The 72,089-nt window shown below is 37.0% G+C and overlaps 1 protein-coding gene across 1 annotated transcript; it reads left to right on the top strand.

Annotated features, from left to right (window-relative positions):
- The first annotated feature begins 4,520 nt into the window (after positions 1-4,520).
- LOC145978552 (uncharacterized) lies at positions 4,521-57,106 on the top strand. The gene is made up of 5 exons (XM_083111236.1): positions 4,521-4,649; positions 27,178-27,359; positions 33,149-33,462; positions 38,977-39,084; positions 55,427-57,106. The coding sequence occupies exons 2-5, from the start codon at positions 27,191-27,193 to the stop codon at positions 55,745-55,747; spliced, it is 912 nt and encodes a 303-aa protein (XP_082967362.1). The 5' UTR covers positions 4,521-4,649; positions 27,178-27,190; the 3' UTR covers positions 55,748-57,106.
- Positions 57,107-72,089: the final 14,983 nt, after the last annotated feature.

The following is a 72,089-nucleotide window of genomic DNA, read 5'->3' on the forward strand; positions in this document are numbered from 1 at the left end:
TAGTGTATTTGTGTTTGTCTTGTGTAGTAGTTGTGGTGTGCTTGTATGTGGGTTTGTCTTTTGTAGTAGGTGTGCTGTCTAGTGTGGTTGGGATTGTCTTGTGTAGTAGTTGTGCTGTCTAGTGTGTTTGTGTTTATCTTATGTAGTAGTTATGCTGTCTAATGTATTTCTGTTTGTCTTGTGTAGTATCGGTGATGTGTATGTATGTGTCTTGTGTTGTAGTTGTGCTGTCTAGTATGTTTGTGTAGTAGTTGTGCTGTCTAGTATCTTTGTTTTGTCTTGCGTAGTAGTTGTGCTGTCTAATTTGTTTGTGTTTGTCTTATGCAGTAGTTGTGGTGTGTAGTTTGTTTATGTTTATATTGTGTAGTAGTTGTGGTGTGTTTGTGTTTATATTGTGTTATAGTTGTGATGTGTTTGTGTGTGTCTTGGGTAGTACTTGTGCTGTCTAATGTGTTTGTGTTTGTCTTGTGTAGTAATTCCTCCATTCATATTGGGGGTTAGGCGTAGAACTGACAACTCTGCACTGTAAAAAAAATGTCAAGAAACAGCAATATAAGGCCATGGATGTTCCCAAGGTAAAATATTCCGGAGGTAAAATAGTCCCCCGTTCGTATCTCCGGGTGGGGACTACTTTGGGAGGTCCCTGGACTAAGGATAAGATCTACCTTAGGAATAAGGATATTAAATTAGGCACCTGGAATGTTCTGAGCCTTTACCGGCCTGGGGCATTTCAGTGTACAGTTAATGAGATAGTTAAGTATAAATTAGATGTAGTAGCTGTCCAGGAAGTTAGGTGGCCAGGAGAAGGGAATTGTAAAACTAAAAATTATACTTTTTTCTATGGTGGTACTGAAAATCATAATTTTGGAACAGGCTTTTTCATAAAGAATAGAATTATCTCGGCTCTTAAAACAGTAGAATTTATTAATGATAGGATATCATATGCAGTTTTACAGGGTAGGTGGTGTAAAATTATTTTAATAAACATACATGCACCAACGGAAGATAAAGATGATAATACTAAAGATGATTTTTATACAGAGTTCGAACAGGTTTTTGATAAATTTTCTCCGTATGATATGAAAATTCTGTTAAGTGACTAATGCACAGATATGCAAAGAAGAGACATTTAAACCCACGATTGGTAAAGAAAGTCTTCATGAATTAAGTAATGATAATGGTATAAGATTGATTTCTTTTGCAACCTCAAAGAATTTAATTGTGAAAAGTACCACTTTTAAACATAAAGATATCCATAAATATACCTGGTCTTCTCCAGATGGTAAAACTCATAATCAGATAGATCATATTCTCATTGATAAGAGAAGGCATATTAGTATAATTGACGTTCGTATACATAGAGGTGCTGACTGTGCCAGTGACCATTATTTAGTAATTGCTAAATTAAGAGAAAGACTCTCAGTGATAAATCATAAGCAACAAAATCTAAAAGTTATAAAATTTGATACAGGAAAGTTTACTGATGAAAGAATTAAGAAAGATTACCAAATTGAACTGTAAAATAGATTTGATGTTTTGCAGGATTTAAATGATGATGAAAATATAAACGAAACAGACGTAAATAAGAATTGGGAGCACATACGTAATGCAATAGAATCAGCAGCTAAAGAAAGTCTAGGATACCATAAACCGAGAAAAAGTAAGCCATGGTTTGATAATGAATGTCATAATCTAATAGAAATAAGAAATCAGGCTAGACTTAGGTGGTTAAATAACTCTGATGATACAAATCTGAACAATTATAATAGAATAAAGCGAGAAGTTAACCACACCTTTAGAAGTAAAAAAAAGAGATTACTTGAAAAGCAAAATTTACGAAATTGAAACAAACAGCAAAAATAAAAATATCAGAGATTTATATAAAGGTGTAAATGAGTTTAGAAAGGGGTGACAACCTAAAGTAAACTTGATAAAAGATAAAGACGGTGATTTTCTAGCTGACCCAAGCGATATTCTAAATAGATGGAAGAACTACTTTAATGATCTTTTAAATGTCCATGTAGGAGATAAATCAGAAGTGAATGAAGTCCACACAGCAGAACCTTTAGTTCCAGAACCTAACTTGACTGAAGTTAAAGATGCTATTAAAAGGCTAAAGAATAACAAAGCACCTGGCATTGATTTAATACCAGCTGAGTTAATTAAATATGGTGGAAATTCATTAATATGTCAAATTCATAAATTAATTTGTTTAATATGGAATAAAGAAGAAATCCCTCAACAGTGGAAAGAATCCATAATTGTTCCTGTGTTTAAAAAAGGTGATAAAATGAACTGCAATAATTACCGTGGAATGTCTCTACTCTCAACAACATATAAAATATTATCTAACATTCTTTTAACAAGACTAACCCCATATGCTAATGAAATTATAGGTGATTATCAATGTGGATTTAAACGTAACAGATCAACTACAGATCAAATTTTTCACATCTGACAGACACTTGAAAAAAAGTGGGAATATAATCAAAATGTCCATCAGCTATTCATTGATTTCAAAAAAGCATATGATTCGGTCAAAAGAGATAAATTATATAATATATTAGTCGAGTTTGGAATACCTAAGAAGCTTGTTAGTATGATAAAAGTATGCACCAGTGAAACAGAAAGAAAAATTCGTGTGGGTATTAATATGTCTGACAAATTTACAATTCATGATGGGTTAAAAAAGGAGATGCATTATCTCCATTGCTCTTTAATTTTGCCTTAGAATATGCTGTCAGGAAGGTAAAAGAAACTAAAGAAGGACTAAAATTAAATGGTGTGACTCAGTTGTTAGCATATGCAGATGATGTAGACTTACTGGGGGATGATGTGAATACAATTAAGAATAATGCTAAATTATTTTTCATAACTGCTAGAGAGATAGGTTTGGAAGTTAACAAAGAGAAAACTAAATATATGCTTACAGGCCGAAACCAAGTGTTAGGTAATAATCAAAATCTAATTATTGATAACAACTCGTTTGAACCAGTTTCCAAATTCAAATACTTAGGAGTAATATTAACAAATGAAAATTATATTAAAGAGGAAATAAAAAGTAGGCTTAATTTAGGAAATGCATGTTACTTCTCTCTTCATAAACTTTTGTCTTCTCGTTTAATATCTAAGAAACTAAAAGTTAAAATATACAAAACAGTAATTTTGCCTGTAGTATTATATGGATGTGAAACTTGGTCCCTTACATTGAAAGAGGAACATAAATTGAGAGTATTTGAAAATAAGATCCGTAGGAAAAATTTTTGGACCTAAAAGGGATGAGGAGACAGGTGAGTGGAGAAGGTTACATAATTTAGAACTACATAATTTGTATTCATGTCCAGATATTATTAGAATAATTAAAGCAAGAAGACTTATGTGGGCAGTCCATGTGGCACGAATGGGAGAGAAAAGAGGAGTTTACAGGATTCTTGTTGGGAAACCTGATGGTAAGAGACCTGTAGGAAGGCCAAGACGAAGATGGAGGGACAACGTTGAGATGGACCTAAGGGAAATCGGTAGGGATGGAAAAGAGTATATAGAACTTGCTCAAGATAGGGAAAGATGGAAGGCCTGTGTTGCTGCAGCCATGAACCTTCGGGTTTAAGAAGGCTAGGGAGTTAGTTAGTTAGCCCATATTTAGACCTTTTCCTCTAGTAATAATAAAAATAATATCAATAATAATAAGTAAAATAATATCAATAATAATAAGAAAAATAGTATCAATAATAATAATAATAATAATAATAATAATAATAATAATAATAATAATAATAATAATAATAATAATAATAATAATAATAATAAAAGTTTTCATGACTCTGCCCCCCTCCTCCTCTGAGGAAAAATGAAATATTTTGCTGGCGTCCTTGCTATTCTGCCCTCATTTTACCCTCACTGCCAGTTCTAACGATGGAGTCATAAAAATTCAGCTAAGGAACGTTTATTATTATGCGTTCTCGAGAACATTGTAGATGGAGGAACAGAGGTAAAGAGGGGATGTTTCAGAAGAACCTCTCGCACCATGCCTAGTGTCGCCTGGCCTGTCTTACACATTGAAATTCAGGTTCTCCCTCTTCCATCATTTCGTTTCGAAAATCAGAAATATGAACAATACCAGAAGATTTCCCACTGACTACCGCGTTTATGACTTCCGATGACACGGTCGAACAAAGAAGAAGTATTGTGTAATCCCGATGCAGGTTATTCGGAGCCTGGGTGGAACATCATTAAGGCTGCCGTCGAAACAATGCGAGCAGGGATTCTTTTTCTTCTTCACACACAGAGACCGCGAAAAACAATCCCGCAGCTTCGGAATCATTTAACGCGGCGATTTAGGTCGAGACGTATGCGTGTTTGCGTGAAAAGCGCTTACGGTAAAGGCATGTTCTACTTGAAGATTTTTCTGCCGGTGGGGGAGGGAAGGGGGGCAATATTGTTATGTAGAGTAGCAGATCGTGCTCCGAGCAGGTTACGGTTGAGGAGCCATGGCGGACAACACGGGCCAACTTTGAGGGTGGTTGACTCCGCAGGTCGTCGAGGCGTTGGTTTTCTGCCGAGGAAGAACAGCCGCAGGGAAACAGTTTGCTTCAGGCTGCCTGCAGGGGAATTCTTGGTGACTTCTTAGCGTTAATAACAGAAGCAGCACGGTGAGTTTCGTTTACAACTTATGAGTAATTAATTTCAATTTCAGTTTGCTTCAGACTCACTGTCTTTCATGAGGCTTTGCTTTTTCTTTAAACAATAGTATTTAGAAATTAGTTAAAAGGGACTTCCTGCCTCATTCCCTGTGATTGACTTCCATTGACTTACTCATAATACTTCAAGCAATCATGCATGGCAGTATTCGTTCCAACAAATTAATAACAGTGTTCTCATTGCATTCTTATTTTGGGTCGCTTTTCGTCCATTTTTGGCTAATCGCGATGATGATTGTTAGTGATGGTATGGCATTGAAGTGGACATTCACAACATTACTGTCCAGGTCAAGACTCGAATCCGGAACCTCTGTGGCAAGAACCTGAGTCGACCACTAAAGGCTCTCAGCCACAGAGGTGGCTGGAACATGAAAGAATAGAGACTTGTGATAAAATAAATAATTGTTATTTGTGTGATTTTTCATTAGCTTTACAATATTTGCATTCTAGGCTTTATATAATTGTAATTGGGTCGATTTTTTACATTGGAAATGTTTCAAAATTTTCAGTAATACAAACTTTGGTCGTTTATATCATGAAAACTGATATTTCGTGCAGTCGTATGGTCAGAACTTTGGTACATGCTGCCTGTGTCTGTTCATAAAACTTTCAAGTGCTAATGTTTAAACCAATATTATATGTCACTAACATGTTACGTTTTCACTTTACCCATAATAGCTCTATTTCTGCACTATGGTGCATATAGCCTCTTCTTGGTTGCAAACCATAGATTAATATGACGTTAGGCATAATACGGTGTTAATTTTATCTCCCTTTCCCTCAGATTTGTTATTCGCAAAAACATACCCTGATCAGAGTCATTAATTAATATCTAGAAATCCCAGAATGGAGCGAATTGGAATGAAAATTTTAAAATTATATCTACATGGACGAGGCTTCATAATGCAGAAAATTATGTATGCAACATCTCCCCTAGTCCTTTTGGTATGTGCTATCAAAGTTATGGTTGTGCGACTTTTGAAACACTGTCTATATCATGCTAAGAATTCATGTTATGTATAACAACACATGTGAAACCGATTATTTCATTATGACCAACATAAGAGCCAAAGCTGACATTTCTTCTACACCCTACGTTATTAGGTAACACCGTAAGAAAATGATAAGGTGTAATTTCTGGTAGAAGGGCTAAGTGAGTGAGAAGCAGTGGGAACATCACCTGAGGAAGCTTTAGTTGAAGTCATGTGCTGATTCTAGCATTAACTTGTCTGTAATTCGAAATGTTCAGTTTCTTTTGTAGAAGGTGTGTGTTTTTCATATGTTTATTAAAATATTCTACACCTACGGTATTGCAATTCAAGTAGTTTGTTCGTTGGATACGGAGGGATACGTCCTGCTAATGATCTGAAAAGATATTGTATATAAGTGAATGTATGCTATTTATACATTATACACTATAATCAACTCGCCTCACCAATAATTGTATGTCTATGGGGTACGTTACTGTTTCCTTGAGTTTTGAGTCACTGAAAATTTCTGTACACAAATGCACAAATTCTCTAACATGGTTTGCCTATTATTGAAAGAAATCATCTCAACAAGCATAACAAAACAATGAAATAAGCTGAAAAAGATGCCTCCCATACCAAATAATACAGTTGTAAACCTGTTTACAGAAATAAGCACAACTTCAAGTTTTAGTTGCGACTCTTTCACGAATTGTGCGAAATTTCTCCAAGCTCTCCTTCATACGATCCATGGTTACTGATTGGAATCTTGGGAATTCGTTTGGCCATGTGGTATTTTATTTTGATACACATAGACAGATTTACTATTCTATAAAATAAAATTTACAGTTAATTCTTATTCTGTAGTACTTTACATCCATGGCATTTTATCACTTTACTTACAACAGTGTGGTTAGTTGTTAAGTCATATGACCAAGTTGTCTGTATACGGAAATGAAATTTGCATTTTTATACAGGGTGAGTCACCTAAAAAAAACACCTGAAATATTTCGTAAACAACAATAAATATTGAAAAACTGCTTTTGCAGATATATAGGTATGAGAGGGGCTCATGAAATTAATGGACACAATACGTTCAACTACGTAAGGAAATACGGTTTTCAACACAAACTTGTTTTTTCTTAAAATGGAAACCCCATTTAATTATCAGCTCATTTCAAAGTACGGAAAAATCATTAAGAATGGCGTTTGTTACATTTTAATACGCCAAGTGGTTCTCAAGTAATTGTAACGTGAAGTTGACGCTTGAAACAAAGATTCTCACAAGTTGATTCGTACGTCATAGCATACATATCTCCCTCTGACGTCATTCGTGTATCATAACAAACATATTACTCTTCTGCATACCACGCGTTGTGCGTTCCAACAACTGCGGGTTACAGTAAAATGTGTAGTTTGTATACATAAGTAATCTTTGACAAATTGTCTAAAAGATTCTGATAAATCTTTCTGAGTTAACAAATATTTGTACATTGAAAAGTATAAATTTTAAAAATTTCGCCTTGAGTTACATTCATAAAGGTTAGTACATTAACATCTAATTTTTTATTGGCGTTCATTCATTTACGTCATAATTTTTAGTACATCGGAACAATCAACTCTTCGCGTTTGTGGTGATGACAAAATTTTCAACTTTTATTCTTTGCACCTTAAATATTTTTCTTGCTTTCTTTCAAATTGATTTAACAAATTTATCAAATAAAACAAAGACCTAACAAAGTACACTGATTAACCAGACGTTTGTAGGTACGCCAGAACTGTTGCTAAGAAAATAGTATTTCCAAACTCTGAAAAGGCCGAGATGATACTTATCTATGGCGAGTGAAGAAAAAATGCAGCACAAGCGTGCAGGCTGTATGCACAACAGCATTTGCTGACAGGCATAGTGGGGATGCACCTTCTGCGCTCAACTTCAAGTTACACTTACTTGAGAACCACTTGACGTATTACAATGTAACAAAGGCCATTCTTAATGATGTTTTCAGTACTTTCAAATGAGCTGAAAATAAAATGGGGTTTCCATTTGCAAAAAACCAAGTTTGTGTTGAAAACCGTATTTCCTTACATAGTTGAACGTACTGTGTCCATTAATTTCATGAGCCGCTCTCATACCTACATATCTGCGAAAGCAGTTTTTCAATATTTATTGTTATTTACGAAATATTTCCGATGGTAATTTTAGGTGACTCACCCTGTATACTGTCATTTCAGACTACCTAATCTTATCATTGTAGTCTCAATAGTTTGTGAGATGTCAATTGATACCGATAAAATGTTATGTAAATACCTTTTATCAGCTTTCCTTACCACTAACCTTGCAATAAATTACAGAAATATAAAATTAAATTATAATATATAACGCGCGACATAGGTATATTAACAGCTTCAGATATTGATAGGTATGTTAGTAGTGCTTTTTTTGATTAACATAAATTAATCCGTTTCTATTGTTATTATCACAATTTAATTAGTTCACAAAATGTTTGATTTTTGTGTTAGAAATTGGACATAATTCCTCCTATTTTGTTGTTAGTAAGCTAAGACAAATACAGTCGAGAAACCCCTTAATTCTACCTTCATGAAAATTATTATATCACAATTTACTGTAAACATTTACAACTTAATCTTGATAAGCGAATAGAGAATTATCAAAATATGATTGGACTGTTGATATATGGTTCAAGGTAAAGATGCAGTTTTAAATTTATTTTAACAGTTTTGAGTATATTTGAATTTTAATGGTGAAAGTTGCTGCTGCAGTTGTTACACACACATGAACTTATGGGTGAAATTACTATAATAATAACTTCGCGTGTCTTGCAATTAACACCTTAGAATACAATGACATCATTAAAAATTTTGTGATTTCACAATTCACATTTTACTGCAATTTGTAAAACTATTTATTGGCGTAGTAACAGGGAGGATGACCGTGACACTTTCGTTCATAGAAAATATGATGTCAGATTCTGTTTACTATTTGACAAAGAAATCTCGTCCAAAATTTGCTTCTGTAAAATCATTTACCACTTTTCCTCACTTCTTCCTTAAATGTAATTGACAGTTTGTGGCTACGAATGTTCTCATAAACATATCTTTTAATTAGTATTTCTCCTATAAGACTACATTCCATCTTTCTTTGCATTGTCTTTTATGGGCAAACTGCCGACCTTCGTGTCGGAGTGGTTAGCACATCGCACTACGACGCCAGGGGCCCAGACTTCGCATCTCGGCCTGAGTGTCCCTTCATCAATTTCATGATATCATCAATCATCGTCATCTTCACGATTAGTCAAAAGTGGCAGCAAAACGAAGTAAAATAATCCAAATAAATCAATATATGAAATCTGAAAAATATACAAACAATTTGGAATATTTTGGTGCTTCCAACGTAGTAAACATTTAATTTTCAGATGACATGTCAATCTTATTTTTTAAAAGGTCATATGTCATATTGCATTCATTGGAAAATGAAAAACCAAACTGTTTTAAATGAAAGTAGATAGAATAATGGAGCTTTAGTATTTCTATCTCACTGACAGCATATAAACTGATATTATAACAAAAATGTTCAACATAAAGCCCATATTCAAGTTGTTAAAATATGAAAAACGTTGCATTGTATTATAGTGTTATAACATATGTTCATATAATGAGCACTATTGAATAAACTTTACTTTTGCTTTTCTTTTATGAACATTGTTATTGATAAACACTATTCAAGTTGATTTTAACTAAAATAATTAGAAATTGGATTCAATTCAATAAAAACATATTGTACGTACAGATAACTACTTTCAAGGTTTGAGGTTACAGATGAAAATCCCGTAGCTAGTCTGATTGAGGAAATTTTCCGTCGTTTTCTCACCCACTATAAGCAAATGCTGGTATAGGATCTTTAATGAAAATCTGCTACATCCTTACATCTTTCAATATCTTCTTACCTGCTACAGACAAAAATACTTTTACTAACAACATTTACCAATGACACTTCATACTAAATTTCTGCTTACCTTATATGGGGATTTAGATTTTCACGAGTGAAATGGTATTCTGCCTCTCCTCACGCTCAATTTCTAAGTCTACTATCCTCGTTTTGCTTTGCATTGTTCACTACAATAAAGACAAAAAAATCAAACAAAGCCAATTTATTTATGATTGAATGAAAAATTAAGAAGCGAAAGTATTGACTTCCTTTAAATTTTCTAGAGCACTGCAGCCAAGTGAGGACCATCAAACTTTTGTGCTAAGTTTTGTTGCAAACAGCAAAATTTTGGCGCTTTATGTTTTTGAAATTCGAAAAATCATTCGATCACAGCAATACCTATACAATTGATAAAGATACAGTTATGACATGATTTCATAACGAACCGGAATAGGGAGGGTATGGATCATCTTGCTTGATAAGAGAGTTATGGAGGTTAAGAAGCAAGGGCATCCGTGGCGGCGATTAGGGGAAGGCGTGTGAGGCAGTTGCAAGAACAATTCATGAAATATGAAAATTCAGTAGCATCGACAGTAGCACAATGAATTCTCGGGAAAGACACCTCCTATTTGTATGAGGAAATAAATATGTAGTTTGTATTTAATGTTTTCTTCATATAATTGTAATAATAATGAAAAGAGCAATGTGCACTAACCCTCCTAAAATGCGAGTGCAAATATATGCATGGTTTGTGAACCAACATGAAATGAACAGTGTGGCAGATGTCATTCCCCCAAATGGAAGAGTTTAATTGTCATACTGTATTGCAAGGACAGTATTTCTTTTTGTGCTTCATGGATCTTGGTCGTCTTAACCAAAGACGTTCCTTATGCTCATGGTGTAACGTTAATTTGCTGATATTGAGGAGGGAGGTGATCACATCACGTGAAAAAAGATAGAGACAACATACCAGTGATCTTGAAGTTGCAAAAAGTGATATACGCCTGTGATCATTTTAATTCAGTGTCCGATTTGTTCCACTTTAATTATTTCAATTAGACATAACGTTTCGCTCCGGTCTTTAATTGACGTTATGTAACTTTGTAATGCTACAATTCCGTCCACTGACCAAGCAAAGACAGCTGATGATGATAACGTTGTGTGTCGTATCACACGATGAGTTCAAGACAGCCACAAAGGTATTTGTGGGGAACAGGCTCAGGCAGTTCTTTCAACACGCTACGAGCACAATTAATCAATTTTCCTGAAGATTTTCTGAATCACTGCCATAATTACGTATATATCTGAGAAATTTGTCCTGTAAAAGAAGGAGACATAATATTTGCGAATGAGTGTACCGGAAATTTAAAAATCGCATGACGTAACAGGTGATTATACATTCTTAACATGTGACTTGTATTTTAGGATGCTTTAAGGAATTTATATCAAGTTTTCAATGACGCTATCAGGAAAGATTTCTGTAGGAGTTTTCACAGGGTTCTGGACATATAAAGAGTTATATATTTTCGCGGAATGGATATTACCCAATTTCCAACCCACCGTCGAATCTCCATTCAAAACTATGCTCCTATTGCTATTTTAGGTGTGAGTGCACCTATAAATAAAATATCAATCTTTCAATTATAGTTTATAATTAATTAATTTTATTTTTTCATAATTTTCATACCTTTAAGTCATCTAGTGCAAACAACAAAAAAGCATATGAAATTTGAATGAATATAATAATACGAGTAAGCACCTTCTAAAATGTAATTATTGTTTACAGACTTTCGAGAACGAGACGGGTATTTTTAACCCGAAACGAGAAAGGGAACAAGACATTTTCAACTCTAGATAGGACTATGAATGGGGCAGGATTCTGTGCCAACATCATCCCCAATAAGAATGATTGATCCATCGGAATTTTTCGTCAGGAATTAGCGAGAGAGGATGGAGAGAGCAGGACTTTTTTTTCATTTTCTCGCAATTGTTTGTGGTTTTCACTTCTGCGAAAATATTCACCAAATCTTTTGATAGGAGTTCCACCGTTTCGATGTAAATATTGCGATATTAGATAAAAGTTTACCCAGAAAAATAAGTTTTCATGATTTTTGTTAGTACTAATATTAAAGGGTATTTCTATAGGTTTAACCCCCCCCCCCCCCCCGCCTTTCGGCACACACTGCTTTCTTCCTTGAGAAGCATGATTCCTGGTTTGATAATCGGATTCAACTTTCAACTCTAGGTACAGTCACGATTAGTCTCTCTGTGCAAAGCAAACCCGAAACATCCTTGAGAAGCAGGTACTTGTATTAATCCTAAATTAATATTTTCATACTAATCACACAAGGGCTGCATTGATCGATAGGATTAAGCCTGGCCGAAACACTCCAGAAATAATAATTATAATAATAATGCATGAACATTTGTCAACATTTAAATTACATATATCATTCTTTTCCACAGATACGCGCACCACATACACACATGCCTGTGATAATACCCTTAAAAACAGTAAAGATTTACCAACCACTTCTGATAAAATGTTCAAATTTTGTTACACAGCACTTTTCATAGAATTATCTTTCAGCTTCCTAGTTTTACTTCAGTAAATCTTGGCAAATTCTTGGGTGGTGCTGGTGCATTCAATGAAGGTCACTTCGCATTGCTTGTCCCTTTCCTTGCTTTATCACTTTCTCTCGATCGGAATTAACATTACAAATGAACTACCATAAATAAACCAAGCCAAAATAATTTGCTGGAAAGGTGTACAAGACCATAGGTAAACCAAGACTATGAAGTTCCACCATAAGTCAAACCTTTTATTTTCCATCACCGTACATGGTTCCAAGAACTATACTCTTGTTCTGTTAGCAATGCAATATTAATCAGGTGATATGTCCAAACGGTAGATTAATGACAGGCAAGGAGTCTCGCCTTGTACATAAGCTCGATTCTTCTTTGCCAGTACGCAGCTGCAGTTACAACGTTCTGTTTCACACAAGATCATTTCGTGATTGCAAATTCGTTCACGAATCACACAAGTGTGCTCTGCGTCTTTCCAATTACCGTGTAGAATAACAGGGTTACACGAATGGACGTTGCAGCAATGTGCTTTGAAGCTTATTAATTTCTTGGATAAACCTTTTCTTACACGTCAACTGCCATGAAACTTTAATTAGTAACTTTGAAAGAACTTAAACTTTAAAACGCATCACCTTTGCTGATAAATGTAACGGAATTGTACAGTTACTTTCTATAACGCTAAATTTGAGAATTCTTTGTAGATTTATTTGTTCACTATGCCTGCTAGAGTGTTGGCTTCTTCAGGTGCTAACTTTAGAGCATGCAATTCGTTATTCTAAATTGCTCATACACTTTAGAACATACTAATATATTTAAATTTTTAGTATGGTTAATTTTGGCTTGTCCTGTACAGTTACTGAAGTTGTAACCTCCCTTTTCCCAGCTACCCCCCCCCCCCCACCTCCAAAGAAGAACAATAAATGCACGAAAAAGATGACAAAATATAGTGATGGCTCATAAAAAAGGATAATCACTTCTTCAGATCATAATACTAATATAACCGTTGACAGTGATAGGTATTCTGTGCTGTTGAAATGAATTCTCATCAGTTTCACTGTGGTGCACTACTGAAAAAAAACTGAAAAGGGAGAGAGAGAGAGAGAGAGAGAGAGAGAGAGAGAGAGTCTCATACTGCAAATGATATGTATTATGTTTTATGAAAAGTGTCGATTTATATCGAAATCAAGTATATTTTCTCATTTTTTAAAAAATAAAAGTAGGCTACATTTTTACGTGAAATAAGTATGTTTGAAAAGAATAGAGCAAAAATTACTGGAAGTCATTAGTTATACCGTGCTAATTATAAATAGTCTGTGAATATAATTTCTATCAAAGTAAAGTCTTCAACAGAAAATAACTGTAGAAATAACTTACAATAACTTTACCTAATACACTTATTACAAAGACACTTTTTTCTATGGGAATTAAAATACGCGAATTTATCCTTGAATGTAGGAATTTCACGTACTACCTCACACTTTCATAAACCACGCAAGGTCGGACATTTATATTCACTCCTTACGGTAGAACACTTCATTAAACTGCCGTCGACAATGTGCAGAAAATTTTATTTTCTTTGTTTCTATTTGGTTTATTTTACGTAGCTAGTCTATATTTCTAGGTAAAATCGCGAGGGTGAAGATGAATGATGGTCTTACACTTACACAGAAATCGGATCTGCAACCCGTAACTTACGCCACAGTTATTGCATTAGAGAGAGAGCTTGATGGTTTCTGAATATTTTGAAGCCTGAATAACATTTAAGCTTCATTAGTTAAAGTGCACACATATTGTATACTTATTCCAGTTTACATGGTTAATAATTAATGTCGAAATTACAAGTGATACACAGGTAATAGAATATACTCAGTTGTATGTATTGCTCTTCATCAGGATATCATACTTGAATAGGATGAAGAACCTTTTTTATATTCTTGTAAAACTCTCTCCATCACAGGAAATGTGCAGATGAGGCTTATTAAGTAGTACACGCAAGAAGTGGTGTGCTTTAATAAGTGAAATAACCAGAATATATCAACAGATGGCATATTGTTATTAAGTCTCATAATATATCGTTATCACAGTATAAACATGTTAAAAATTCACATGATTAAAAGTTTACCATGTTAATGATTGTTCCATAGTTGTACGTACAACTTGATTTCATTTGATTTGTTATGTAGCGTAGACTCCCACTCTTGGCTAATATTTATTGTTTTTTTAAAATTTGAAATTTGTTAAAATTTAATTGTACGGCTGTAAAAGTAAAAAAAAAATCAATGCCAAGTTAGGCTTGTTCAAAAGTAAACTGTTTTACTTATGAACAGCATTTTCGTTCTTCGTGAATTGAAAAGGTGCATCCAGATAACCTACAAAGTTCATAACCATAACACGTGCAATATCTCTCCACGCTTTCTCCCTTCCTTGCTACATGAACTGGCTAACCTTACAGGCATCCTCAAAGTATGCATAGTGACAAAAAAGTCTGCATTCTCCTCTAAGAAACCAAGAATGTCTGCAGCGTCTCAGTGAGAATGACCCATTTCCTCTTCCTGCTGGTCTCGCCTACAAAGGTTCCGAGCTGGATTCGACCTGTTCATAAGTTGTTTTTTTTTTGAGCATGCGTGTATGCGTCTTCATAATTTCAACTAAATATCGTTCATCTTCATGATCTCAATTGGTCTATGAGGAAGAAAATATAGGCAAAATAAGAAAAATTACAAAATACTCTTCATATTATTACATGTCTGGCAAAATTAACGATATGTAGTACACGAGGTATCTGTATATGGTCCTGGAAGACGTAAATTGGATTCGCCAAAATATATAAAGTAGCTGAACTGAATTAAACATACCCTATTCTCTGAAGTAGTGGGGAATAGTTTTTATTACCATTCTACGAAATAATTTTTTTCTTCTTGTAAGAATCAAAATAGGAAATTTGAAATACTTCTCTAAAGCAATTTTTCCAAGGTTTTAGAATAGGAACCCCCCCCGCCTCTCTCTCTCTCTCTTCATTTATAGAACCATCACATCTCCCAGCTATCCTCAACCCTCCCCCCAATAATTTCCACTTCAAAAAGTAAGCTAATTTTTACCCGACAGTTCTTTTCCAGATATAAATTTGATAGACACTTGGATGATCTTTAATTTAAAACAAACAAAACTTCAATTACCTAGGTCTGAGTTGTAATATCCAAATCAATATGCATTATTTCTTACAGACGTGACTTAGTAAATAAGTAAACCGAGGCCTGGCAATCCGAGTTCAAGAGAAAAAATTTTGCCTACATGTCAATAGCAACAAAATTTCTCATGCTTTTCTTCAAAGATATTGTTTTACACTCATCTATCTTATGACAGCAGCAACTTCTGTGACACATTCGGTCCACATTTTTGCCCCACGAGGTCGTGTACCCAATCTGCAGTTCATTCTGTTGGAACCTAAGCAACCTTTTCCCTTGTTTTTCTTCATATTTACGTCACGCAACGGTTCATGGCTACGTTACCACCAGCATATGCAACAGCATATTCGGAGATACTCAGCAAATAAGAGTTCTGAATGATATATGATCTCTGGCGGAAAACTGAAGCTGGTTTCCACTCAGCAAATCTAACATTGATATCTTTATACAGGGTGTCTACAAGAGAACTCCGGGGTTTTAAACAATGATAGCGCGCAAACGGTATTATGTAACTCAGGTTAGTTAATTACTTTGAAATCAGTAGTTCATCAAGTTTTATTCACGTCGTTTGGAGTTTAATCCAACAAAGGTTGGCAACGCTGCTCAGCGTTAACCTTGAAGTGGCCGATCAACCAAGCCCGAGCGGGATTCGAACCCGGGACCTTTGGCGTCGCAGCGCGATTTGGCAACCACTCGGCCACAGGGTCCGGCGATATGGCTTGTAGAAACTGGATCTGTTATTACTGCACAGCGAAACTTCCGACGCGATTATGGTGGTGTATAGCCTTCGGACAAAACCATTCATCAATGGCTTAAAGCGTTTAAGGAAACTGGAAGTGTGGATTGGAAGGAAAGGGCCTATTCCATGGCTTCCAAGAAGTCCGGACCTTACTCCCTTACACTTTTTCCTATGTGGACATGTGAAGAACATGGTTTATGCGGAGAAAATTCAAGATGTCAACCATCTAAGGCAAAGAATTGTCGCTTCTGTGGCAACCATCACCCCAGACATGCTGGCCAGGACGTCGCAAGAAGTCGATTATCGTTTGGATGTGTGCCATGCTACAAACGGGACACATGTTGAAATTTATTATATTGTAAACAAAACTTGATAACATTACTATGTATTTACTTTTCCCTGAGTTTCAGTTTTTAATAAAATATTTAGCTTCAAAATCCCGGAGTTCGTGTATAGATACCCTGTATTTTCCACATACACGTCGCCTGTCTCCGAACGCCTTATGTGGTCGAATTTTCATCTCGCCATCAAAGTTTCCCGGGTTCGAGTAGTGGCCTGGTTATGAGTGTTCATTATGAGTGTCCCTTTCATCTCATCATCACTTATTCTTGTGGTCGCTATTAGCCAAATGTGACACAAAGGCGACGTAAAATAACATAAAATACAAACAATACTTGCTAGTTCACGAGCGTCAAGATCGCTGTGGACAGATGGAACACATCCTCGCATTAAATAGGAATTGATTGTTTGATTTGGTGTTTTAAGTCCACTTTGTGTACAGTAAGGCTAATCGGGACTGGACCTACAATTTAATGTGGGATCCAGACCACTATGAGCCTCCACCGGGTATCGAAGCCGGGACCCCTTGATTACAAGGCGACGACGCTACCACTGTGCTATCGCGAGGCCCTAAGTAGGAATTGCCTTAGTTAATAGGCATATGACATACATGGAGCTGTAACTAAAACTGTAAAACCAGGGTCATGTATACATGTAAACACTACGACAATACAGAGCTTTAATTCTTATGACGCGATTTCCTAGATGCCCTGGGTATGGGACAGGAGTTGCGAGAAACGTTGGCCAGAGTGGGCCTTTGCTCACATCAAATCAAAGTGCCTTACCTGCTGGCCCAACTTGTCAAAATATAATAGGCAAAATTCGTGACAAAAATTAATTGAAAGTGCATAGATAATAGTGAATGTGGTGGGAATCGTTCTGAGATTCAAATTCAGGATCTCTGGTTTCTAATGTCTTCATTGTGGTGGTCTGAACCAAACATCTAACACATTTGTAAATGCAGAATTTTAATTTGCATAATTGGTTTCTACTACAAGATTTAAACTTCCTTTTATTGGATAATAAATCTTTGTGTGAATCATGTAATGGCAATGTCAATATTACGAAAATACACAATTTTTAGTTGAAGATGTGTCCCACCCAAATATTTGACAGACATCCAGTGTCCCACTCACAACAGAAAGTCTGCCACCGCCAATTGTATGGAGTTAGTGAGTGTCCATAGACTTAATATACATAAGAAAAGAGGAGTGCTTCTCTAAATACGCGAACAATAAACATTACACAAATATCAGATGTCTGTCAACAAATCATACGAATTTCAAGAAGTGCTCAAATCTGAAAGATAATTTGTCCATAACACCTCCGTGAGCCCTACTGACACAAATATCAATGTGGTCCCTGTGGACTACATCACCACTTCTCGGTCGGGACTACAAGGAGAGTGACGCAAAAAGGCCAACTTCAATTTTCTTAAACCAGCCAATGTTAATGCTACTCTGTGAGTGGTAGTTTGTGGTGAAAGTGCCAAGCAGAATCTTGTCGTTTCCTTCGCTTGGAGCCGACCTCCTTGGCAGAGTGGCATGGGTGCCCTTCATCATATTCATCATATCATCACTCATATTCAACTTTGCAATTGGCCAAAAGTGGAAGAAAATCGAAGTAAAATAAACCAAATCAATCAATCAATCAATTTTCGCTTGGAGTAGATAACTGGCTCCAAACTTTTGACATGGAACATGGTTACCTGGTTCCAAGGTTCCAAGTGAGAACACGGAATGTAGGTTGTATTTTCCGGAGATGGAACTGATTAATTCTCGCAACGTCATCAGGCATCTCTGGGGCACTTGGCAGTCGACCATGAGGGTCGTTCTCGACACTACCGCACTTTTCGAAGCATTATTGCCAGATATGAAGATTTATTCTCCAATTGGGTCTCCCCGATGGCGCAGTGATAGCGTCGTCGTCTCGTAATCAAGGGGTCCCGGGTTCGATACCCGGTGGAGACTCATAGTGGTTCGGATCCCACTTAAAACTGTAGGTTCAGTCCCGATTAGCCTTACTGTGCATAACGTGGACTTAAAACACCATCTCAATAAACAATTATTCTCCAATTGTGCTCTGAGTAGCACTAGATAATATCTCTCCCTCGGACACCCTGATTATGAGTTACTGGTGCAACAGAATAGCCCCGTCCAGTTCGCTGCACTTCTTGACTCTCTCTGCACTCGCGCGTCTAATTGGTTACACGGTGCAACGCCGACTTCGTTGATTCGGTGTCAAGTAGCGTATTTGCTGTCTGCGGCGTTCTGGAGCGGTGTAATGTGTGATATATGGTCACATGATGCGTGCTAACTAATCAAATAAACGTTTAAAGCAGCAGACAGGCATTTGTTGAATCCTCTGAACTTGAACACCGCTATTCGTCTACTTGGTCGAACGTCATTGACTTGCACCAGCCTGACACCGGGATACACCTGCACTACCCAGTATCCAAAAGTGCAGCGAACTAGACGGGGCTAATAGGATCCTACTTTTCAGTTCTTACGGCGGGCGCTGTAGAAGCTGGCAAGCGAAGTGGGGAGCAGGTAAGAGACCAATCCAGGGCGATAAGAAACGCAGCAGCCAGTGGAAGGAGATACACGTAGTACTTATTTCCGCCACGTCGTATCTCTCGGCGCCACCGCTGTTGTCTGGTTGGTCTGCGCCGAATTCCCCGTTCCCCACTTCCCTTGCCAGTTTCTAGAGCGCCCGCCGTAAGAACTGAAAGACCTATAGTGGAGATGGTGTGTTCTAACGTAACACAGCATGAGTTCCAAGGAACGAGGTATTTGCCAATTCTCGTAAAAATCTTGAAATCGAAAATTAAGGGGCGTGAGAGTAGACATCTCCCTCCCCTCTTTACCAAAAAAAAGAGAACTATAGAAACGTGAAAAGAATATAAAAGATAAGACTGACAAATAAATGAAAGGCACTTGCTTAATATCTAACCTTTTGAAACACCTCGGTACACCTTTAACAATATTTCTGTTAATGTATGCCAACATTAAAATAAATACCGTACTTGATAACAGCACTTTGTCACGACGGATTTCACTTGCAATTCAGCAGAAATGAAAAGTAAACACATGTTTTTATAATGGGGATAAATATGCAAATCGAAAACAGCCTTGGTATTACATGGCATCAATAATGTGTATAACGCAGACCTGCAAATAAAAATGTCTGGTCAGATAACATCCAATTTTGTAGTGATTCTTATTCTTTTAGATGTGCTGAAACCGAAAAATGGCCTCCATTTTCCACTATCGCATCAGGATATTAAACAAATCAATGAAAAATGCAAGTTCAATTGTGAGCATAAAGGGGATATCAATGTCTTATTGCCGCGAGGTTTGTAACATGTGGATAAGTTGCCCTGGGTGTTGTAGGGTAACATGTTAACATTAGCCAGGTTAACCCTGAGAAATTTTAGTGAAGATAGCCTCTGGGTATGCAACCCAGGGCTTGGAGAGTTATACGAAAGCGCTATACGGACTGAGGAAACTGTGTCATCTCTTATGATTTTTCAAATTAAAATTTGAAAAAATAACGAGAAAAACAACAAGTGGCATTTACTAAAAATACATTGTAAAGAATTACGTTGGAGTTGCTACTGTAGATGTAAAACCTCCGGACTTGATAAAGCTTGTGACATGCTAAACGTTACTTTCATTGGAACGTCAAATAAAACTGGTATATAAAGCGGCATAAAGCGGCTCTGGGGCTCATCCAGCCTTAAATCAATGGGTACCTGGGGACAACCATGGAGGGTAAAGGTAGCCGGAGCGTGCTGCTGATCACATCACCTCCAAAATACACGAGATCGAGAATATGTGCAGCCCTACCCCCCCCCCCTCCCCCAATCTCCTAAAATGTGCCTTCATGCCACGGTGATATATGCACCTTACTCTATTTTTTGCCTTACCTACATATTTTTGAGAAATGTGACGTGATGGAATTCTTTCATCGAATTCAGCATCCGGAAATCTACAAGAAACAACAAAAACATTCATTCCAGGCATCATTTTAGTTGAATACCTTTGTAATCATTCCTACAAATGAACAAGTTCGTTAAAGTACAAAAACAAATTTGCCAATAAGTAAGCGTGGATGCTATTAAAATGTTCCACACACGTGCACTGCCAAGCTCAAACATGCATGTGCTCAAAATTTCAATCACCATAATCAATCAATTTATTTCTATAATGTGATGCTCAGTAATTGAAACAAAATACTTAAAGAAGATACGGTGTTTAACACCAATAGTATAATAAATATCTCATGGAAGTAAATTGGACGTAGAAGAGAATTAATTAATTAATTAATTTCTTTTTTTCAAAATTTGCAAAATAACAAATCCAAAATTCTTGACTTTTAATGACTTTTTCTTGACCTTTTTTTCCCTTTTTCTTGACTTTTATTTCCTTTTCTTAACATGTATTTAATCGCCACCTACTTAGGTATAGTTGTTCACAATGAACAAACCCTACCACAATGCCGGTTAAAATGAAAACTAAAGCTGTACCTCAACAAGAGTTTTAGACTTGCTTTAATTATTAATGCATGTAAAACTTAATGCATCAGACTTCATTATGGATGGGGAATGACCACATTACTTTATTTAATATTTTTACAAAACTTCACGCATGTAAGTCTTAAGAAACGAAGTGAACAAACCTTAACCACAACTTAATACAATTATAAATTTCCAAATATTCAAATTTATCACATTTTAGTAGGACAATGTAAATTCACCATGCTGTAAAAAAAATAAGCAAAAATGCTTGACCACAAGCATAATTTCATGTTTTTTTCTTGACTTTCTTGACCTACCTGTTGATTTCTTGACATTCTTGACTAGTAGACACCATGTAGAAGCATTCCAAAACCTCTTCAATTTTTGGAGTTTGCATTCAACATGTAATTTTTGTGACTGTCACTTGCAATAAAGCAAATATTTTGCTATTTTTTCTGGTGTGCTTTGGGTACTCCATTCTGGAAGATTCCTGTTGAAATGAAGTTGCCCCCTTCTAACTTTAGGATTGAATGCAAGTGTAATGCAGTCAAATACCATTTTGCCTGAAACTTACTCTACAACGTATTTGACGTCATAGAGTAAATTTCGTAAAAAATCGTTACATTTGTAACATTTCTATATTTTCTACTTTTATTATTTTACATAGACGTTCTATCTACTAATGTTAATCGCGGATATAAGGGTGGAAAATGAAATAGTCCTTGCCTTGCCTGGAATTGAATCCAAGAAATATTATTTACGCATACTAATACGAGTAGCAGATACAGTCTTGGAATAATACACTTGAGCCACTTAAAATAGGATTTCGTAATGTCTTAAAGCCTGTTCTGTAAGTCAACCAAATAACAAAATTGCCGTTAAGGTTTGCCTGGATTTTCGGGAACTATTAAGCATTGATTGTGAGTCCTACCCCAGTCACAACATACAAACACCTAGGGCGCGTTGAGTATCTGAGCGATGCTCGCTCAGCAAGATTTTCACTCGGTGAGCAGACAGATCATTTACTTGACGATGTGTGCTCATTGACCAAAATAACAGTGCCTTTGAGCAATATGTGATTAATAGAGCCCGGAAGTTCAGGCATTTATTTTCGTTAAAATAGGCAGGCAAAAAGGCATTTATAATGTGGAAAATAGGCACTAAAAATGAAAAAAAAAAGCAAAATAAACCGAAAAAAGGCACATTTGGAAGTCACTTACTTTTATCTATAATTTCTGGCAAATGTTAAAATCTACATTGGGAAGAGCATTTCAATTTTCACCAAATCCATGGACGTAATCATGTAACTTACCACTTGATGGCACACTAAATTTCGGCATGATGACAACAACAAATCCTTTCCCTCCAAAGTGCAGAACTAAACTAAAGATAGAGAACTTTATTTTGGAATGCATGCAAAGGCCCTTGGGCATTAGTGCTGTTTCTTGTCAATAACGTCCTGACACGGACGCTGGACGTCATGACGTAATTGTGCAGATGTTCTGCAACAGGTTTTCTGCAGTCAATCATGCACAAGGAAATGTTAACCGAAAGTCAATATCCTAACTCAGCATGAAATACTTTTCTCTCACACTTTTCTCCTTCAGCAATGTTGAAACATGCGTGAGTTCAATATTACTTAAATAAGGCGAAAATTATTCACATAATAAACGGAAGAAAAATAAATGCCAACAACGTTTTTTGGGAGAAAAATAATTTATATACACACTTTTTTTTAAAAAAAAATGGCCCAATTTAATTGAAAAAGGCAAAAAAAGGCATTATAATTAAAAATAGGCAGTGGGGTCCCAAATAGGCAAAATAGGCAAAATGAAAAGGCTTCTAAGACATTCGAAACAACATAAAAAACGTATATCCGGACAAATTTTATCAATATGCAGTAGAACAAAAGAGGCATTTTGCCAAACTTCCGGGCTCTAGTGATTAAGATGACTGCGTCGGGTGGACAAGATTTCGGTGATTATTATAATAATATTAAATATTAAAATAATATAATTGTTCCTCCTCAAAACAATGACCGGGGATGCTTATGAATGATGAGAACAAAACATTTTTCAAAAAGAGTGATTAGAAATTTTATTTTTCACACACTTGCAGAACTTTCCAAAACTACGGTGTATATTTGGAAAAAACAACATTTTCATTGCAATAAAAAAAGCAGAAAATTATATTACCTTCTGTTACTCGAACATCCTCCGTAATTACGCCATATGGTAATCCGTTAATGGCAAATACTTCTTCATTAACCGCCATCTTTACATATTTGTCCTCGTGTTGTCTTTGCCTCACGAGATCGAAACAAAAACACGATATATTCTGTGGGGGGCAAGGCTCAAGTTCGTTCAGCGAACAGGTGAGCACACTAGGTGGAGCTGGCCCCAAGGAAAAGCAGGGTTTAACTCGCCTAACGTTCTTTCTTCAAGCGCTAGCCGAGAAAGAGGCTTTGATTGATTGATTTGGTGTTATATGTCTACTTTATGCACAGTAAGGCTAATCGGGACTGGACCTACAGTTTAAAGTGGGATACGAACCACTATGTGCCTCCACCGAGTATCGAACCCGACACCCCTTGATTACAAGGCGACAACGGTACCACTATGCCATCGGGGAAGCGAGAAAAAGAGGCAAATTTAAAATGCTACGTGACAAATCATATTTGGCCATAACTTTAAAAGTAATCGATATTCAGTGATGCCACGTTCGAAACCTTTAAAGGCATGGGTGTATCCCATCATATAATTCTTAAGTTTATTCTTCATCCTCATATCTTTCTTTGATAAAAATGGTAGAAAGTTAAGTAAAATAAGTGGAATAAAAATAATACGAAGGAAACCAGACAATATTTCTTGATTTTACTCAGTGACTCCAGCTGTTTGCCATTTAATGAGAGCTATTGCCTCTTCCTTCTACTTCATCGTTATTTTCCTAACGTTAATTAAAACAACCAACAAACGAAAAAAAAACACAACATTGCTTCATTCATTTGGTTTATTTTACTTGATATTTCTGCCACTTTAGGCTAATCGCAAAGATGAAGATAAGTGATGCTTTTTATGCACACATAGACTAATTGTGACTGGACTTACAGTTAAAGTAAAATCCAAACCACTATGTGCCTCCACCGGGTATCGAATCCTCAACCCCTTGCTTACAAGGCGACGCCATTACCACTACGCCATCAGGGAGGCCCCAGAATAAGTGACGATATGGTGAAATTGAAGGGACACTCACAAAGAACACCCATGCCGAGGCCGGGATTAGAACCAAGGACCCCTGGCGTCGTAGCGCGCTGTGCTAACCACTCCGCCACGGGGGTCGGCAACAATCCACAACAATACACCAAATCGGAGCACTTATGGAAACAATATATTATTACACTCGTTTAGGATTTAGCAATAAAGTGGGAATTTTAATCCATTTAAATGTGTTATCGATTATGTAATCGTGATATGCTTACTTGAAATCAATTAATCAAATGATCAGGTAGGCACATACCAGCACAGACATTCCATTCTACCTGAAGTAACATCAGAGACATACACGGTATCTGGGTTCATTAGCAGTTTTTGCGAATTGATTGACACTAACATCATTTCAGCAGTGCAACAAGTAAACAAAATTTCGGAATCCACACAGTACCGATGAATCCATACCTTGACATTCCACTGTACTGTTTGCCGTCCTTCTTCGACTAGAGACAGAAATGCAACGACCCTGATTTAGTAGACTCTTCTAAAGCTGATTATCTGGCGAAGCTTGAAATAAAGAAAGTTCTTGAATATTTGTGAAGATATCTGCAAAAAATAGAGTTGAAATTAATGAGTATTGAGCAAAGTTTACAAAAATTTCATGCAAGACTTCTCGACGAAATTTTAGGTGACTTCATCACAATACTTTTCCATGTGTATCCATGGGCGTCCGGAAGGGGGGAGGCAAGGGAGGGCCTTGGCCCCCCTGGAAAATGAAAATCAACCAAAAATTATGTATTTCACACATATAATTTCATTTTAGCCACAATAATATGTGTTAATTATTGCATGAACGTCATAAATTCAAATTTAAGCAATGTTTTATTAGGGAACAACACTCTTTTTGGAGTAAATGTGCCTTGTTTGCCCCCCCTGGAAAAAATACCTTCCTTGCCCCTTCCTGGAAAAAATCATGCGGACGTCCATGTGTGTATCCAAACTAAAAGTACACTTAACATAATCTTCGAAATAGTAAATGAGTTAAGAGTTACTACACAGCGTGGAATTTGGAATGTAGGTTACCTTAGATTGGAATTTCAAAACGTAGGAAATACAGTATTTTCTTGTTAAAATTTCAATGCTAAAAGCACTGTGCCATTTCTCTTAAAATTACAATAAAATACTAGAACATAATTACTGTCAGATTTTTATATTGTTTTAAGATTTTCACAACTAATAACATTTTCAGTCAATCCATGCAAGCGGAGGAAAAGCACATGCGAATCAAGTCTAAAGTATTCATTGATTTCTGTGGAAATACGTTCTTGATTAATAAATTAACTCTAATTAAAGTGTTATAGTTCGTTAAATAGTTAAGCAACAGTGAGTAAATGAGTCCATTGATGGTTTGAATATTGTTTCACGCAATGCAGAAAAACAAATGGGATCAGTGTGAGGAAATAATAAAACTGTGAAACCGTGACAAATCTGCCTCGAACACGTGATTATCATTAACAGCTAGTTTCCGTATAGCCTGGAATTAATGTTTTTTTAAGGTTAATTTGATGATATCTAAATCTCAACATGAGACGGAAGCTTTTTTATCAAAACCTGGATTCCTAATTCACTGTTCCGATTAATATTGAGGATGATAACATTTCAGTACAACTGCGGTATCAGTAAATTGCATTTTCATATAAAATCTATAGAACAAACTAATGAAATATAAAGCTATGGAAGAAACATACCCAAGTACGGAAAATTTAGTGTTTCGTCTCTGTTAATTTGTTTGCACTTTACTAGATGCAATGTATAAGACATGTACACATTTTATGAAATGGTGAAACATTAGATTAACAGATTTCTGTAAAATTACAATTAATATTATTTGCCATGATGCAGGTGCCGTAGAAATTGTATTTGTCTTTAGCAAGTGTTCCTTTCTGATATATTACTTTGTATATTGCATATGCATTCATTTACAAAATATTTATGCAATATAGTGGAGAGCAGGTATGGTTGTAACACTTTTCCTTCTCGAGTATATTGCCGATTTACATGGAAGTGCGTAAACGAAAATTTACACAAAATAAACTATATATTTCTAGTTCAAAAATATGCAATAAGTGCAAACAAACTATGAGCCGTTTAAGAAAGAACAAAAGTATCCTCGCAGTAGTTACAACCTGCCCCACCAAGGGTGTTGGTTTTAACACTGAGTGGGGTAGATTGTAACATTCTCATTCAAAGATGAACACATAGGAATATCTGAATGTATATGACAAAACACAAGATACGTAAACTTTTAGTGATGCCCATCATTGTATATCAAAGAACAGGAAACAACAGAAAAGTGACATATTAAAGAACATATGGGAATACAATACCTATCATAAAAATTGGCTAAATGATTCACAATAACTTTTAAAATAGAACAAGAGTCCATCCCACCTCCACAGAATAAAGTTCACAATAGAAATTAAGATATTAGCAACTTACGTGTCTCAAAGTAAGCAAAATTAATCACAGTTACGGCCTGTTACAACCTGCCCCATAGTGCAGTCGCCATTTTATCCTTATATTGAAAATGACTATCAATTCTTTCTTCAATACTAGAAATTGCAGTCAGTCATGCTGTGATCACATATTCAACCTATCTGCTACGTATTCACGAACAACACTATTTTTCTGATGAAATTGATGAGGGAACGCTCACAAAGAAGACCCGTGCCCAGACCAGAATTCGAACCCGGGACACCTGGAGTCGTAGCAGGCTGTGATAACTATTCTTCCACGGATAAATATTGTATTAGTTAATTCAATAGTACTATTATTATTATTTTGAAGACTGTAGCGAGCACATCAAATGTTTTCTTATTTTAGAAATGTTACGAAGATTAATTTCGAGTTGCCATGCGATTCTAACAATAAATCTAAAAAATGTACCCCCCATGATTTCACGAATGCCTACCTAACTTTGCATTTGCAGGAGAGAAAAAAGGATGTGGGTGGACGAGAGACTCTTGATGATGACGCTACTGGTGGCGATGGCCTCTGGCTCTAGCCACTACATTCACCAGAGACCCAACGACCGACAAGCTGAGCAGGAGTGGATTCCTTCACAGGAGAGGATCAACAAGAGACAAATGCCAAACATGATGGATCCTTTCGGTATAAGTTTCCTTTATTATCCTTATATGTAAAACAATTATTCATATTTAATGTGCAATGTGCAAACATTTAAGTATTAGAATCATTATTATCTGAGTAGGATGTTTATATTGGTCTATCTTCACTTTGTGTCACTTTTAATTTGTGTTAACAGATGTTCTCTGCTGAAATAAGTTTCAACCAATATTCTTCTTCTAGCTCGTTATTCTGATTGTTAAGGATTGTTCATCCTATAAACTAATTGCATCTGCTCACTGTGCTCTTCATTTACTTCAGCCTCTTACAGAAACTTCTAGTTTTTCGGTAAAATGTTAGATTTGGCCCAGCCATCTAATTGGTGATCTACCTCTCCTTAGCAATTCTCGAATAACTAATTTCTCAAACAGGAGCTATATTCTAGGCTAATTATGCTACCTACGAATCCCAAAGCCCAGAGACTACAATACAAAAGATAAATCGAAAATTTGGTCCAAATTGTTAATCTTAATTAGAAGATGATGGTACTTCAAGAGTTGGAAACATGATTTCTTAGGAGTTTGCAACCTGTCTGCCGTTGAAATTGGGCGTGTCCAACTAAGTATACATGGCGTTTACGGACCTAGTCTTCTCCCTTCCTCCATGTGTCATAGTGAGGTCCAGATCTTGGGCTCAGGATACGCCACTGTACCCAAGCCTAGTTTCATCACGGAATACCGAGTGCGAAAGTTTTGTAAAATGAGGCGGCGACATTCCTGTTAGGATTATCTAGTTAATTTAAAATCCACGCATTAGTTCTTTTAGCTGTCCAAGAGATATGTAGCACCCGAAATGGGCATATTTGTCTGCTTATGCCACCTGTTGCCACTTCAAAAATAACCAAACTCTTGGAGAATTCACACCTAAGAGACACGCGACACGAGAGTTTCACACCGATGATACAAGATACACGCGACACGCGGCAAGCGACACTGGTTTCTTTGCATGATGGTACCGATATAATTGCATTAATCAATTTATTAGTCACCCGAAAAAAAAACGTAACAAGATACATTGTTACATGTAAATTGCGTAGCCGGCCCCTGTGGCGGAGTGGTTAGCACATCGCGGCTACGACGCTAGGGGTCCCGGGTTCGAATGCTGGCCTGGACATGGATATTTGTAAGTGTCCATTCATCAATTTCATCATATCATCCCTCATTCCCATCTTCGCAAATTAGCCAAAGGTGGCACAAAAAGCGAAGTAAAATAAAACAAATCAAATCAAAATGTAAATTGCGTGCAAATTTGTGCAAGTTATTAAAACTTGGGAGAGGCATGTTGAGCATGAGAAAACTGAGAAAGAATATGCACTGACCTCAAACTGCATATGCTAGACTTTCCAGCCTGAATATAGCGAATACCTAAACACTAGAGAAATGGTTCTCACCTTCGTGAAACCATGTCCCGGTATCTTTTTTAAATAATATATGGAAAACAAAGTGTTAACGTCGTCTCCTTGTAATTAAGTGATCCAGGGTTTGATAACCGGTGGAGGCACCGGGCAGATCCAGTCCTGATAAGTATATTTGTGCATAAAATGGACTTAAAAAATGAAAACTAACAACTCAAATATGATGTTGGGATTATGATAGTTGTCAACCACTTTCAGCAGAACCTTTCGTTGCTCAGTATAGGTGATACGAGGGCACGGTATCGGGTCGCGGCCCGGCGGTTGAGAAACAATGCACTAGAGTACTTTACCATGTTGACTAATATATTTTGGACCAAGGTGCCTCCATACACTGGCTTTTTCAAATAAAAGCAGTCAGGTAAATGGCCAAAACACGACCTATTTACACGATGTTGAAGGCAAATTACAGCCGATAACTGCATCAAAAAAACTTGATAAAGCTAAAAGAACGTTGTGTTTAAATCTTAAAGCATTGTACATATCGATACGGTACTTTATTATATCAGCAAATTAGAGGTTCAAATATGATCCCGGCTGGGCTATATTCCAGAATCTAAATATAACTCGTTGGAATGAAGCATTCACTGCGCATACGCGAACAAGAAACTGAGGCGACACGATGCACGGTATTAAGAAAACGGCACAATCCGAGAGACACGTAAGCAACACGCGACACGTCCATCTTGTCGTTTCTCTTCGGTTCGAAAGGTTGCATTGATTACTGAGTGTTAGCTTCCAAGCGACACGTGTCTCGTGTCTCGTGTCTCGTGTCGCGTGTCGCGTGTCGCGTATCGCGTATCGCGTGTCGCGTGTCGCATGTCTCTTCGGTGTGAATTCTCCCTTAATTTACAGTATATGTCATGCGTGTTAACATTACAATATGGTGACTTCTAAGAATTGCTAAACAAGGAATTAAATTTCATTCGTAGGAGTCAGTTAAGGTAAGAAATGGCACATATTTCAAGAGTTAGAGATAAATTAGATTCATATATGCAGAATGTTGTTCTACAGCGCCTACAAATTGCACAGAATGAAGGCGACATCGAGGCAAACAACTTTTATTAGTAAACGCTTTGCTCATGGAAGCTTCATTTTGAGGCTACAGCCATTGTTGGGTTGAATGGCCCCCAGTCTTGGGCTCCTGATTTCAAACCATTCAACAAAAAATTCTAATTTAATTATAACTTTATCATTAGTCTGCTGAATTACACTTACTTCATGCTAATGATAAAAATTAATGCACTAACCTTTGTTTCAGAATATAAGTATTTGTTATCCAAATCATTCAAACAAGATTTCTCCAAATCACATGGTCACTCACTAAAGCTTGAAATAGTGTTGTTATATGTACTATTACTCTGAAGAAAAATAATATCCCTGCATTCCAAAACTCAAATTAAAATTTTGCCATGCTGATGACACAGGATCTAGAGACATAGTTTATTATCATCCCCATTCTATTATATTGTTGATTGCTTTTCATTTTCATGATAATGTGAATTAAGGACTAAAAGTGGTAGACGTTGTAAGTGACAAAAGCGAAAGTGTTGGGAAATGGCATCGTTAAGCACATCAGCTCGTAAGAACGTGCAAACTAGTGACCTCTTTACACGTCCTTTGAACTACTTTGAGGGCTACCAGCCACTTTTCACGTTTACCACATTATAAAGCATGGCACATTTCACAGTTTAACGTGGAGAACGGTGTTTGAATTATTGTGGCACTTACAGCGTTTACCAATTTTAGTCTTCGATTATTATCATACTTATTTTATACAAAAAATATTTGGGATAGAATTGCACTTAAACTTTAAGTACACCATGCAAGGGACATCGGTGCTAAGGACAAATTCCACGTACATAATATTTTCTATATCTAATTTTTGAACAATTTTTCAGCATAATTGCAGAGATATATAGGAATATTGAAATTTTAGAATTACTCCACAAGCTCAGTTGTTACAGAGCTGGGACATTAAATTGTTATCTAATTGTAGAATCACCCATTTGCTTTAAAAATATAATAATCACAAGTCATTAACGAATATAAAAATTATTTGACCAATCCTTGAATGTATTGAAATAGTTTATAAGCTAATCTTTTCTTCTTAACTTCGAGAATAATGTTACATGAGTCAAATGAAAACCTTAAAGCCCGACGAAAGTTACAGGAAAGACTGTGTACAGCCCAAATTCACCTGATGTATCCACTGTTATTTATAAGACAATCTTATTGCTGCCCTACTGTTCAAGTGAACTTCAAAACGAATTTTTGTCATTTTAAAGATGGCGCCTCCTCTACACACTTGAAACCAGTGAAAGAGAGTGGTTTTATTGCCCTCTGTCAGCCTAAAATTTACGGAAATTGCTCGGCAAATGATAATTCAATATCTCTGCGTAGTTAACACACCAGCAAGTTTCCTAACTGAGGATAAAGTTCGACAACGGCCTTAGTTCACAGGCAGATGGGTGAAAACGCCATCGCAGTGCCTCCTAACTGAATGCACGTAAACCCCTTCTTGAGGTACACAGGCACTAACGCAAACTTGAAAATATATGTAGATCAGAAATAGGTTTGTGCTAAAATGCAGCAAACATGTGCAACCCTACTTGAAGAAATCTGCTAGATAAGAAACAAAAACAAATTAAGGTTTCCATTTGACTTTCCATTGTAACTACCTTGGTTTCTGTTGCTCAGGTTTAAATCAACAAAAACAAATTAATGTTTTCATTTGCCTCTCGATTATAACTACCCTGATTTCTTTTGCTCAGGTATAAAGAAACAAAAACAAATTAAGGTTTTCACTTGACTATCCCTTGTAACTACCCTGCTGTTTTCTTTTGCTCAGGTTTAAAAAGAACAAAAACTAATTTAGGTTTTCATTTGACTCTCCCTTGTAACTACCCTGTCTTACATTGCTCAGGTTTAAAACAAAAACAAATTAAGGTTTCCATTTTACTCTCCATTGTAACTACCCTGTTTTCTTTTGCTCAGGTTTAAATCAACAAAAACAAATTTAGGTTTTCATTTTACTCTCCCTTGTAACAACCTTGTTTTACTTTTCTCAGGTTTAAAACAAAAACAAATTAAGGTTTTCATTTGACTCTCCCATGTAACTACACTGTTTTAGGCTCAGGTTTAAAACAAAAACAAATTAAGGTTTTCATTTGACTCTCCATTATAACTACCCTGTTTTCTCTTGCTCAGGTTTAAAGAAGCAAGAACAAATTAAGGTTTTCATTTTACTCTCCCTTGTTACTACCCTGTTTTTTAACAGGTTTAAATAAACAAAAACAAATTAAGATTTTCATTTGACTTTCCCTTGTAGATGCCCTGTTTTCTTTTCCTCACGTTTAAAGAAACAAAAACAAATTAAGGTTTTCATTTGACACGTCCTTGTAACTACCCTGTTTTATTTTGCTGAGGTCTAAAACAAAAACAAATTAAGGTTTTCATTTGACTCTCCCTTGTAACTACCCTGTTTTACTTTGCTCAGGTTTAAAACAAAAACAAATTTAGGTTTTCATTTGACTCTCCCTTGTAACTACCCTGTTTTACATTGCTCAGGTTTAACACAAGAACAAATTAAGGTTTTCATTTGACTCTCCCTTGCAAGTGCTCTGTTTTCCTTTGCTCAGGTATAACGAAACAAAAACAAATTAAGGTTTTCAATTGTCTCTACCTTGTAACTACCCTGTTCTTTTTAACAGGTTTAAACAAACAAAAACAAATTAAGGTTTTCATTTGACTCTCCCTTGTAACTAGCCTGTTTAATTTGCCCGGGTTTAAAACAAAAAAAAAATATGGTTTTCATTTGACTCTCCCTTGTCACTACCCTGTTTTTTTAACAGGTTTAAAGAAACAAAAACAAATTAAGGTTTTCATCTGACTCTCCCTTGTAACTACCCTGTTTTACTTTGCTCATGTTTAAAACAAAAACAAATTAAGGTTTTCATTTGACTCTCCCTTGTAACTACTCTGTTTTCTTTTCCTCAAGTTTAGAGAAACAAAAACAAATTAAGGTTTTCATTTGACACGGCTTTGTAACTACCCTGTTTTCTTTTGCTCAGGGTCAAAGAAGCTAGAACAAATTAAGGTTTTCATTTTACTCTCCCTTGTCACTACCCTGTTTTTTTAACAGGTTTAAATAAACAAAAACAAATTAAGATTTTCATTTGACTTTCCCTTGTATATTTCCTGTTTTCTTTTCCTCAGGTTTAGGGAAACAAAAACAAATTAAGGTTTTCATTTGACACGCCCTTGTAACTACCCTGTTTTATTTTGGTGAGATTTACAACAAAAACAAATTAAGGTTTTCATTTGACTCTCCCTTGTAACTACCCTGTTTTCTTTTGTTCAGGTTTGTTCCAGCAAGCTTCGCAATCATGGAGCTCCCACGTGGAGACGGTGAAGCAGCACGTGAGCGACGGCTTGCAGAAGTTCACTGACGGCCTCCACGAAGCCAGCAAGCTCCTCAACGGAGACATGGCGGAGGGAGTGGCCAACCTCGTCAGCGACAGTTTCGGTTCCGACAACAAGGGAGACACAGACGGCGAATACGGAGTGCAGCCTCGGCAGTCCAGTTTCTTCAGAGGTTTCTTCAGACTTCTGGGATTAGATTCCAGCAAGCTAGGAGTCATCGCTCTCAATGCGCTTATTTTTATTGCAGAATTGGTACGTAGGCCTCATCGCTAAATGCTACTAATACTACTAATACCAAATTTTAAATTAGCTTTGGACCAGCAAGACATTTTCCCAAGAATTCCAACACAAGAGTAGAAACGTCAATGTTTGGTACCATCAATACAACCCAGAGAGTGCTCGTAAATGTACAATGTTTACGCACATGGATTGCGGGATTAATGTCCAATACGAAACACGCTTATAATTAGCAACGAATTTGAAGGTAGGACAACCCAGGGCAAAATGATCCCCCGGGGCAAAACAAACATTCGTTTTTTTTTTGTTTTTTTTTTTGTTAGTGGTACTATCAGGTGGACAATTCACGTACTACCTCTTCAGTTGAGGTGAAGATTGTCGGTGAGAGTTAATTTCACTCATTCAATCCTTTGTTTAAAATTTACGGCAAAAATGTTTTTGCAAGACGTCTTGATGTAAGGGAAGTTACTATATTTCATCCCTGTATGTAGGGGATAGTGACTGAACATAATCACAAATATTTATGTTTAAAGCATGTAATAGGGTTAGTTGCATATGCTTTTCCCAGCCCATTTAAGATGCAATTTTGTCGTGGCATGTACAGTATTTTCTGTGGTAAGAGTTATTGGGGCGTATTGATCCCTCTACAAAAAGCGACAGCTCTGATAGAGATAATGATAATTCAGAGTGTATTTACTGCACTGATACATTCTGTGCATAGCGAAGGTTGGATTAGGTGTCAGATGTGTAAACAATGGGCTCATCAACAATGTGTTGGAGTGGATAATGGCGTTGACTTCATTTGTGATCTCAGTAAGTGATACAGGAAAAATCAAGCCAAGTTCAAGTTAGTTGAATGTATAAAGTGCTATAGCTGTTTATCTTTTCATTTCTAAAGTAACATTTTAGTTTCCTATTATTTGACGCGGCATTTACATTGTTGTAACATACCTAAGAAATAGAAGATCACATTGCCCCGTATACCCAAGACATTTCTGATTTTAAATTTCTAAATAATAGTTAAAATATGCATGCACCAAAACACTTGTGTAATAGTCTTCATTGTATTGCAATGTTTATGCGATATATGGCTTAATTTATCTCAGAAGGATCATTTTGCCCTGGCATCCCCCATTATTCGAGGAGTCGTTCACTGTTACTTAAAAGGCATATCAAACTTTGGTTAAAACCAGGATCTGTTTGTACATTACTACTTTCGTTCATTCTATTTTGCTTATTTTATTCGCTTTTCTACTTCCTGGGTTAAAAACATGAATAATAACAATGAGGATGAATGATGATTTAATGAAATGGATGATTGATGGGAAAAATACAAAGAGTATGCCCGACCCAGGTTCGAACTTCGTACCTGGTTTCGTAGCGAGTTGCGGAGGCCTGTTGTATTTCTACTTTGCAAAATAATATTCGACTGTCCATACGATATTATGGCAGATTAACATATCGTGACTTCTACTTGTGTTTCGGTTTTCGATTAAACTTAGGTTTTAAGGGTCTCAGAAAAAAAAATACCTGGTTGGTAAACTCGATGAACGTCGCTTATTTTTACCACGACCTTATTAGCAGAGTAAAGGCAATGGAGGGAAAGAAGGGAAGTAACCAAGAAGTGGTAAGAAGCACCTGAAGTTTTCTCTCTGTCCACTCGGAACTCTTATTCCGTGTCAGTTGTATGGCTGTGAAATCAGTTGCCCGAAAATACATGAAATGTGAGCTTCGTCGCAGCTTTTATTAGACGTGTGTGCTTTCCATCCAAAATAAGAGCTAGACATGACCTGCCAACCAGACCGAAAGACATACATATTTGATACATCACTGCGAGTTTTTAAATTTCTTTATTTTATGTATAGCTACTATTTTTAACATGATACAATTCTATAAGAATGAATTTAGAGTGTGTTTGGTTGGTTGATTTGTCGTTTTAAGTCCACTTTATGCACAGTAAGGCTAATTGGGACTGGACCTACAGTTTAAAGTGGGATCCGAACCATTTGTGCCTCCACCGGGTATCGAACCCGGGACCCCTTGATTACAAGGCGACGATGCTACCACTGCGCCATCGGGGAGGCCCATTAGAGTGTGTTTGTTTGTGTGTGTGTAGGCATGTGTGTGCACGTATAATATGTGTGTAATGTATTCATTACAGTTTTATTATTACGTCCCCATTCAAAATAATACGTACAATAATAATAAATATTTGTCAAATACCTTGCACATTGAAATAGCGTTATTCACAAAAAGTTTCTCGATAGTTCCATGGGCTCTCAGAAGGTAGAAATCACGCATTCATTTGCAAGAGTTTTCATAACGTGAAAGTGGCCACAGAAATCATTCCTTATATTCACAGAATAGCTATTTATTTTTTATATAAAATTAGATTGCGACTCAATTGATACGAAACAACAAATCTGAGTAGCTGACGAATTGAAAATTTAATGGTTAACAATGAACAACGAAATGATTAGACTTGTGAAACGAACAGCCAATAATAAATCGTTGTCGTAAATCTCGAGAGCTTCACTAACACTATAGTTTTTGAGAATTCATTCATTCGATTGTAGCCGGGTCAAAAGGCTAGGAAGTAAACAAGACTGATCGATGGGATTGGTCTCGCTTTCCAGCTATTTTCCATGTATAGTATTACATAATGCACAACATATCAAATACTCTACCCGAGATATACATATACATATTTGCCTAGCTGGTATGTATTCTACCCATGCAATGTTAACAAACACTCCGAATGTAAATATTAACTTAATGTCCATACCGAACATGCCAGAGGATCAGAAGGTGGAGTTCCTGCAGAATAAAACACACTTCCGGAAGTCGGCATCATCATTATAGTCATCTAGCTATTAATTACTATATTACAAGCGAAACACTGTATTATAAAATTACGTGAAAGGATAACAAAGAAAATTGTATATAAAATGTGGTGCATCACTTACCACGGAACAACGATAACTTCCAACCTTTTTAGAACAGTGGACAATGAAACAAATGCATCGTACATTTTCTCGTGAAGATGAGCATCAACTGCTTATACCGCGTTTGGTAGAACCTGTCCCGCTTCCCGCGCTAGGGAGCGCTCGACAGTTTCGGTGCCAATGAGAAACGAGGAAAAAATCGTCTGCGGGGCAGCGAGGAGCTAATGGAAGCCAGAAGAGAGGCGCTTACGTAGACGCTGTTGTGACGTTGCGTATTTTAATTGGCTGCCTGGCTTTGACTTTCCCCAGCACGGAGAAAAGGGAGCGACCAGCTAGCGCGGGAACCGGGACAGGTTGTAACAAACGCGGTATAGCAACAGTAACAATGCCTTAAAATATTTCTAAGTTCTTCATTATACTTTTCTGTATATTGTTAACTCCCCATTCTAAATAATACAATAATAATAATAATTTACCAACAATTGCCTGGAATAAACGTTTGGCACATGCTTGCTCTCTCTATTAAAATTATTTTCTTGCTCATTCCCTCTCGTGTTCTCTCATTGTATGTCTATGTTCTTCATTTATTTTTTCTTACACTACATTTTATCTTTCCTTTCCCTGTTCTCGTTTCCTTCTTCGATCCTCTCTTTCTTTCTCTTTATTTCTCTTTCTCTCTCCCTCTCTCTCTGTCTTCTCTATTTATCTTTGTTCCTCTCGCTCTCGGCCACTATCACTTCCATCCTGTCTTTTCTCCCATTCTCTGTCTTATATTTTCTTTGCCTTAAATATTTTCCTTCTTCTCTTTATTTTCTCTCTCCCGTTTCTTTCTATCTCTACATATCTTTCTTCCTTCTTTCGCTCTTTCGCGGCTCTTACTGGCTGTCTCTTCCTAATATCCCCTTTTCTCCAAATCCCTGTCACTTTCTCCCACCTTCCATTACTTTACTGTCTTTATCTCCGTCTATGTCTCTGTCTCTGGGTTCTCGTGTTTCATTATTTCTCTCCCTCTCCCTACTTTCTCTCTCTCTCTCTCGCTCTCTTCTTCGTCGTGTTTCTCTCTTATTCTCTCCCTGTCTATGGTGGTTTTTATTTGTGTTCTATTCTTTCTCTTTCTAAAACCTTTCTGTTACAATGATTCATAAACATTCAATGATGTCATACGGTTTTAAATGTATGTGTATGTGACATAACTTGTTGATTTTGACCGGGTCTCAATCATAACACAATCACCAACTAACATCGTATTCTTACGTAAGCGAGGAATGTCTTCGTTGTTAGTTTAGGCTTGTTATTTTATTATCTTAGCATAACTGCACTACCATTTTATCTGGGCTTGACCAAAAAGGTGTTATGATTGATGACCGTGTGCACGAACGAAGATCAAAATTTAAACTCGGATCGGGAAAGGATCACTGGAAAATTCTATTGTACGAAGACGGTTCAACATTTGATCGCAATCTAGGAACATCAAAACGAGTTTATCTTCTGATCGGCCATTCACCACCGTTTTCGTGTCTGATCCTCGTTCACGATACTGTCGCTTCGACTGCAGGCAGTTGTTTTTTAATATAAAAAGAGCGGAAAATGATAGCGAGGGCGTCCAAACGCTAGATATGTTGGGTGTACAATGCTGATAATTCGAGAACTGTGTAAAAACACATTATAATAATAATAATAATAATAATAATAATAATAATTTGTGGTTCTGTGGTGCAAAGTCATAATGTTTCTAAATACTTTCTACCCCAACACAAAACATATATACATGTCATATATTACGTGCAAGGTATATTAGAACAGAGCAATGTTACGATATTGCTACATGGTGTTGGAAATATGATTGTATAAATTTACGAAAATACATGTTACTGGCTATTTACACGACACGACAATATAAATATATAAGAGTTTAGAAATGAAAAATTCATATACTTACCATATCACAGACATCAGTAGCATCAAAATCGAATGCATTTCGTAAGGTATTAAAGTTCCGTAGAAGAAGGTTCCATGCTTTCTCCTTCTCCTTTTGTGTTGTGCTGTCAGTTCTTTTTTAATATTATCATTTTCTTACACTCTACTACATCCTTGTACACGTCGACAAGGTTGATTAGTACATTTCTCAAATTCAAAGAAGTTTGCAGCCCGAATTACTTTACTTTCCTACATGTTGATACTTTAACACATCACTCTACTCTATGCGGTTCTTGATTGTGATTTGTTTTAGCCAACCAATCAGGTATAGCCTTACAAATTAATCTCCGATCAGTTGAACGGAATATCGTGAACGTCGTTTTTCGTTGGTGCAATGCAAATCTTTAAACCAAGTTCATTTAGAGTGAATTAAAATTGATCTAGTTCATCTGAACTTCGAAATAATGGGCGTTGGTGCACGCGGCCGTGAGACCTTTTAACTTTTTCTGGGTGTGTCCATTCTGGGCTTGCGAAGAACCGTGAATACTTCTCAGTATTTCTCTCCTTGTAGAGGCTAGAATTGTATATTCAAATAAGTACAATATTGTATGTATGTGAGTGTGCGTGATGGAATTTGATGTAAATCATAATTTAATTTCTTTGACAGATAACCACATCGTTAGTAAATAACAACAAGCCTGGTTTGAATTCACGTTATGATGAGACGCCCAGAGGTTCACCATTATCTTGGATTCTGAATAACCCAACAGATATGGTAAGCAATATTTTAGTTTCTTCTATGAAAGTTAGTCTGGCGTTTTAATTTTCATCTTCTGAATAGATGAGCATGCAAAAGGAAGTGACTACGTCGGCGATCACTATGGTTGGTTGCCAAACTATGGCAGAGCAAAATAGATAATAAACAATGGGGACTACTAAATCAAGCATCTTCGAAATTCCAAAATAATTTATACACAGGTATTGTTCATCAATGAGTAATGAATGTAAAGCAACCTAACCTACTTGTATTAAACAACTCTTTCGTTAAAATTTTAAACAAACTTACCTCATACTTGAATCATTACACTATATTAGGTTTACCTAAATTAAACTCTTCATTATATTGTAGATTATTCAACTAATTCACCCAGTCATAATCGTCTTGATTACTAATCTTAAAGGATATACCTTTTTACCCACAGCTCATGTTCTATCTTTTCACAAATGTTAATGGTTTATTATTATTATATATTTTTTTTCACTAATTAAATTTTTTTCATGAATCAATGGAATGAATGGTGCAAGGAACAATTTATGGTTGTGGGTAATACACATGAATGGATAACTAAAGACCCATAGTTTTATTTGTACACACTCCCACGGTAGGTCATAGTATTACATCAATAGGTTAAGGATGGGACACGTGCGTACACCAGCACATTTAGCAAACATACGTATTACAACTCAGCAAAACTGCAAATGGTAATGAAAATCCTGATGCGCAACATTTAATTTTAGAATGTCCAATTTTATCAAATCACCGAATCACACTCTATAAAGGTATACAACGTTTGAAAATTCCTTTTCCCCATATCACTCTCTTCCCTTCCATCAGAACTATCTCCTCCACTAATATGGCTTCTGTACGCATATGCACGGAAATGTAAGCTTCAAATGTAAAATTACTTTATAAAGTAAAAGCGCAAGGATAAAAGTGATTTATTCGTATAATCGATTTATGTTTGTGGTACTGGTGATCTTGAGTGACAATCTACCAACATCAGAAGAAAAACAATAACAGAAACGCTGACCAAAGTTAACGGGATATTGTCGACAGGATCATGTAAAAGAAGAATTATTTAGTTTTTTTACAAACCCTTGATAGAGAATAACAACTTTAATATCAAAATTAATATATTAGCAGAAGGAATATAAACAATATACTAAAGTAAAAATGTTAATATGAAATTTTCGTTTATAGGGACGCAAGTCAGAAGGACTATTTAAAGAGTTGTTAAAGAGTTGGGAACCAATTAATTGTTATCATATATTTTAAAAATAATATTTGAGCTTTCGTGTAATAGTGTGTTCAATTAAGGCCATACTAAAGCTGATTTTACGGTAATTTTTCGATAACAGATGGCAGCACCGTTGTCATGGCAACCGAGTGTCATGTTGCCCAGAGACACGTGAAGCAACGGAATGTCAGAGTTGCAATAATCAGATATTAAACACCAGAACACAAGAACAATATCTAGATTAGGATGTGTGTGGTCCAGCTCAGATAATTCTGCCGTGCGATGCGCGAAACAACTAAAGAAGCAGTGTTGCTAATGGAGCAGATAGAAAAATCGCTGCAATGCGCCGATGCACAGCTGTTACGTACAACAATAAAATTAGAGAATTCAGGTCTATCTAACGTTGAGTTTTAAACGTCATGCATTATACCAGGACTAGAATTAATATGTACTAACAAGTGGCTTTGTATGTAGCTACATACATATGGACTAAAAATTCGCAAAATATGAACTAACACATAAGTAAAATTACCAAAAATGCTGCAAAGAAGACTTCTTCATACGATTCCTTATTTGAGTGATTTCAAACAAAATAAATATATATATATATATATATATATATTATTTTTCATTGCATTAATGCACTGGTGGCGTTCTAACTTTTCACTCCCAAAACCCGTATACACTGGTATGGAACTGCAACGGCAGATAATAACATGCCAACGTGTTAAACCGCTACAATTGCACCATAACAATCCTCCTGAAGCAGTATTATTATTTCCTCTCTGAGATCGGCGACAGCCGGTTGCCTTTGTTGTACATTTACAAAGGATGCCGGCTTCCACAACAATAACAAGTACATATACTGCCACTAGACGATAAGCTGCGCGGCTTTTTCTTTTGTTATGAACCAGGGCCGGCGCTAGTCATTTTGCCTCCCTGGGAGGTGGCGGCAGATGCCGCTCTATTTCGACCCCCCCCCCCCCCCCCGGTCATTACGCAGCAACGGAAAATTGAAAATCAATATATTCCTAACTTAAACATCAAAATATAAAATAAATAATGAGACTTCTTATGCTATTTCAATACTATTCAGCGCAAAAGAATATCTCGCTCGATCACAGTTTTCAATAGGCTTATTTTTTTCTTCTCTTCAAATTTTGCCGCTCTGGGCGATGGGACGGTTCGCCCTCCCCTTCCGCCGGCCCTGCTATGAACTTGGCCACCCATCAAAGCATGGCAATTTTAAGGCTCCTTCATACATTGACGAAAACGCGCAGTGCAGACGTTCCGTTTTAAACAGATTTTTCAGTTACGAGCAAAGATAGGATCTCGGGGTTTGTTTTCTATCCTTCAGAAAATATGGCTGCGTAATTCCTACAAAGCAGAAATTTTAAAAAAGACCCTACTTAATAAGTAAATTGGGCATAAAAATGGGGAAAACCGTAATTTTCACATGCAATTATCTCGTAAACCACGCAAGCCTATGGAAAACTGTTTTGTTGGGGCCATGCAATGTTCATTGTACTTGACATTAACATCATCACTCCAGAAGTCAGTTTTCCTATTTTGAGACTGTTTGAGGAAAACGAAACCCTTGCAATACGTAAAAGTGTCCCTGCACTGTGGCGACATCTCGTGCAGATAGTTAGAAGCGTTCTAAACTCCACCCACAGTAGAACGCGGAGGGATACAACGAAATAGCTCGAAGACAAAACACGATCGCGAGAGACAGGGGGAAGTGTGCGTGCGTCAACTGGACGTGTTCAATTGCAAAATATGGGTGACGGCAGCAAGTGTGTTTGACGTAAGATGTGGGCTCCGAGAACAATGAAGTTTCAAGCTCTACAAAATCGCCGGCAAAATAACCACACAGACGTTCACGTATTGTGGAAGGGTTCAGAATGAAATATAAATAATACCTATCCGTTTACTACATCATTAAATGGGGAAGTATTTATCGGTTTCCATTAGACGTTTACATTGTACGTACGTAAACCAGTAACGTTATTTTGAGTAATTCAATTAAACCGGTGTCCTTGGCAAATATTACGCTATAATACGTAGAACAAGTTTGCTGGGGGTCCGGACCCCCCCCCCCCCCCGAAAGGATTATGAAGTACTAAAATTAAATAATGTAAATATACTCCTTTAGCAATTTTTGCATATTCGATGGATAATTTCCTCTGAACGCGTATTGGAGGGAAGGATTATAGCTATAAATATAATACGGCTTTGAAGTATAGCACCCGAAATACTTATCAAGTACTACTATTTTTACTCTGAATATTTTGGAAGGCAATGATTAGGATTGAGATCATAAGGCTTTGAAAGACATAAAGGATTTATTTAGGGCGTCTGGACCCCCTCCCCCAAACGAAAAGATTACCAAGTAATAAAATAATAACAATACTCGTTTAGCATTTGTTGTATATGATGGTTGTTAGCTTTATCTGAAGAGACTGAACTTATTGGAAAGCAAGGGTTATATTGGGATAGCACGGCTTTGAATGATATTACAAAGAAGGTTTATGAATACTACAACTCATAACAATATGTATAGGATACAATATCTATCTGAAACTTCACTGTATCTAACATTTATTTCGTTATGCAATTATCGAAATTAAGTGTCCCTTTTCTGTCAAACATGTAACACCTGCACATGCCATCAAGACGAAGAAAGTAACTTTCTGGAAATTTGACGAAGAGCTTAACGCCAATATCGTGAACACCACAGATAATTACTATTACCACGTGTAGGGTAATAGTAATTATTACACGGAAGAAGGTACTGTATCTTTGGTCTGTGGACACAGAAAGGTGTTAAAATAGAATACATCCAGAGAGATGATCAGTTCTGGAAGAAGAATATGGAAACGCAGCTACAACAATTCTATGTTGAGTGTCTACTACCAAAACTTGTCTATCCACGGCACACATGTTCAATGCAGATCCGAAATCCCACGAGAATAATCCAAGCCCAAAATAGAAGGGAATTAAAAAAACACCGGCAAACTGATCAAGAAGGAGAATCTTTCTAAACGAGGTAACCTTTGTAGGTAACGTATGTACTGTTTGTGGCATAGTTGGAAGTAGTTATTTCTGGGAGGCCTACACATAACGTACAGCAACAGATTTTACTATAGTAATTATTTAGAGGCTAATTTCTTCATGAATTTGATCTTATTTATGTATTGCAGTGCACAGGAGGCGTTTTGTATAGCAACAGAGAATATGTTTACCTTTGAGACTGATTTTGTCATATAAATTGTTCGCAAAGTATTATTAGCTTATGTAACGTAATGTACAGAAACACAGGGCGCTTTCCAATTATTGTGAGAATTTCGTTGTCATGTATTTGTTCTTATTGTATTACATAGTGTATCTACGTGCACTGCTGTTCATGAATATTTAAGAAGCTCATTGTTTCTGTCCGTGTATGATTTCTTTATTTTTTGTAGCCCAGTAATTTTTTATCTGTTTGTCAGATTTTTTTCTTTTCTTGTTATTTGTACTTCAAATAAGCAAAGATTGGAATAGTATACAGGGTGGTCCAGATTCAATTAGGCAGTTTTCGAACATTAGTAACCAATAAATCCAACAGCATACGGAAAAAATTGGAAAGTACATTTTTTGTCAATAGATGGCTGCATCATACGGTATGCTGTGAACGAGGTTGATCGCTGGATTGGCCGTCGAGGGCCTGTGGACTGACCAGCCCGATCACCCGACATCAACCCACCAGACTTTTTCCATTGGGGTTACCTCAAACACAAGGTGTACGCTAATCCCATTGACAGTGAGCAACATATGCGTAAGGTAATTGTTCAGGAGTTCAAGAATGTTCAGGTTAACATGTGTAGGAAGGCGTGTGAAAATGTTGCTTTGCGTCTACAAGCCTGTGTTGACTTAGATGGTGCCCAGGTCGACCACTATCTTAAAAATCAATGACTTATGTGTGTGTGATTCCATTTTTGTAACAATTTTGTAGCCGTTGAAATTGTTAACATTTGTCAATAAAAATAAAATGAAGAAAAAATAAAAAAAACATCTAATCAAAAGCTGCCTAATTGAGTCTGGCCCACCCGGTATATCTACATAAGAAACTGTTACTTAAGCAAGAAAAATAAATGTACCTCGAGAAAAACCAGTCTACTCCGTTCCCTGCAATGTAGATGGCAATGTCTGTTCTCATCATCCCATTCATTACTCTTCACCACGAAATAAACTTTATCTGCAGAAAATAATACAGAAAGCCTACTAATTCAGTAGCGCACAACTTTGCTCTTCCAGTGTGAGCGTTGTTCGTTGTAAAAGCAAAGTTGTAAAACTACAATTTTAGCATACGTGTAGTTAATTGTACATGATCAGAATGATATGTGTATATCTTATGGAACACTGTCCATTCAATGAACCTGTTGTGATCACTGACTGGGCAAACTGAAGAAATGTTTAATTCGTGCTCTGTTTTAAACTAACTAGTGTCACACGAAAATATAAACAGTTCATATTATTAGATTACTATTGTTAATAAATGTTATAATAAAAAGAATGTATTGCCGGCTCCCGTGGCGGAGTGGTTAACACATCGCGCTACGACGCCAGGGGTCCCGGGTTCGAATCCTAGCCTGGGTATCGTTGTATGTGAGCAGTGGCGCAGGAACGTTTTGCATTTGGGGGGGTACAAAATTCACCCTCCCCCCATATATATATATATATATATATATATACACACACATACTACTTCAAACCAAGTGTCACAATAATAATAATAATAATTATTATTATATTTAATTAAATGAAAATATTAATTAAATATGTAAATTAATTAATAATGAATTATTATTATTACATGAATAGGTAAAATATAGTAAAATAATATAGATATAACAGCACGTATTCATTATCTAGCTTACGTATAGTTAAGATCGACAAGATTTGCATAAAAACAACTGCCCTGGCAAGGAATTTAATGTCAAATAGAAAAATAATTGAATATTTATTAAATATCCAAAAAGGAGTTGGATCCAATTAATGAAAAGTAAAGTTCCTGATTAATATTTTATGGATGATATTAGTAGTGTCCATAAATGTTTGGAACCCTTCAAAGCTGTATGCGTCAAATTCCTTACTTCCAATAAATTCAGCGGAAATAATCATCGAACAAAAGCTAAACAATATTTTGATTATTTACTTTTACTACTTGTTAAGTCTTTCGGGGAGGGGGATCAGGAAACCCCCCTTAAATACGTCCTTGATATCTAAGTATAATGTGAAATATTATATTTTAGAACAACACACACATTCGTGTTATTTAATGCATATTTTGCATAAATATTTTTTTCTTTGTTTTCTTAGAATTTAAAAAAAAAACAGATTTTAAAACCAGATAAAAATTCTGAAACATATAAAGCTCTGGACCTCGTTCGGGGTTTGTTTTAATTTAACGGAACGGAAAATCAGGAGTTTTAACTGTGAAAATTGCGAACAAAGATACATCTATTCATTTTAATGCAGGTTGAAATTAAAGGGGATGAGGAGGATCTTGGGCCACCCCAACCAGAAATAATCATCTCCCACCCAATGGATATAGAAATTACATTATTAAATATATAATACTTATGGAGTTCCACTTCAGTTCTTTTCATTCTAATTTTAAAGTGCCATAGCTACGCATAAAAATATCTTAAACAATTTATGGCAGATGTGTACCACATCCAATGCCATTGAGAAGCCATGTATTTGGTATTTTCTCAGACACCTACAGGGCGTTGTATTAAAAAAGAAAATAAAACTCGAGTTGAGATGGTTCCCGATCAACTCGTAAGAAGTCTAAGTTTGAAATATTTGTGAAACATTTGACAAAGCATTTATTTCTTATATAATTACAATTAGCTGTACCTAATGACACTCTACAAGCACTTTATCATTACATATACAAAACTGAAATCCTTCAGATCTCAGAGGAAACTAGGAAAGTTATTTGCTCAAGACTTTTTTTCTTCTTTTCAATCCTTGGTGGACAATATGAAGAGCAGGCCAAGGTTTATTTTCGTATGTAATGGTATTAAATGCAGGTGCATGTGTGTTTTTTTGGGTGACATGTCAATTTCTCGTTTATGTGAAAAGGTAAACTTTAATGTAAGCAAAAGCATGTGCGCGTCACAGTTAAAAATTTTCGCATCTACAGAGAAAATCCAAAACGCATTCCCACCTCGCCGGCCTCCGTGACGATGGGGGTTAGAATAGCGCGCTATGACGTCAGAGGACCCAGGTGTGAATCCCGGCCTGGGCATGGATGTTATTTGTGAGTGTACATCAATTTCATCATATCATCACTCATCCTCATCTTCGCGATTAGCCAAAAGTGACAGAAATGCGAAGTAAAATAAATAAAATAAATGAATCAAACACCTTGTGAATCCATCCAATCCAAAATATACCAATAGAACCTGCAGTCAATCTCATTTATGTCGTTCATTCATCTGACTAATGTAATGTACAGTTTGACTTTAGGGTTTAACTTAAAATGGCTTTGTGTTTGTGTTGCATTCGATATCACAATTAGATTATAAGCAATTAATATCCAATTATAAGTATACCCTAATACATAGGTAAAAATAAGTCCCCCTGATAAAGTTGCATCCTGTTTAAATGTCTAGGAAAAATTTAATTTCACCTAGGAGTGATATCGCTATGCGATGAGTCGAGAATTGTCACAGCCTCATCTCATCTCCTGTGTGGTGAGGTCCTTCTCGTTCTTGTTTGTGCTTATTTTTGTTTCGGTTTCCACTCTGAAGTTATTAAAACTTATTCTAGATTCACTTCATGCTCAAATAGGCTAATCGGGACTCTATTTCCAAAAAAATATCTTAAAATATAGGTTTAAGTATAGTTTTCCGTACACCATCTTACAAAGTTATGAAAAATATGGGTGAGGTACAGGAGTACATTGTACCCCCCAAGTTGGTCTGTCGTGTCTCGTCTCGTTTGTGTAAATATTTCATTTCGAAAAATTACATTTTAAACATTCAAAAGAAAATGGAGTCAGTCATATACTCTTCTGATGAATATTTGTATCTTATCTTCGAATCGACGAGACCACTTCTTTAGCATTCGTCTGCAGCATGATTTTCTGAGAGCAAATATGGTTCCATCGTTCCACACACATTTTAAACAATTTTCATCTCCTTAAGGAGGTTACCAAGAACACAGGTCAATGAACTAACTAGTAGCAAGCACAATGTAGTAGAATAAGTTTGCAATGGATTGAATTTCTGTGGTAAGAAAGATAATGCTCATAAATTATAAACAATATACACTTTTTTATTGGGTGAATTGAAATAGTACCTTCCGTCTGCTGTAAAATTACCAAAAGGGGCTACAACTCGATTTACTAGGGTACAGTACCCCCTTTAAAAATTTGGGGGTACAATGTACCCCTGTACCCCCCCCCCCCCCCGTTCCTGCGCCACTGTATGTGAATGTTCATTCATCATATCATCACCACATTAGCCAAAAGTGGCACAAAAGGCGAAGTAAAATAAAGCAAATCAATCAATCAATCAAAAAACAATGTATTGTTATTATTACTATAAATACTAAAATCTTAACAAACTTGAAACACCTCGCGACAAAATTCTGCGTACGCCAATTATAGTTACAAAAATTGTAATTTCTATTTAGGAACTGTAGGTACAAAACAGGAACAGTTTTCGATTTTTCTTTCATTGCTCTTTATGGAAGATTAAAGAGAGAGAGAGTGGGAGAGAGAGAGAGAGAGAGAGAGAGAGAGACTTTTCCCCTCCCTGCCTCTCCCACATAATGATATATCCAAGATTCAAGACATGAAAGCGCGGCTGTGTTTACTATCTTCCATTTCATGAATGTTTCAGAATCTTTTGTCATCAAATTACGGATTTACTATCCATGAAAAATTCGTTACGTGTTAAAAGAACGATAATTCATGTTTGCTTTCTTCGCTCGCCTGCGCGCCAGATGGTCGGTCAACTGCTTCACAACAAACAAATTTTCGTCCTTCCTCCCTTGCAAGCGATTGTGTTTGTTTCTCCTCAGGTACTCCCCCACCCCAACTGCCTTCCCGTCAGCCGTGAACAGTAAACAGCAAATGCCTATCTTCAACGATCTCATATGAAGATCTGTTTCCATGTGTAGGTGATCTTTTATACTTTTTTAAAATAATTTCGCTGTTTCTTTAACATAACTTGTGTAGGTTCGTTAGGGACTATTTACTGTGTCGGAGCCTACGAGGAAGTAGAAGCTGAGACCCAAGCAAACTGTGAAGACTGCCAATCTCGTGACGTACTCGGTTACGTCCGAGATACGTTACGGAGTAAGCCACGCAAAAACCAACCCACATGACCCTTCTTTTTTCTTCTTCTTCCTCAGATTCGACTTTCGTCAAATGTATGAAGGAGCCTTAACACAGAAAACAATATGCATCGCATTAAGCAGCAAAAATGACAGCCTCCTCTTCCTCCACCTAAATCCCATCTTTCGCAGCAAACGTCGCAAACTCTCTTGACTTCCCGCAAAATTTATGTCCGCCTGTAATTTGACATGCAATTTTTTCAATGTCGGCACTTCATTTTCACGCAGAGCGTAGTCGTATATGCGCCTACGGATAACGTTTTCATCGAAAGCGTCCACTGACGATTTGGTCGCTGGTCTTTGTCGTTCTTTCCCGGGAGTGTGGAATGATGTGGAGGGGCCTTCTGACATCTCAAGAGATTGTCTTTCGTTCATGATAGCCCTGATTGTTCTTTCAGGAACTCCAGTCGCAGCCGCTGCTCTCTTGCCAAAATGCTTTATTGGGATGCTAACACCATAGACTGGCTTCCTCCTTCATGAACGCGTGCACGTTGCTTAGAATTTCCCGAGCTTGGCTATGCAAGGTTTTTGATTTCAACTTCGACAGAACTGGAGGCATTATGGAATTTAACGTTCATTAGCAAACACACACTTTTACATACACACACGCAATACACGCACACAACGTCAAATCGGTCAAATACTTAGTATAAAATAAAAATATGGTGCTTCCAATCCAACAAAACTCACAGCCACTTTACCTGGCTTTCCCCTTACGTGACAGAAATAGTGCTTCATTATTACAGTTGGCAACACTAGTTACTAGCTAGCCAATGAACATGCACTGCATAAAAGAAGCAAGCACTACGCCGTGCTATATTGCCACATTACCGTCCCTGCCGAAAGGTGGGAACCGCGAGCTGGAGCGCTATTCAATTGTTTTCAATGATGTTTGCGCGAGTGTGTCCAGGAATGGAATGACAATATGGCAACAATAGCGAAGGTTTTCGAGCAGGGTAGAACACATGATGCTAAGAGAGAGGGAGACGAAACGAAAATTCGTTTCTACGCAACGGCAAATTTACGTGTGTGGCACTCTACTATAGGCTGTGGAAAAGTTCACGTGGAAATCACTAGAGTCATAAAGTGATACACTAAACTTCATAAAATTAAATGTCGAGTTTTATATTTTGCGTTTATACTATAACATATTGAAACAAAAAAATCTTATTGCTCATTTTAAACATCAGGCAATTAATTTTTATTTCATGTTATGTATAATAAGAAATATGAAACTGGTTGAGAATACTGTTTAAAGCAACTTATTCGAATAAATCCAAAGCAAAAAGCAAGAGAACACAATAGGCCTTATATACTGTACAACCAGGAGAATATTGTGATTGTTAAAGGCATTTAATATTTCTTATCGGTAGACAAGACAGGTAATGGTAAAAATCAAAAGGCAATACTTGATTCAAGTTGTTTTTCAGTACAAGGCATAAGTTTTAAGAATAACAGCCAGCGTTCCATTAATTCCTAACAACGACAATTTACTTCTAACTTACATAAACATGCATCAAAATAGATGTATGTATAATGAAAATATAATCACATACTGTAATATAAACTTCTGTAAAACTTCAAATTCGAGAGTAGTAATCAATCCATTGATGCACATATAGGCTAATCGAGACTGGATCTACAGTTTAAAGTAGGATCCGAACCACTATGCGCCTCCACCGGCTATTTATCCATTGAGTAATTTAATAAAAATAAATTTTGCTCTTGTACGTGTTACATTTTGAACAGGTTAGGATAAAAATTTCTCACTTTGTTACTCTTCAGTTCAATGCGGAGCATCAATGAAAATAAAGCAAATATGTTACACGAAATGCAATGACTGATTGTGCAAAGGTATGAATAATTATTCTTTAAATAGCAAATTTTCATTTTAATACCTTGTCTACAGATTTTTCTTCTTAAATTTCCACACACCTTAAATGCTACTTTGAAATACACATTTTTTATATAGTTCATTAATTACATCGCAATATGAAAAATATTTTGCATTTTTTGATACAGAAATATTCTACAAAGCGATAATATTTAGTAAAAGGCTGCAAAATTATCCACAATATATTTATGAAATATGCTATTAAAATTGAATGAAGTCGTAAAACTTTATTGATCGACATTATATTTATTTGACGTAACGTTTAATATAATGATATAAAACTGGAACATAATAGGCCTATGTTATTGCAGAAGTAACTGAATATCCTTTATTTTGTCTAGAAAGTAAATACGTCACCTATACACATCGAACTGCAAAATTTCCGACAACGTATGCACAAAAATCTGGACATAAAAATCACGATCATTTTTTCTCGTGTTAAATAATGGAATATTAATACTCGTAGTAATATGGTCGACATCCATGTAATCAACATGTTCAATCACCTAGGTTCGTACTGGCTGAACTTAAACATTTTTGCACTAGCATGTACGAGAGTCACTATTTATATCTTGAGCCTAACAATGAAAAAACTGGAATTTGGCATTGAAAACTGCTTTATTGTTTTACGAAGTATTCTCCTTTATGGTCAATACACTTTTGCATTCATCCGAACCATTTGTCAAAGCAGTTTTTCCAATCTTCTTGAGACACCTCCATAATATGGTTTTTGAACGCATCAACGGCGTCTTCCGCCGACGAAAATCGTTGTCCACGCAATTTATTCTTTACATTCGGGAACAAGAAGAAGTCATTGGGTGCCAAATCAGGACTGTACGGCGGATGACCCATCAATTTGATTTTTTGACTGTTCATAAAGTCGGTTGTTAGACGAGATGTGTGACAGCTGGCATTGTCTTGATGAAGAATGATCCGACGGTGTTTGTTTGTTTTCCGTATTTGACCGAAGACCTCTGGCAAACAAATTGTTGTGTACCATTCAGAGTTGACCGTTCTACGTTCCTCTAAAGGCACAATTGCCACATGACCAGTTTTCCCGAAAAAACAGGAGACCATTTGTTTTGATGTGCTTCGAGCGCGAACAACTTTTGTTGGATTGGGTTCATCTTGAAACACTCATACAGTCGAATGCTGTTTACGTTCCTGCTCATATGCATATATCCATGATTCGTCACCTGTTACAATCTTATATACGTCTTTTGAAGCACCACGCTTGTATTTATTGAGCATTTGTTTGCACCAATTGACGCGAGCGTCTTTTTGAGTTTTTGTCAAATTGTGTGGGATCCAACGAGAACATACCTTTCTCACAGCTAAATGATCATGTAATATTTTATATATGCTGGTGGAACTAATGCCTATGGTTGCCTCAATCTCACAGTATGTCACATGACGATCTTGCAGTATTAGGTTTTTTCACAGCATCAATGTTTTCTTGAACAACAACTGATTTTGGACGACCTTCGCGAATCTCGTCGGTGAGCGCATGGCGGCCACGATTAAATTCGTTACACCAGCGTTTCACAGTGGCAAAGGATGGGGCTTCATCGCCAAATGTGGAAGTAAGTTGATCGATGCACTCTTGTCTTGATAATCCACGTCGAAAATCGTAAAAATTCATCGCACGAAAATGTTCACGAGTTAATTCCATTTTATTGTTGTCGCGCAATCTCCAAGGCAACATAAACAACACAAATGAAGCTATTGACAAAACATTTGAAGTACGTTATGGTCAATAATACCAGACGATTCCGTGCAAACGTCAAATCGCGCCTAACTTCAATCAGTGTTGCCAAGCCTCAAAATATAAATAGTGACCCTCGTAACTGAGTTTGGTATTACATACAACGCACAGATTTACTTGTAATTGATCAGGAAAATTATAATCATTTTTAATTTGCGATTATAATTATTAGTCTTACTCTGAAATAAATAAATTTGCACGACCTGTTTATCAAACTACTTGCTCATTCAAATAAATGTATTTCCCCAAACCATAGGATCAGTCCTTTGACCTCGCCAGCCATTTTTAGCATCGCAAATTCAGGCCTGTAGTATCTCGAAGGATTATTGCTTATAAAGAAGAAAACATCTTACATCAGGAAATGTTCATTCGTGTACTCGATTTCGTGTGTTCAGTTTTTGGCATGGTTTCCTATCTGCATAGTGCAACACTAGTGCATAGATTTGGAATTCGTTTCATGGATAAATTCACCTCCCACGTCTCACCGTCGTTTCGTCATCACGAGTAAACAAGGAATTGACCCAACCTCTATACTTTTAATAACCTTGATGTTGCCAGATCTACGCGCATAATCAAGATAAGTACATACAAGTTGGTCGATCAGGGTATTTACTGATGAAGATGAACATTTCTTCCTTAAAAATCGATATTAGTATTACGGTTGTGTCTATTCTTTAACATGGCTTGAGAACCACCTTAAATATCAGTTAGTGCGAGGAACGAATTTCTTTTTGTGTGCATTTCATAATTGCCGTGAGACATTCCAAATCAGAAAAATTGCATTGAAGAGAAATATCATTTATCTAAAAAGACTTGCTTTGATTGACTTGCTTTATTTTACTTCGCTTTTTGTGCCACTTTTGGCTAATTTGCGAAGGTGGGGATGAGTGATGATAAGATGAAATTGATGAAAGGACACTCACAAACATCCATGCCCAGGCCAGGATTCGAACCCAGGACCCCTGGCGTCGTAGCGCGATGTGCTAACCACTCCTCCACGGATTTGTCTAAAAGATTGGACATGTTTCATGATAACTTTTTATAGATAAACAATAAAATATGTTCAAACAAAAATTATTGAGAGTTATATAAGCTTTAAAATGCTAATAGTAAAATGTACGTCTTATCCATGGCGTTTCCGTATGAGTAATATGTAACTTTATCTGTAACGTTATCGAGGTAATGTTCGACCATGGGCAAAAACAAATCACCTCACCTCCGTTAGAGAATCGTGACACTTCATTATCAAAATGTTATATGATATTAGTTACATGTCATATCATACATTGTAAACCTTACTATATAAGAAATGTAATTCGAGTTACTTGCCACTTATTCAGTTGCACGTTTAGTGCGAGAAGGGTAGAATCCCTTGCTATTCGTATCAATAATATTGAATAATACTATGATATTCCCTGTGAGCCAACAAAAATCTCCGTTTCATCCTAAAGGCAATGTATTACGTGCCACATATTTAGTGCCTAGTGAAACATAATCCATATTGTTTGCCACCTATCAAATTTCACGTTATGTAGGCAGGGGTTGTGGAAACTCGTGCTACTGATACCAAAAAAAAATCCAATTGCTCGCACGAAACAAGGAAACCCCTCGATCACCTTCTCTGAAAACATTTACAGTATCCTCAATGCACTCATTTCACCTATTATCATAGATAATATTGCATAATCCACCTTGTTTGCCAACTGGCAAGTTGCAGTTAAGTTGGCATGGGTCTTGGAAACTCGAGCCACTTGTTTTAACAATGTCATTTTATTGACTTTAATTTCTGATAATCCTCAACACGCACCTCCACCAGCCTGTGGGAATAAATCGATATTGTACATACACTATATAGCCAAAAGTCACCGGACACTCAGTGCTGTTCATTCCAAAGACACCAGCAGCCAGGTTAACTAATAAGACGTCAGACCTCCCTTCGCATTTACTCTTCGGGGCAGGCTTTCCACTAAGTTCTGGTATATTTCTGGTGGATTTTTTTCCCATTCGTCCTGTAGCCTCGTGAATAGTTCATGGGTAGTTTTCGGTAGAGTGGGTCTGGTACGCAACTGACGCTCCAGTTCATCCCTAAGATGTTCTATGGGGTTCCAGTCGGGGCTTTGAGCTAGCCAGCTAAGCACATTCACCTGATTGTCCTCAAACCACGATGCAATAGACCCTGCTTTATTGGGCTGATAGAGAAAAGGGCCCATTCCAAACTGTTGTCACAGTGTGGGTAGCATGCTATTATCTAAAATGTTCTCATAAACACAAATTGTTCATGTTGCCATTGACCAAAACTAATGGCCAGAGCCCAAACCAGGAAACACAGCCCCAAACCATGACTCTACCGCCAGGTTCACTTGGGTGTCCGATGACTTTTGGCTATATAGTGTATTGCTCTGATTTATCCAATGCCATGTAAGAAAGATAATCCAAGTTGTTTTATATGCTGAACGTTAGCAGAGGAGACTCTTGTTATTTATCTCCATTAGAGCTCTTAATACCTTTGGCCCGTTGAAATTAACCCACCTTCCTGCTTTGAAAACAGTATGTCTGACACTGTGTAGAGTTCTTCCACTTTTTGTGAAGAACTTAATGTTCTAACGAGTTCTGTTTAGAGAATTGAAATCTGTGGCATGGTGCCCGATATTTGATGAGTTGTGTGGGAATAGAGTGACACCATAAAATCATAATTGCGACGTTAGAGATGATGTCTAGGAAAAACACTCAATGATGACTGGGTGCCCACGTCAAAATATGAAAGAAGGTGAACACAAACTACATATCACAAATCATGGTTCACCTCAAAATCAGAGGATTTCTGCCGGATTATGTTCTCAAATAGGTGAAAGTTAATCGTGCAAGCGTTTGGGATTTGCTTATAGGAAAAGTTGTAGGCCTACCTTTTGAATGGAGAATGTTTACTTTTTTCACTATACCATGCACAAAAGTCATGGTTATTTCAAAATGCAGATTATTAACGTTTGTACGTTCATTTTGGTGTTTTGGTTGGAAATGTAATGACCATGTATACTTTTGTTTCCAGCTTACAGACCTCATAACGAGGGCACGGGACCGGTCGCTACCAGATCGTGTGATCGAGGTGATTCAGTCGAAACTGGGCGACGGATCTTCATGCATCCAGCTGTTGGTGTGCAAGTCCTCTCCCATCGTTTGGGGGATGCAGAGGTCCTTCATCCCGCTATTCGTGAGAGAAGCGCCGACAAAGGAGGAAAAGGAGCAATGGGGGTGGCTGACCCCTGTCCAAAGAATGTACGCGTACATGCCCTCTGTACGGGAATACTCAGAATACGGAGCCAAGTGTGAAAGCCGGTTTCCTTCCTGCAAGCTCTTGAAACTTGGGTAATTGGAAGAGTTTCATCCGAGCGTAATATGCGTGAGTGTGTATATGGCAGTATGGAGAGAAAGAGAGAGAGAGCGTGTGTGTGTGTGTGTGAGTGTATGTGAGTACGAGAGAGAATTGTAAAACGTATTAAGTATTGCTGTGAATGGATATACTCTTGAGTGAAAGAGAATATGCCTTTCGACACTTTAAAAATATTGTATATATTAATAATGACATTGCACTCAATATACTGCTCCACCTTTCGTTCGCCGCATTTAACATGAAATTTTGATTTAATACAATTAACGATTACGGTCTTCATGTGCAATTATACCTAAACTGCCTCTCATTCATTTTATGTACTATAAATGCGAATAATGTGAAAATACAGACACTGTTTTAAAGAAACGCACACCATGCCACAGATTAAACCAGGAATATATAAGATTATAAATATAAGTGAAGCTAATATAGTATGTCCCAGTAGTCTCTGGAGCAACGCCTAGCTTAACTGTAGAAAAGAGGAGAAAACGAGTGGGCGGAGCAAAGCAGTGTGCTCCTATTATAGCTGGAGTCACGTTGCTTACTCCATACAATTCCGTTCCCTCTCACGCTCGTTGATCGAGCCCTATTGCCTCACTACTTGCGCAGAGCACTTCACTTGTTAGGTTCGCTTGTTCCACAGACTCCTGGGACAGAGTATAGATTGTTAAATCTTTACATCATCATACAGAAAATGGCTACAAATAAAAGTATGTTACATTACTTTAGGAATTTGATTAAAAAAAGAAACAATGTGAATTTACAATTAATATTGATTCAATATTAAATTTGAAATATTATATCTAATGTGCACCTTAAGGCAACACAATTACAAATTTATGAAGACCTGAATATCGTTAATTGTGAAAGGAGACATATTTTATCAAATTCGAAGTCAAGTGGAGCAGTTTTGAGTGTTACTGGCAGCAGCGTGTAAAGAGCGTTTGAAGCGTAGAAATGTTGCAGAAATTTATTTATTGTTGTTTTATTAGTAAAGTATCCCTACATCTTATAAAAGACAAAATTAATTTAATATCACGCTTCTACCAACTTAACTGTTAGTATTGCTTCAAGTATTTCCTGTAATATCTTTCCGGTAAAGAAAGAAGAAACAAAAAGTACATGCTGGTTCAGTACTTTGTAAAATATGCGTATTAAATTCTACAATAAATAGTGCTAGAAATATCTGTACAAATACTATAATATTTTTCGCGTAAGTGAAACCAATATATTTCTAGAATAAATCTGGTTTAAATATGTATTTGTGTTAACATCTTGTTACAGTTAATTAGATAGTTCCTTATGATCAATTTTCGTAGGTAAAATAAATATTTTAAACAAGTGATTTTGTCATTATATTTCTACACTAACATTATTTCGAACATTTTATTACCCATGTGTTTTTTTCTTTCAGAAAATGCACATTTCAATGTGTCACTTTTAGAATTTTTTTGCTTAAAATCTGTTCTGATATAGCCTATCCCTTTCAACATTGTAACATATGTTTAAATGCTATTAGTTTTCCAATGCTGTAAATGCATAAATTGCACTGTAAAATGTTTCCCCTCTAGTGCATCACGCTGTAAGGCATGTTGCCTGCTACGCACTGGAAACCTACGTTGGCAAAGTTACCTTAAAAAGACTTCATGTTTTGTCCTCATGGTTGCTAGCTAGCACTTTTCCTAAATTTCAGGGCTTGTAATCAACTGTGTTGAAAGCGTTACTTTACTCCTAAATTATAATGCAATACAATCTAATGGAATAACTACAGAGCCGTGATTCGAGAGATATTTGGCCTTGTGGCAAGAATAAAATTTCTCCCCATTTACCCTTCACATCAATATTTCAACAACTCCCCGAGCTTGTAAGCAAGTCATGAAAAAATTTACGTAAATGTTGTCCCCACAACAAAATTATTTCGTCTTTCAACTGTAACACAATTCACTTACTGATATTCTTGAATAATAATAATAATAACAATAAAAACATTCGAAGTGTACATTTGGCACTACTTACTTTTCTGTTCTATCGAGTTATTCACAATGTGTCATTGCACAATATTTTGAGTGCAATTAGTACAGCATACATCAATAGCATTTCTAATAGAAAAAACATTGTAAAAAATATCCATCTGCTTTAAATATAATAGACCATCCAGCCGAAGTATTATTTCCATGCTAAATGATATTATTAATCAATACTGAGAACATTTTTTATACCTCGTAATGCATCTACTGACCCTCCCATAGTCGCTTTGTCAAAACGCCAACAGGTACTATTTCGACTATTTCCTATTTTGAAACACCTTGCATTTCACATCATCAAGAATTAAGAATATGTATAAAATTAACGTGATACATACAAAAATGGTAAAATTGCAGGCGTTTTATTTCTTTCCAACTTTTTCTCTTTTGGTCGTTCGGCGCCCTCCTTGCTGCGCTCCCATACGGCTCTGACTAAGAAGTAATGGGTTTCGTCTTAAAGCTTAAAATCAGTTAGAAGTATTCCTCAACATGGAAGTCGCACAGAATAAATGAATTTCACATCTAATAATAATAATAATAATAATAATAATAATAATAATAATAATAATAATAATAATAATAATAATAATAATAATAATAATAATAATAATAATAATAACAATAATACCATAATAAAAACTAAAACCTAACAAGAAAGTAAACACATGATGTACTATTTACAATTACTATCATTGCCGACCTCCAAGGCATTTAGCACAAGGCGCTACAAATAGGTTTTAAAATGAATTCAGGGAAATTTTTCTGATCCTCGATAACTTACGTTGAATTATCTCCAAGGGTGCCCATCCCCCCAAAGCCAATGGCGCATCCCCCCAAATCATGTCATACGTCCTACCAAATCATAACATTCGCGCCCTCAAACCATATCGTAATCTCCACAAAGTATTAATTATACCGAAAGTAACTTTTTCCTTAGCTTTACTGAACCCTATACTTGATCTGCCCCTCCTTCCTAAACAGGAGTGCCCATCACTCAAGACCACCTCTAATATCGTTCATCATAATCGAGAATATAGCTTGTATTGTAAAGCAGCTATAGTATATAAACTTCACATTCACCTCATTAAAGCGCCGAACATGCATCCTAGCAACACATTATTACGAGCGAAGCGAGCAAGAAAATTTTTACATTCATTTCTTTGCAGGCTTTCAAGAATATTCATTTAATGGGGTGTCAATACTTTCTTAACATCCAGAGATATTTAGTCTTTTCCAGCTTCTCTTTTGGCACTTTCGGAGTAGAAAACGTGTTGAAACCATATCGCTAAATACAGTCTCCAAAATTTAATGTTTGAACTATCTCTCCACTACAAAAATCCCTCGACAATCTAAGATTTAGCACTTTATCAAGAGCTTTCTATCTCCCACTTTAAATTGAATACTCAATCCTACCACCAAAATTTCCATGCAATTTTTAGACTTACTGTTGATATTGAAGAGTGGGTATTGCCTCCTCCAAAAAATTAATTCTCAGTCTCCACACCAGAATTTCCGCAACAGTCTAAGAAAATAGTAATACACAAGAATTGGATAGCCCCTCAATTTAATACTCAATGACCCTCTAACTAAAATACCCGCCATAATCTAAGACCTAGAGTTGGATAGTGACGCCCCCTTCCAAAGTTTAATTCAGAATCACCCCCAGAACCCACGTGTCAATTAAGGCTTAATATGTAAGGGTTGGATATCCCCCCCTCCTCCCGTCGATAATATCCTTAAACACTTTCCTTTCTTCAACTAGTGGATATAGTGCATCAGCATTTAAGGTGTAACATTTTTACATACTATATTTGGGAAAAAGATGTAAATGTTGAATTTTATATTATTTTAAGGGGAATAATCCCCCCAAGAAATTTCGATGGCGCAACCTGAGGCATAATCCCCCCGCCTTGTGGACACCCCTGGTTATCTCCAACCTCAAATGAAATCGTTAATAAACTACTGTTTCAGGTGTACTAGGTTTGTGAAATGATGTGATTGATGAAGAAAAAACCAAAATATGCATTAACGAAACTACAAAAACAAAGAATAATGTATCCAATACGAAATTAATTTACGCAAAATAATGAGTGGGTCGTTTGCGAAGGGTACAGATGGAATTTTTAATCTGTTCTCGACAAATGTTGCAACGATCACTTCGTAATCAAATTACGCAATTTTCATTAGTTCAATCCTTCATAAATACACAGTCTGATAATTAAGTAATGAGACTGATTTTATGCTGTCCCACGTGTGCATTCTATCTGTGAACTACCTGTTCATGGTGTAGTGTGGTCCAGTGGCGTAGCAAGGGGTAGGCGAAGTGGGCGACCGCCCGAGGCCTTTGCGTTACATGAGGTTGATACGAAAATGCAATAAATAGACGTGACACACAAATATGGAACAGGCTAATATTTATGGGCAATAAAATTAAAACATTCTGTTTTATCTGGTTTTAAATTTTAGTTAAACGTTTTACCTAGTATCTGTATAATTTGAATGAATACGTCAAATCAGGGGCGTAACATACAGACAGGCGGGCCCTAATCCAAAGGGGCCCGAAAAAAGAAATTATCGTCATATTTCTGATGTGAAACATTTATGTAAGAATTCACGGTAACTTTGTTGGGACATTTTAACCCATTTAATCTTTTCTTGAATGAAAAGCCCTTTGTCTTGAATCTTCTTTCTCTCGCCCTTACACCCTCGATTTTAATAAGTTAACAATAAAGCATCTCCAAATACCACGAAGCAAGTGTGATGCTTGTGTTGATGGATAAAGGAACACTCACAAAGGACATCCGATGCGCAGCCCGGGATTCAAACCCGGAACCGATGGCATCGTGATAACCACTCCGTCACGGTAATCGGCGAAATGCTGTTGGCGTATTAGATATAACCACCAATGGTATGGTAGTATTGCAGCTACTGCTAAGTGTACACCCAACGGCAAAAGTAATATGTCCATTACCATTTTCATTCAGTGTGGGGTTGAAAAAATGACCACTAAGCAGATGTCAACATCAGCTTAGCATCAAGAGAATTCCATTCTTTAGAACAACACAAAAAGTAGAGTAAAAACAGAATGAAAATATTGATGAACAATTTGCCTACTATTATCTTTGCTATTGGCTGTACAGTACTGTGAAACGCCCTCCCTTGCCCGGGAAAACAAATGCTACCACTACCTAGATAGAGGCGGCAAAATCTCCCTCGGACAAGTGAAATAGCGTTACGGTCCAGGTTAAGTTCGTATGTAGGAACCGGTGACCAACAGTGCATAGTGATTAGCCATATCAAATAGAAAACTAAAACATATATACTTTCAAATTACCACCTCTTTACCTGTAGCCGGGAAGCGGCTAGCTGCATACCTGAAAATCACGGGTAGCGACATGCGTACGAAATGATATAGCCCAAAATTAACATGAAAAAAATAAAAAGTATATTCTATTCATAACAAAACAAAAATCAATTAGTTACATCTCCCCCTCTTTCACTCACACATTCTCTCTCAGATTCAATCCTTTCGGGGTCATCAACACAAAAAATGATACATGACATGTACAGGTTTTATGACGACCAGCCCTAATTATTGCATTCATATTTAAATTTACCTTGAATTTTTGTCTAATCAGGTCATTTGTGATTTTGCTCCAGTGCTACTCAAATCCTAGGCAGCCCTTACTTAAGTTCACCTTTTTTAAAAAAACTAGGTCGGCGCGGTGACAATACATTATGTGTCCAGCATAAACAAAGTCATCTCAACAGCAATTACGCTCACGTGGGCGGACGTTTTCCTTTTACATGACCTCACGTGGTTCCAACATAACAATAACCTCCGTTGAGTGACGCAACATATACTCTCTAGCAGGCGGGACTTAAACACTTCGCCGCGACGAGCAATTCATATTACCAGGCAAATACTTTAACAAATAATCACATACGCGACCTGACGTAGCTAGCAGCGACACAGCGCTGACACATAAAAATGAACAAACCTCAAGTAGATTAAACAATTAAGCGAGCGGCGCTTTACTCTAATAGTACGCACTTTAAACAAATACAAAGGAGCACAAACAACAACGAATTTAAGATCATTAAGAAAAATCACGAGAAACAAGTAAAATTGACCTGAGACAAATAAATTACAAATGACAAGCGCGACGGGAGTTTGGTATGAAGTTTCGAGTTGTGTGGACGTTTTCAAAATGTTGACGAATTTCAAGTGCGTTCTCTTAATCAATCGGGCCGTCACGTCTTGACATTCACACAGATGAATACATTACCAACTCTCAGCTTCCAAGGTGCATCCTGGCGTCTTTATGGGCGATTGAAAACACATAGTATTCACACGAAAGGTTTTCCTATCCTTCCTTGGTCGCGACGATGAATATGCGAAGAGCGTTCATACATCTGGTTCGTCGGCTTCTCTCCCTCTCGGGATCGGTGAACATCTCCGTGGTCTGGCGCGGTTCGGACGTCGCATCTGGGCGGTCGTTCTTGGCTCGTCGGTTTCTTCTCGATCACCGTCGGACGATCTCATGCGTCGGGACGTTAACATGGCAGCGTTCGACATCTCTCTCTCTCTCTCTCTGTGGCGGCTGGTAGGCATCGTCGGCGCGTCGGGACGTCAACAGGGCAGCGTTCGACATCTCTCTCTCTCTCTCTCTCCGTGGCGGCTGGTAGGCATCGTCGGCGCGTCGGGACGTCAACAGGGCAGCGTCCGACATCTCTCTCTCTCTCCGTGGCGGCTGGTAGGCATCAGGCGGCGTAGCTCGTCGTTTCTTGGCATGTTGTAGGCATGGGTCGTAGTCTTGTCTGACATCGGGCGAATCGAGGGTAACGCCTTCATCTCTCTTCTTCCTCTAGCCCGCCATAATTCTCGATGTTCCTCTTTTCACAAAAACTATAAACGGCGTAAGGTTATCACGGAAACACAGTCTCGCTTCAACTTCCTCCAGCGGTTGAGGTAAGCGCACTCGTGTAGACTTACTGCCTATCCACACTGATGTTCGCGAAGCACAACAAAGTCCACGGTATACGGAGAGGTAACACGGAGGTGCTCTCGCTACAAGAATCGCGGCAAAACTGTGTGTCGAAAAACCATGTCCTTCGTTTTATTTGGATTTTGAAAAAGGACGCTCGGCGCTCGTTGAGGGGACGCTTCCGGAGAGGTCATTCCACTTCGCTCTATTGTCTCCCAACCTGGACGGGTCGTGCTCGAAGTTTGGTTTCTGCGGATTAAGCTTCCGCCTCGCTGTCGCCCATAGCTCAACTGCAATCAGTGCCCATAAACTGATCGATTACAACCAATTTGATCTGGCATCCGTAATTGTTGCTTGATCGCGACGAAACTCCACACATCCGTCCTTGCACACATGCTGCTGCGCTGGTAAAAGTTTCACATAAATCTGACCGCTGGAAACCGAGATATTTAAATGGTTGTCATTACGGTCGAATTTCCTAAGCTTTAGACGCATAACGTGACCTTTCAGGTGCTCGCCCGTCCGTGTCGGGACTTCCTTTCATTCTCCCGTCGGCTTGGCAAATCAAATATATATTCTTACAAATTAAAACACTCAACACTTTGATTCAACACATTTTTTACGGCTAATTGTTAGAGTAATAATAATAATAATAATAATAATGACGACGGTAAATCTGACTGTCACAGTACAATGGTAGAGTTGCAATGTTATTGTCCAAAGTAAAAGAAAAAAATCAACTCACCGATAGACACCCCCTCCCCCTAGATCCGACAGTCAGCAACACAGTCACTTACAGACAGAAGTTGTCATGCCGTATAGCTTGGTGTTTCCTGTTTACATTCAATTCTCAGAAGTATTCGAATTGTACTGTGTTTGGAAACTAACATTGTTTTCATTTTTTTAAAAAATTCTAACAGCACCATTGAACAGCCATGATAATTCTATGGTTACGAAATAATATATTTGTAAATTAAGTTATACGTATTAGCAATGATTATTAAAATGAAGAACATGTGTAAATTTGAGTTAACCAAATATTATAAATTATAAAGATGGACTGTCCCGACCAGGGGCGGCTGCTCATAAGGACGATACGGACGCCGCACTGCTGTGTGTAACCACAAGTGAACAAACATTACATTAACATTTATATATTAGCTTTTACATTGTCTGAATTGCAAATATTCCGTTGCTTATAGATCATTAGTTAGTCGGTTCTGTATTCAGTCTTCCGCGACAATTGTTTGCACGCTACCGTGCAGGGGAATACGCAACTTCGAGAGAAATCTGGCAGGGCGCCGTCCTCCCACCTTACGAGACTTAAAGCATTCTCAGCCGCGGCCGCGAGGGGTAAGAGACGAGGGAACTGGGGGAATAGCACGCGCGGGATCTGTTCATGGGAGGACGGAGGGTTTGTCGTCCGAAACCCACCCCTAGGCGGAACTGGCCCTCTCTCCGGAGAACTGTGAACAATGAAGAGTTGCCAGAAGTAATGAAGTTAACAGAAGATAGAAAATTACCAAAAAAAAAAAAACATTCTGTATTCCATAATCTTATTCACTTATGACATAAGAGTAGAGCAATAAATAATGCAATTTGCAATGAGGAAAGAAAATATCGGTAAGTGAAAAATTACTGACTCTTGCTTCATTTTTGTTATTTACCGTTGCTTTCTGCTACTTTTCGGTAATCACGACAATGAGGATGAGTGATGATGTAATGAAATTGATGGAGGGGCACTCACAAAGAACACACATACCCATGCCGGGATTCGAACCCAGGAGCCCTGGCTTTTTAATGCGATATGCTAGCTACGGAAGTCTGCTATAGATTCTTGTTACACGCAAAATTATCGCATATGTGCATTGTATTTTTTCTGAGTTTAGTGGAAAGTACATTTGGATTACAATAATGTGGAGTATATCATGTAGATTTAATTACATGTTTTGATCAGCACGTTTGAAAAAATCCTGATAATGTGACAAAGTTGCCCAATTTCTTTTCAAGCCGGCTGTTAAATAAATTAGAAACTCGTCATCTAAACTCACCAAGAGCCGCTACAGGAACCTGCGAACTACAAATTTCTGAAAATTTGGGAAAATTTTCTGGCAACCCCGAAGCAATAAAACTACTGAATGGGAAGACGTTAGTATTGACACTTGTTGTTTCTCCGTTTTCCATGGAAAAGTGAAGCTTTTTCGGTAGTTGTGTGCTGTAGTTGAACATTTGTCGCGATGAACAGTGTGGAGAAATTGTTGGTGCGAAGTTTTTCTACCAGAAGTCTAGAAGTCTGGATGAAAAAATAAACATAAAAACCTAGGCCGAATTTGAATCTAGAACAGGTGTCCAAGAAGGGAGGTCGTGAGTTCACTCGCAAATTCCAGGTCATTTTTCGCGTTGAAGGACAGAAGGATGAATTTCAGTTACAAGCATGTGTGAAGAAGATTTCTGGTAAGTTTGAAGTTTTTACTGTAGAGATTCTGGTAACGCAGATATCACCTTTCCAGTGAGATATTTATTTTTGTGACCTATTTCACATATCAATTAGTCATGTTGGACAGGAAACTTTTTTCTGTGTAACTTTTTTACTAGAAATTTTCACGATCAATGCACTTAAATATTCGTCATTGTGCTTATCAAGTTGTGTAAAAATTAATATCCCTTCTTCTGAATTTTCCCCTCTGTTAATTTAAAAAATGCTACGACTAAATCTATTAGAATTCTATTTCTTCTTCCATCTTCTTCGCATTGCTGTTAAATAATTATTAATTTATTATAGTATGTGCAAACGTGCGAAACATCATATTCGGTAAACACGAACATATCAATTTCTTATCACGTTGGCTGTTCATCATTTAAACTCATATTACTTACTAGTAGAGCAAATTTTGTGAGCTATCGCCCCTCCACTTTGGTTCACCACAAGCCGCCACTGGTCCCGACTAAATTGGGATGTCTTGGAGACTTGCATCATTGGTTGTGAAACAAAAAATACTCAATGTTTTAGACTGCAGACTTCTGGAGCCTGTCTCTTTTCCCAAACAACCCATTCATATATGCAAAGACGAAATCGAAATTCTTGCACAATGTGAAAAATGGTCAATGTTCTTTCCGTAGGTTTGCATATCTTAACATTAAAATATTTCATAGTTCGAGGGGGGCGGGGGGCATGGCTCCCATGGCCTCTCCCCTACCTTGTATTCCATTGTTGTGGAGGACAGAACATTTTCGCTACGGTCCTCCTACGAAACGACAAATCACAAAATGGAAGTCGCTAAATTTAACAAGAGGCAAGAAAATGCAGCCCCAAAAATCAAAGGTGAAGACAATGTTGTGTTTTTATTACGACGGCAAAGGCATTGTTCATCATGTATTTGTTCCAGAGAGTGAAACTGTAATTGGATGTTACTATTTTAGTGCTCTGAATGATTATGAAAGAGAACTGACCGCTTCCGACCTCAATATCCTGACACGGACAGTTGGTTCTTGCTGCAATTCATTGCAATTTCCAGGTCATTGTATTTTTGGTAAATGGGTGACCGATTGAGAGAACAGGTGCAATTACAACTTCAAATCTTCCGCAAGATACTCATTATAGAGCGAGACCTACAGTGAAAAGTGTAGCCTTCATTATGGTATTCCTTTTTCTAATATCGACAGTGATAATGTTATCCAAATAATATCGAACCCTACTCTCAGTGGCGTACGCAAGGGGGGGTTACGGGGTTTAAACCCCCCCCTTGAGCTTGTGAAATATTATGAAAAATGCTGTGGAAAAAAATTAAATGGCCAATTTTTCACAGTCAAAGATCTGGGACAATAATATTACTATTACTACTACTAATAATAATAATTTGAATTATTATTTCCATGCAACATGGAGAAAAGCACAGCATTCCAAACATACGCGTCTTTCAGAGTGATGCCTTGAAAATTAACACGAGTTTATGAGGTTAGGTTAGGGTAACTATGATTTAAAAGAGAAAAAAAGTTGTTTTGTATCTCAGTTCCAACAATGTTCAATACACTGTCGTACGCAGGATTTTTTTTTCGGGAGGGGCTCGAATAGTAAATGTGGATAGCACATGGCTTCGTTTTGGAGGACAGGATGCATAATAAAATATTTCGTATTTTTGGAGCTTTTCAGTCTATTAAAATTGTATTCAAAGACAAAAATGGTAATCGGGATTCACTTTAAAAGAGGTTTCGCATTTCACATTTTGATTTTTTAAAGTTCTTAACGGATATTTATTTGAAAATTCACCAATTCGCCTTCCCATTGTATTGTTTACCGCAGCACGTTTGAATGTCTCTCTTTAAAATGTGTCACCTTGTAGACTAGACAATTATTCAAACGACAACAAGCTTAACTATTGTAAAATGTTTTGTTGGTAAGAACAGGGAGACAATCCAGATGTGAATTATCAGGGACATTTGTGCAGGGAAGAAGCCGGAAAAATTCGAACCAATTTTGGGAATCGAATCCGGATCTCTCGCGTGATTGTCACTTGTCAGACGCTCTACCGACCAGATCACCGCAGCTCCTTGGATAAGTTCCATACTTTGATTATTTCAATTTATTTTAATATATTTTCTTGTATTTATAGATCTTCTTCACCCTTGAAATGTCTCACCTCGTTGACCAGACAATTATTTCGTAACAAAGAAACAAAAAAATGCTCCCAGGATTTGATAAAAATCGAATGACTAGAAAGTAATTTCTTTCTATTGTTTTCATAAATACTATATTTATGTAGATCTCTACTACTTAATAGTAGTAGTAGTAGTAGTATTAGTATTAATTTAGCTAATTAATTAATTACAAGTATTATTAATTAATTGTGATTATTATTATTTAATTAAAGTATAATAAAATAATGGTAATGTGAATTTGGAAAAAAGTTTTAGAAATAACACCCCCCTTGATGAAATCCTGCGTACGCTCCTGCCTACTCTACCTTATTTCCCGACAATTTGCTGCTGGAAGCTTTCGGAACATTCACTTCACGTAAGCACACTAACGATAAAGACATGTTGGAGTTATTTCTGCACTCTTAACTATACTACTAACAAGACTTTACAGATCCATATTAATCACATGCGCTGCTAAGAAACAGATTTTCCAAATTGTTCTCTCAAACAATGAGTTTTAACAAAGTTAAGACGCAGATTGTTTCTGTTAACACACCACCCTTAACTGCTACGAAAACACAAATAAACAACTAAAGTTCAAATCCCCAATCCTGAGACCTTCTGTAAACAAAACCACGTGCATGCAGAAAGCATTGCAAACTCATAGAAGTAAAATAATCCACACAAAAATCCAGCGTTGTTACAGGATTCATTACATAAGGTAAAACAACGGCCAATTTGTAGTATGTGATACGCTGCCGCAAATGACGTCTCACTTTAAACCCAATGCTCTTTCTTTGGAAATTATTGCTTCACCTTTATGGTTAACTCTTTGCACCAGTAATCATTTCCCATAAATTTGCATTCTTTCTTGCATGCGAATTGAATACGAAGTATTTTACTTGCATTTTTTTAGACAAAATGATATAACATGGTAATTTATATTTCTAAGGTTTGATAAGTAGATAGGAGTGTATTTGAAATTTGTTTGTAGATTTTATGTAAATTGTATATTATGTAAATAAAATATATAATGGACATAATCAGCCTAATGCAATGCTGTAAGTCCAATAAATATATTGTTGATGATGATCAAAACAAGACAAAGAAAGTTCGTAAATTTATTGCCGTTGGAAACTTTGACAAGCATCCTAATAACGATTTTTGTTCCGCCAAATATAGTGCACTTCGTAAAATAACTTGGTGACATGGCAAGGCAAGGCAAGATAAGTGTGAACATTTTGTAGGAATATGCATTGTACCTTTTAATGAGCTTAGAGATTTGTGTACATAATGATATTTTATAACATTGGTTATTTTCTAAAAATAATCATGTGAACAGCAAGGAAGTAGTGTCACTTTCAACATGGCGAGTTCTATGCTTGCGGGAAGGTCTCCGTGTTCAGTGATACATCGAATCGGTGAGACGTTTTGTTTACAGAAGGTCTCAGGGTTGGTGATTTACACTTTAGGCCTGGCTTCCCAACCCGGTCCGAACCCACGAATAAGTTTACTTAGGTGATAAAATTTACGTTGCAGATTGTTGCTGAAAAGTGGCAAAAATGGGTTTTATACATTCATTAACTATGTCTGCAGATTTCGTATTCTTAGTTAAGTTCTCAAATTTACATTAGTTTCTCTACTTCTGAATCCACGACGAGACCGCACGTGGATACCATAACATCGATGGGACCATCTGGTGCTGTTGTGACGAAGATGGGAGGCCGCTGAAACTCTTAGTGCTGAAATACTTTCAGCAATCTCTCTATCTTGTCTTCCGCCAGAGAGGTCATATTTATACAGTGGACACTTTTTAATTCGAACTTGGATCATTCGAATTACTCAGTAATTCGAACAGAAGTTTATTCCTCCTTGATTGATTGAATTGTTATTTTAAGTCCACAGTAAGACTAATCGGGACTGGACCTGCAGTTTAAAGTGGGATCCGAACCACTATGCCATGTGCCTCCACCGGGTATCGAACCGGGAACCCCCTTGATTACAAGGCAACAACGTTTATTCCCCTTGAAATCATCTTTAAGGAAGCTATGTTTTTGTTAATTCGAACTTTTTCCTGTTCCCTTAGAGCTCGAATTAAACAAGAGTCCACTCTCTCCCTTGTCTGGTGAGGGAGGGCTGGATGTTCAAATCTCATTGGCTCTTTTGCAATTCACACACTTGAGAATTCTGTAGAACCAAACGTGGAAGACTCAAGAAAAATATTACATACAGTGTGCTCGGAAATTTCCCTTACAAATTCCTAGAGCTAGTAGAGGGGACTGAGTAGACAATATTTGGAATAGGAACCCACGTCCGGAAACCTACCGTTTCCGTGCTACAACCATGACAATGTGTCGAATGTGCCTGTGTTGGTATGCAACCGGGCAGGCAGTACATGACGTCAGAAGATCACCTGATGGAACATGACGTCTACCCTGCCGCGGTATCCTGCCTGGAGCCCCATTCACGTGCCTGTTTGTGAATAGGCCGAGGTGGTCCAACCGCGTGGCCCACACGATCGCCAGATTTAACGCCATTGAACTATTTCTTGTGGGGTCGTATGAAGAGTATGGTGTACAAGACTCCTGTAGAAACAGATGGGTCCCTGCACAAGAGATTGACAGCACCAGGTGTGATGGAGAGAGTGCACCGGAACATGATTCGTCAGTACAATGTGTGTAACGACGTTGGTGGTCTTCACATCGAGCCACTGTTGTAGTTGAGCAGTGCCGTATGTGACACATCCAATGTAGAAGACAGAAAAAAATTGTTGCGTTCCACTGTCGACACAAGTGTTATTGTGATCAATGAATAGTACGTTTCTTTTTTGTTCCCTTGACATTGTTAACAAATAAATTTGTTTGTATTATGTACTGAGTCACACGTCATTCAATTCTGTACCTTACGTAACACCTCATTTGACATGGTTGTAATAAATGATTACACTTTATGTTATCAGGTGATCTTCTGACGTCATGTACTGCCTACCCGGTTGCATACCAACACAGGTACATCCGACACATTGTCATGGTTGTAGCACGGAAACGGTAGGTTTCCGGACATGGGTTGCTATTCCAAATATTGTCTACTCAGTCCCCTCTACTAGCCCTAGGAGTTTGTAAGGGGAAATCCGAGCACCCTGTATTTACAAAATTGAATTACAAATAAATCCAAATTAACTATCTGACTAGATCACACACACACACTCATTCACATACAAAACTGTAGTTTTGTTATATCCAGGCGGCTGAAGAGAATTTCGTGAATGCTATTTTTTTGTAAAGTTACTGCTGTGGTGATCGATTGCTTACGTGAAATTGAGAAATAAAACTTAAAATAATTCACTTCCTCAATAGGAAATGGTAGAAAATTTTTACCTTTCTAAGAAAATGGAAGGTGACAGTGGTTCAAAGCTAATAAAACATGAACAATTAAACACGTCATGCGCATCAAATGTCAAAATAGTAAGTATTGGAATATGAACTTACGTATTCATCAGCTGATGTATCCAAGTTCCGTCCGGTCTGTCCATATGTTCCTTCATTAATTTCATCTGATCATCACGCATTTGCAATCTACCTATAAATTTACCTAGAAAGACAAAAAGTGATGTAAAATAAAGAAAATGCAAACATACGGCAAATTATATCTAAGTTTCCACAATGAACCCGGGAGAGTATAGTTGTAAACCTGACACTCTGATCAGCAGCAACGCCAGAATATTTTCATAGGAAACCAAAGGAGCAGTCGCATATTTTCCCATGTTAACTGGTATACCGCCAGTAAACCAACTTTATCCATATATGTAGAAATTGCCGCAAACTTTGAAGTTGTCGGACTTCCATTTGGGCCAATCCATTACAAAGTGATCCTACCACTCAAAAAGTAAAATTAATCCAAATACTATTTAAACAGCATTAAACTTAAACTTTAGCTTTAACTTACTGCGGGACACTAAATAGTTACTAATTTGATATTTACATGTCCTTGAATGGCTTTAAGAATTCAGATTAACAAAGAGAAGTGGAATATGTGATAAAGGTTGTCTTTTTACATTAAGAATTGAGTGTATAAGCAATGCTCAATAAATTTGTAATTTTCACAAATAAATTTGGTTATTATTAAAATTTATGAGTTGAGGAGATTCTTTTTCCCTTTGATATTGTTCAGTTAAAGTATTAGCTGAGTAATATGGTATTAAATGGAATTAATTAATGAGGTATTCACATAGGTCACACCCGTAACTTTTTTAAAAATTAATAACTGTAAAATAAAAATGTTTTCACTGGAATAGACATGAGATGAAAGGTTGCAATCTACATTTCCCCTCCCCCAAAATATTGTGATGTTCCTTTTGGGTGATCGCCACTAGATTACGTCACAGTAATTTACCATGGCCCTATGGCCAGTATAATTCTGTGTGTTGTCCTGTATTTGTCCTTATGTGTGCTGAGTGGCCCTTTGGAGCCTCAGCTTTTGACCGAAGTCAGAATATTTTAATATTTTAGTCACACGCTATTACAGTTATGTTATTTTAGTTCTGGTAAGGAGCCAGGCCCGTAGCTAGAGTGGTGTGGCAGGGGGGGCAACTGCCCCCTTGATAGGCTGCTTTGCCCCCCCCCCCTGTGAGAAATACAGAACACTAATCTTTACATTTATATCATGTGTTACTCT

This window comes from Lepisma saccharinum, chromosome 25 (genome assembly GCF_977018435.1).
Source record: "Lepisma saccharinum chromosome 25, izLepSacc3.1, whole genome shotgun sequence".
NCBI classification, from domain to species: Eukaryota; Metazoa; Arthropoda; class Insecta; order Zygentoma; family Lepismatidae; genus Lepisma; species Lepisma saccharinum.

Bases quoted from the DNA above. Each gene is read 5' to 3' on its own strand.
- LOC145978552 (XM_083111236.1), top strand. From the start codon at position 27,191: ATGTGGGTGGACGAGAGACTCTTGATGATGACGCTACTGGTGGCGATG. The intron at 33,463-38,976 runs GTACGTAGGCCT...TTTCTTTGACAG, and splicing joins TTATTTTTATTGCAGAATTG to ATAACCACATCGTTAGTAAA. The intron at 39,085-55,426 runs GTAAGCAATATT...TTTTGTTTCCAG, and splicing joins TGAATAACCCAACAGATATG to CTTACAGACCTCATAACGAG.